Source organism: Macrotis lagotis, chromosome 5 (genome assembly GCF_037893015.1).
Source record: "Macrotis lagotis isolate mMagLag1 chromosome 5, bilby.v1.9.chrom.fasta, whole genome shotgun sequence".
NCBI lineage: Eukaryota > Metazoa > Chordata > Mammalia > Peramelemorphia > Peramelidae > Macrotis > Macrotis lagotis.
Window position 1 is genome coordinate 237094930 of NC_133662.1, and position 71686 is coordinate 237166615.

General features: G+C 42.0%; 2 protein-coding genes across 2 annotated transcripts; both read left to right on the forward strand.

The window, feature by feature from the left end:
• Nucleotides 1–691: 691 nt before the first annotated feature.
• On the forward strand, nt 692–20495 carry UTP6 (UTP6 small subunit processome component). The gene is made up of 19 exons (XM_074188981.1): nt 692–829; nt 2007–2091; nt 3125–3166; nt 4154–4246; nt 4572–4619; nt 6506–6569; nt 6991–7109; nt 11110–11187; nt 11995–12076; nt 12331–12412; nt 12986–13167; nt 15032–15111; nt 15569–15646; nt 16530–16709; nt 16932–17012; nt 17936–18045; nt 18556–18622; nt 19134–19206; nt 19598–20495. The coding sequence occupies exons 1-19, from the start codon at nt 738–740 to the stop codon at nt 19753–19755; spliced, it is 1794 nt and encodes a 597-aa protein (XP_074045082.1). The 5' UTR covers nt 692–737; the 3' UTR covers nt 19756–20495.
• A 365-nt stretch (nt 20496–20860) lies between these two features.
• Nucleotides 20861–25008, forward strand: COPRS (coordinator of PRMT5 and differentiation stimulator). Its single transcript, XM_074190097.1, has 4 exons — nt 20861–21163; nt 22829–22874; nt 24184–24381; nt 24523–25008. The coding sequence occupies exons 1-4, from the start codon at nt 20861–20863 to the stop codon at nt 24690–24692; spliced, it is 717 nt and encodes a 238-aa protein (XP_074046198.1). The 3' UTR covers nt 24693–25008.
• Nucleotides 25009–71686: the final 46678 nt, after the last annotated feature.

Sequence of the window (71686 nt, forward strand, 5' to 3'; positions counted from 1 at the left end):
TAAAATGTTGAAGAACAAGTCTTAAAAAGTTTAAAGCGCTTCTTAAAACTTGTTCCAATTAAAAATTTTTAAGCTTTTATTTTAATTAGCTTTTAAACTAAGGTTTAAAAAGTTTAAAACACTTTTAAAAGTTTAAACAGCCTTATTAAAAAAGCTTAAGAAAACTTTTAAAATGAAATAGTTAAAAAATAGTTTTTAAAAAGTTAAACATACTTGTCAGTTAAAAACGTTTAAAAATAAATGCCTGATTGAAAAAGTTAAAATTAAATTTTAATTTAAGAAAAAGTTGGTAGAAAATGGAAGCATCGAGTTGCTTTCGTGAAAACAATGTAATTAAAAAATTAATTAAAAAATTCCGTTAATTGTAACAAAAGTGAAAAGTGCTTAGCAAGTGAAAAGTCAAAGTGAATTAAAAAAAAAAAAATCAAACAAAAATGCTCGGAGAAGGATTGGCCCACGGGACTTTTAAATTTTCGCTTCTTCGACTAAGCATGCCCTTCCCCCCCCCCCCACGGCGTCCCACAAGTCCCGCCCCCTCGACCGCGCGCCCACGGACTTCCGCCCAGTCCCAGAGGCAGAAGCGACCGCCTCCGCCAGTGCTCGGGGGCAGGGGGGCGGGGAAGCGGCGAACCACGTGCTCGCCGGCAGGTCGGAGGTGAAAGGTCGCGGGACTTTTCCGGAAGTGAGTCCGCGCATGCGCCCCCGGTGCCGCTCTCCGCTAGTGCTGAGCCGACACCATGGCGGAGGTCATCGAGCAGCACCTCGAGGACCGGCTCCCGGAGCTGCTCCAGCTGGAGCGAGTCGGGCTCTTCTCGCGCAAGGAGATCAAGTGAGCGGCCCCGGGTTTGGGGGGCGGCGGCTCCGGGTTTGGGGGGGCGGCCTCAGGGTTTGTGCCCCGCAGGGAGCACGTGCGGCAGCTACGTCCGGGTTCTCCGGCGGGAGGTGGCCTGGGCGGGGTCCAGCCTCGTGGGGGGGCGTCGCCTCAGGCACTTGCCCATCTGCCCCCAGGGCACCTCCCGCCGGAGGAGGAGCGGCGGCGCCCCCTAGCGGCAGGGAGGCCCGCCCCACGCGGGCTTTTGGAAGGGATGCTGTGATGGGATGCTGCCCGGTTGGCATCCGTCACCATCGCATCGTGCTGTGCAGGGTCTAATGAGACCGGTGCAGGCGGCCATGTGCCAGTGAAGCCCATAAAGCCATCATTAGTCACCTGCTGTTTGCTGTGGAAGTAGAGACAGTGGGTCAGGCTGTAGACAGCTATAAAGGGATGAAATCTAGATGGGATCAATGATGCAGTAATTAGTCACCTGCTGTGGGAATAGAGATAAAGACCCTCAAGGACCTTACAGCCTAACGGGTCAGGATAGAGACAGCCATACGCAAATGGAATCTAGATGGGATGCATGAGGCATTTATTAATCACCTGCTATATGCCAGATGTTGTGGTAAGCACTGCCAGAAGATAGAAAGAAAGAGAAGTTGACTCTTGTTCAAGGAGCTTAACATCCAATGCGCAGACAACTGAATGCACATTTCTTGTAGTTCAGCATTGTTGGTCAGAAGGTGCGTTTGGATTTGGGGAAGCTGCTAAGAGGAACTGTGTTGAGTGGTGGTCCTGCTGTGGGATGACCACCCAAAGGCCACAGTTGCTGCTTGTAAGAAGGCTGGAAAGGTAGGACATGGCCAAGTTGTGTAGGGCTTTAAAAGCTTAATAGGATTTTATATCTAATTCTGGAGGTAATAGAATGCCGCTGCAGTATATTAAGGAGGTAATGAGTGGTTAGATCTGAGTTTTAGGAAGGTGACAACGGTGATTGGAAGAGAGACCCGTCTGTATAAAACTCATTTTCCTTGTGTTGCCTGAGAAGCTTTGGATAGTAGATAGTTTAACTGTTGCTGTAATTCGGTTTAAAAATTTTTAAATGTGGCTTGGTATTACAAAAGCATGGCTGCTTATGTTCTCTTTATCTTTCTCAAAGAGTTTATTTTAGGCTGCTTTATTTCCCCAGGGCTGTCATTAAGAAGGCCTCAGCTCTAGAATACAAAGTACAAAGAAGGGCTCTTTTTAAAGAAGATTTTATCAATTATATCCAAGTGAGTTGATTGATTACTTCTTCTCTGAATTTTTATTCCTTTTTAATTAACTAATGAATGGGTGAACTTGGCATTGATGCCTCCATTTGTAGAATGGATTTTTAAATATCTAACCTGATTTAGAAAAGGAAAATTAATAGCAGATGGCCAGCATATGCTTTTATTGAGAATAAATCATGTCCACTTAAAATTATTTCTTTTTTGATGGGGCTACAGGAAGGGTCACTTAGTGCAATATTTTCTTATTTACAGTAAGGCTTTTAATAAAATTCAGTCCTAGCATCCACATTTTAAAAGGGACATGAGCCAGGTGGAACAGATCCAGAGGAATGAAAGGATTCAGGATCTAGTTACTGTCATATGAAAACTTGTGGGATCAGAAGGTGCACAACCTCAGAAAGAAGAGACTTGAGGGATACATAATAGGCTGCTGAAGGAATGAGCCTTGGTCCTGGTGTCAGAGTAGATGGTTCAAATCCTGCCTCAGATACTTCCTAAGTCTATGGCCTTACACAGCACTTCAAGGTCCCTGGCCTCAGGCCTAGCATCAGCAGGTGGAGCTGACCTGGTGGTGAGTCCCCTCCTGTAGCCACAAGCTTGGGGTTTGGAATGGAAAGGCTGGGCTATTGCTCTCTGAAGTACCTTCTGATTCTTAGGCTGGTTTTAATCTGAACCAGCTTCCATGACAGGAGAAATGCTGCCTCAATGGACTAGCTGTAGAGGGAGCCCCCACCTTGTATAGAGGGAGACCACCCAGTGTAGAGGGAGCCCACCAAGTTTGTGGGATTCCATTCTGAGGGATCGGAAGGGATATACCCTCAGAAAGAAAATTTAGCAGATTTAGCACCTGGTTGACTGAATCCTGGTCTTTCCGAGAAGAATTATTGCTGTAAATTGTGCTCCTTGATAATCCTTGATTACCCTACTAGTTCTTCGACTAGTTGTGTTTCTTTTTATTTTGAAAGTTCAAAATTCTTTCTTGTTCCTCTTCTTTGGGTCTGTTCTGACATGCCATATTGTTTCTTCTTTGTAGTATGAAATCAATCTTCTGGAACTGATTAAGAAAAGAAGAGCAGTAAGTGGATAGATGTCCAGGATTGGGGGGGATTGAGGGGAGGGACAACCACAAAATATGACCCACTCCTAGCAACCCGGCCCCCCAACTGATGGGACCTGGGCAGTCATGGACACAGCAAATCAGGACACAAAAAGTGGAGGAGAGCAGACCCTATGTGTGTGTGTGTGTGTGTGTGTGTGTGTGTGTGTATGTATGTGTGTGCATGCATGTGTCTTTTTGTCTGTGTCAGTGTATGTGTTTGTAAGTCTGTGTCTGTTTCTGTCTGTTAGTGTCTGTGTTTCTCTTTGTGTCTGTATCTGTCAGTGTCTGTTTCTGTCTGTCTCTGTATGTTTCTGTGTCAGTCTGTGTGTGTTTGTACATTTATGTTTCTTTCTGTGTCTGTGTGTTTGTGTGTATGTGTGTGTGTGTGTGTGTGTGTAATGACTGGAAGGAAGACAGGAGAGGGGCCCTGAGGGCAGTTTGTTTGGACTAGTGAGGTCCTATCCCTAAATGCGGATAAGCAGATGGGCCCCAACCCAAGGAGTTTTGTTTTACCATAGAATAGGGGAGGACAGAAGGAGTTGTAAAGATGGGTTTATGGAACTTTTTAAAAATATGTCAATAAGTGTATTTCAATAGAATTGCTTTCCTTTCTAGTTCTATGTATCTTATTTTATGTATGTTAAAACCATGCTGAGAGAGGGGTCCATGGGCTTTCCCAACTACTCGGGTACATGCTACCCAAAAGGTTAAGAACTACAGATCTTAAGGTCATGGGGCTGAGAATTTTGATTAGGGAGTGACATGGTTGGAGCTGTGCCTAATTAGGGGAGGCTGTTGATCCTCTTAATGTTGAAGTAGAGGGTGAGGAGAGCCTCTCATTGGCATGGGTGGGGAGGATGGTGGTTTGTGCCTGGGAAGGGGATGAGTTTGACAGATTGGACTGATGGGGAGGGGGGCCTGTGGGTCCTCCTGGAGATTGAGGCTTTGCCTTTTGGTCCCCAGCGCACCAGATACGTATTTAAGAAGGAAGAGATCGAGTTTTCAATTCTGCACAGAATCCAGAACCTCTTCCGTCGAGCCACCTCAAAGTGGAAGGTCAGCAGGTTTGGGGCCCTGTGGATGATGGACAGCCAAGAGTCAGTATTAGTCTGCCAGCTGCCTAGTAGGTGTTCCCCCATAGGAGACCCCTTGGGGTGATTCCTTCTCTTATCCAGGCACAGCACATTTTTGTTTTGTTGACATTGAAGATGGGAACAGGCCATCTTTCTTTTTTTGGAGGATTGGCTTTTTGGTTATGGCAAAGGAGCAATATATTTGGAAATGAAGGGGTTGTAAAAGCAAATGAGCCAGATTTTAAAAACTTAACTGTGACTATATGAAATACAGCTAAAGACTGATTTCTATTGTGTATTTCCCATAGGAAGATATTCAACTCTGGATTTCTTACATAGCTTTTTGTAAGAAATGGGTGAGTATGTCCTTTATTTCCTTATCTTTCATTCCTTTTAGACAGTGTCTCCTGACTTCTAGGCCATATCTGTGCTTGCACAACTATGGTTTTCACTGAAGGTTGGGAAGAAGTTACTGTCACTTAATTAAAAAATGGTGAAGCACATCTTGTGAGCAGAGATCTGTGTGCTGGCAAGATTCACAGTCAGGATCAGATGTAGGTCCTGTTTCCAGAGCGTGGGGGAATATGGGCCAGCAGTTCTTTATGGAACACAGTATTTGGTGACGTTTCATGACCCACCTCTGGAGTTGAGAGAGTACTGTTCCTTCCCACAACCTTGTGAGGGGAGTGGTAGGAAGTAAAATTACCCCATTTTATGAGAAAGCTTCTATGAGGGGAGAGAGAGAGGGTAAGTGCTTTAGTGCCAGAACTTCCATATCTTCTGACCACTTGCAACACCCCCCCTAAAAAAAATTAAATAAAGGATAGACATATAATTTGGAAATAGATTTAAAGAAGAAAAAGAATCTATCTCCTGCCATCTTAAATTCAAACTTTGATTCTTTTTTTAGTGGATGAATTTCCAAGTGAATTATAAGCACCTTTCTTTGGAGAGGATAAATCAGGATTTTTACCTTGGAGTTTGTGAGACTGGGTTTTGAAAATGTTTTGATCATTGAAATTCAGTATCATTGGTTCCCTTTATAATTCTGTGCTTTTTTAAATATGACTGAGAAGGGTACATAGGGTTTCCCAGACTGATGCCAAGGGAAACTGAGGGCAAAAAATGGTTAAGAACCCCTGGTCTAAATGAAAATCAGGAAACTTGAATGTAGTTTTGATTTATTCTCTAGGATGATTGCAACATGGGGATAATCTGATACTGTTTCAGACATGGAGAGAATAAGTCATTTATCCTTGTAACCTTAGTCTCTCCATCTGTACAGTGGAGGGTTGTTTGGAGGAGGATATGGAGTAATACAGACTGTACTAAAAGTCTTAGTGCAGTTTTTTTAATTTAATATTTATTCTCATTTTGTACAAATAACTTTTTTATACATTAATAAAATATTCTTGTTTAAGAGTAAACGAAATACCCCCCTTCCCCCATAAATATAGACTCACTTGAGCAATAAAGGGGAGAGAAAAAAATGAAAATTAAAAAAAATAATAGTAATAATTGTGGGTATGGCCCGGTGGCACAATGGATAGCCCTGGAAGCCATGAGCACCTGAGCCCACATTCGGCTCCGTACACCTGACAATCACCCAGCCGTGTGACATACAAGCCACCCGAACCCCACTGCCCTGCAAAAACCAAAAAAAGAAAAAAAAAGACCCAAAATAGAATAAAATAGTAATAATAGTAGGGGTGGTTAGTGCAGTTTTAAAGTTTTGATAGTTTAAAATAGCAGTAAGACACTGGAGATCCTCTGTGTATAAAGGGCTCTGCACGTGCTTGGACTAGTATATGTCAGTTATTATTTTTTTTTATTTTTAAGGTTTTTTTTTGTGCAAGGCAATGGGGCTAAGTGGCTTGCCCAAGGCCACACAGCTAGGTAATTATTAAGTGTCTGAGGCTGAATTTGAACTCAGGTACTCCTGACTCCAGGGCTGGTGCTTTATCCACTGTGCCACCTAGACTCCCCCTTATGTCAGTTATTATTGATGGCCTTGTTTTGTCATTGGAGTTGGCATGTTTAGGTGATGTTCAGTTATAGTTTCTGTGCAACTGCTCTGGGATTCTGATTCCTGGGAGCCCAGCAGAAAATTGATCGGGGACCTCATTGTGAGTGTCTCCTGCATCCTGGGGCCTTGGTAAGTGGTCAGCCCAAGCTGGCCAGGACAGGGGAGAAGGGAGAATTCTTTGCTTTTAAAACAGGAATTTTTTTTTATTTCTTACAGAATAACAAAACCCAAATTGGTAAAACATTCTCTTCCTTGCTGGCCATTCATCCAAACAAACCAGGTATGGTGAATTAGGACTCTTTTTTTACATGTTGGCTTTTAAAGGCTTAGCTAATTGAAGAATACATTTAGAAGTGATGGTGGGCTGAGTTGGGGGAAGTGGGGCCTGGCATCTCCAAGGACCTTACTGTGTAACAATGGTCAGCAGATGCAGAGTGCCTGGATTTTAGGGTAATCCCTTTTAGACTCTTAATTTCTTTTTGAGACAGTCCAATGAGGGTCAGGAAAAATAACCTAGATTTTAAGGAACAGTATTTTGTTTTAGGCAAGAAATTTAATGTCTGGCTTAATTAGTATTGAACTTTGCTAAGAGAGTCAATATAAGCAAAGAAAGCATTTAAATGAATTTCTTGCCGGTTTGGAAGATTCTGTTGATTTTCAGCAAGGGAATCAGATTTGTTTTGTTCCCCTCTCCTGGACAGCATTGTGGATCATGGCAGCCAAATGGGAGATGGAGGATCGCCTTTCTTCAGAAAGTGCCAGGCATCTCTTTCTTCGGGCACTGCGTTTCCACCCAGAGTCTCCCAAACTTTATCAAGAAGTGAGTATGCCTCAGCTGGGAATCAGGCAATGTCCACCTCCTGGTGTTTTGATGCTGCCTGTAACTAGGTGGGTTGTATTATTCTGATGTAGCCCCACCCTTAAATGGAGGCTTTTCTTAAAAAAAAAGGCCTGATGTGTAGTAGGATACTGCAGAGGATTACAAAGGGGGGGCCAGTTGACCAAAGTATTTAAAAAACAAAACCAGATTTTTGTACCTTTGGTTAAGGATCTCTGCTTTATATTGGAGTCTGCTGAATTAAAAAAAATATCTCAGGAGAGCCCTGACACTGGTGCTGAGAACTGGTATTAGGTCTGAGTTGGCGACTGAAGCTGTCTTTGGGCTGGTGCTGTGACCAGGGTTCTGCTGTTCAACTCAGAGGGCCTGGAAGCAAGAGATGGGAGTGTGCTGACCAGCCACCTTCATCTCTTTCCCTCCCTCTCTGCTCTTTTTCTCCTTCCTTCTTGGGCTGCTCCCTCTTTTCCCTTTATTTTCCCTTTACTTTCTCTTTCCTCTTCTTTCTTTGCTTAATGATTTTTTTCCTTGAGAGTCCACAGGATGTGGATGACCAGGTGGTCACTTAATAAATGGATCCCAAGGTTTATTGGGGAGTTTCGCCGTGTGCTAGAACATTAGGCCAATCAGAACAGGAATTCAGCCTGTCCTGGAGGCTCATAGTGTGATCCAACCAGTGTGACTCAGGGCATCAATGGTTTTTCCAACAATTCTATCTCCAAGGGAAGGGAGTTTTTGGTTTACTTTTTTAACTTTAAAATTCTTTTTCCAATTACACATAAAGATAGTTTTCAGCATTCATTTTTTTGTAAGATTTTAGCTTTCATATTTTTTCCTTTCCTCCTTCCCTTTCCTCTCCCTTCCAGTTGACATCTGATAGAGTACCCATTTACAGCTATGTTAAACATTTCCATATTAATCATGTTGTGAAAGAAGAATTAGAACAAAAGGGAAAAAACCATGAGAAAGGAAAAAAACCATAAAAGAAATTTTTAAAAGTGAAAAATAGTATGCTTTGGTCTGCATTTGGGCCCTATTGTTCTTTCTTTGGATGTCGATGGAATTTTCTGACTAGAACTTTAGAATTGTCTTTGATCACTGAAGTGCTGAGAGGAGCAGAGCTGAGTGTGGTCAGAGCCCCAGAGTCGTGTTCCAGAGATAGAGGACAGACTCTGGCAATCTCCCTCCACTCCCTTACCTTCGGTAGGCTGGGCACTCAGGGTGCATCTGCCTGGAGGCGCCTGCTTCTGTTTCCTGGATCTGGGCTGCTTCCTCTGTGCCTCAGCAACTGCCCTGAGGGCCTGGGCTTTGTGCTCGCTCTGGTAGAAGTCTCCCCGCTGATCCTCCAAGTTGTGTCCGGTGCTCCCCAGGGTGCAGGTCAGGAAACTGCTGCTTCTGCCCGGAGCCACGGCTCCCAGGCATACTGGGGCTGTTTCTGGGAGGCTGAAGTTTTAAACTGGTTTTTAACATGTTATTTTCTTCAGTACTTTTTTGTACTTCTTTTGCCAAGCTGTTGATGATTTTCCTTCATCGCTCTTATTTCTCCTTCCAATTTTTCCTCTATCTTCCTTACTTGTTTTTCAGTCTTTTTTGAGCTTTTCCATAACCTGAGCCCATTTCCTATTTCTCTTGGAGGTTTTGGATACAGAATTTTCAACTTTGTCATCTTCTGAATCTTCCATTGGACCAAAGTAATTGTCTATGGTCAGGTTCTTCTTTTTCTCTTGTTTGCTCATTTCCTCAGATTTACCACACTTAAGCTTTGGGGGGATTTTGAGATAACCCACAGGTTCCTTGATTACTCCAAGGACTTACGAGAGGCTCTGACTGCTCTCTTGCCTGGCTTTGGTATATGGATATCCACAGGCCCTCCCCTCTGCCCTGTAACTGAGGAGGGTTGCTGCTCTGCTGTGGTGGTGTGGGGCCCCAGACTGTGACCTGGATCTGAGTGCAGGCAAACAGCAGAGTCCTGCCCCAGGAATAGCAGTCTCTCCTGATCCCCTTACTGTCTGTGGGCTGAGTGCTCTGGAAGCTGCTCCTGCGTGGCTCTACAGATTCCCACCTCAGGGCTGCTCTGCCCGGGCTCTGCTCTCTCTGTGCTCACTCTGGTGCTGCAGAGTTCTCTCACCACCCCTTCAAGCCACCCAGGGTCGCAGGTACTCCCCAGGCTCTTCCTGGAATGCTGGAGCAGGTTTGCTGTGGCCTGGCTGTGCCTGTGTCTCTTTCCATCCCCTGGTCCTGGTGAAACAGACCTTTCCTGCAGGTCTTCTAAGTTGTCTTGGACTATGGGTTTTGCCCCTCTAAATTTTGACTAGAGTCATAATTTGCTAACTTTTGAAGGGATGGTTTGGGGGGAGCAGTTTCTAGAAATTTCTTCCTTCATTCCTCCATCTTGGCTCTGTCCACCCAGCATTTCATTATTGAAAATTTTGAGTTTCAAATTCTCTCCCTCTTTCCTTTTCTTCCCTCCTTGAGATAGCAAGCAATTTGATATAGGTTTTACAGGTGCATTCATGCAAAATATTTTTTCCATATTATTCATGTTGTAAGAGAAGACACAGACCAAAATAAAGTGAAAAATGGTAAGTTTCAGTCTTCATTCAAACTATTCTGTAGTTGGAGGTTGAGAGCATTTTTTATCACGAGTCCTTTGGAATTGTCTTGATCATTGTTTTATAAGAAGAGCTAAGTAATTCACATTTCTTCCTGAGACTGTATTGCTGGTACTATCTGCAGTGTTCTCCTGGTTCTGCACCATGTGAGAGTGTTGAACCCAATGACATCTTAGGTCCCTTTCAGTTCTATGTCCAGCATCTATGAATCTGACCATTGGAGCCAGTGTGAAGGAAAGCTCCTAAGGGGTAGGGCCTGAGAATATGTTACAGCCTTTCTTTGCAATAAAGAATGATGAAGTTGGCTAGCTTTGAGCCAGAGGTGAGAAGCAAGTGAAGCAGACCTTAAAATGCAGCTGATGATTTCTTTCAGTTTTGTTCTTTTTGCAAGGCAATGGAGTTAAGTGACTCACCCAAGGTCATATGGCTAAGTCATTATTAAGTGTCTGAGACCAGATTTGAACTCCAGTCCTCCTGACTCCAAGTCTGGTGCTCTATCCACTGTGCCACTTAGCTCCCCTCCATGATGATTTCTTACAGAACAGTCCATCACGTTCATATTTGGTCTCTGTCTTAATGTCCTCACAGTTGTATTGCTGTTAAGCTACTTGGTTAAAATAACATCAGTATCATCTTTTCCTGAGATCCTTGAACATAATTTGGTAATTTTTCTGTTATTACTGACATATGTTTTTATCACAAATTTAATTCTGAACAAAACCAGTCAAGTAGTGGAATAATTGCCACATAAAACTTTCAGCATTTAACAAAGCAGAATCAAAAGAGTTGATGATTACCAAGTAAAGAACAAAACCTGAACTTTTTTTCCTTTGGCCCTTTCTAAGTCTTTCTGAAGGTCTATACTTGGCTTTATTTTTGTTGTGCTTTTAAAAGCAGTATTTCTGTAGGAAATTGGCAGTCAGGTTAAGCTCCAGTATTGTCTTTTAAAGCAAAGCACAAGAGAAACATTACTGTTTTGTTGTATGTGTGAAGGAAAAATGTAACCATGTGATTATCGCATACTGCAATGATGAACTAAAAATTGCAGTGTGCTTCATGTGCCTCATCTCATCTCATCCTCCCAACCTCCCTGTGAGTAGATGGTAAGATTGTTCTCTGCTCTGTTTTAGATGATGGAGTCCTCAATGGTATGCATGTGATCAGCCCACTGATGGTTCAGGCCTTGTCTGTGCTGCCTTGAGGATGCTTGTTGCTTGGATTTCTTGTTTACTTAGATGCTGCCTTGGCTGTGGGGAGGGGTGTATGTGTGTGTGTGTGTGTGTGTAAGGATGTTATTTCTGCCCCATTTTTAGGGGGAAGGGGGAATAGTGTTTTTTTTCCTTCCCAAAGTTATTTATTGATGTTATCTTTAGTATTTTAGGATGGAGCTAATGAATGCTGAGAAGCTGAGGAAAGAGAAGCAAGAATTTGAACAAGCAAAAATGGATTTGGTGAGATCCTTAACCTGTGGAAATTTCTGAGGTGGGGGTGTCTTGCTAGGTCAGGCAGAGCTGAGAATGTGAATCTTTGACACCCAAGAGAGCTCAGGGTCCTTGGTAGGGAAGCCTGTCAAGCCTGGCAGCCTGGTGGAAATCTGGAAAGTTATTGGGAAAAGGGACTAAGAATTCTGTGGGCTGAGCTCTGGGTGGGTGTGTGTGGGATGGAGACCATATTGAGAGGTGATTGAAAAATGTAACTGGAAGAGAAGGTAGAATTTATCAAGTACTTTTATTTATAGAAAAGCCCAAACAAAAAAGTAAAGTCACTCAATGAAGACTGAAGTGTGGTTCCCTAAACCTGTTTTAATTTCCTTTTATTTAGAAGAATGGAAGGGATGAGATGATGTAGATTAAACATTCTCTGTCCAACTTAATCTGTTTTCTCCCACATTGTGCATCCCCACAATCAAAGACAGGAACCATTTATTTTATTGTTTTGGTTTTTAAGAGGCAATAGGGTTAAGTGACTTGCCTAAGGTCACACAGAACTAGGTAATTATTAGGTGTCTGAGGCCAGATTTGAACTCAGGTCCTTCTAGCTCCAGGGCTGGTGCTCCATCCACTGTGCCACCTAGGACCCATTTTTAAAAAGAGTTTTAGGGACCGCTAGACCAGCTTTCTTATATTATAGCTGAGGAAACTGAGGCCTGAGCAGCTTGATCTCCCTAGGTTTCTGTGACTAATTTGAAGTCAGATCTGACTTGTTGTCTTGGTGCTTTGTGCTTTGGTGCTCATGAAATTTGGTTTCTAACTCTCTAGGATGCACTTGATTATCCTGAGGAGATCCTGAATTGTGCCTTGGCACGGATTGTTTATAAGGAAGCTGTGAGTAAAATCAAAGGTATGCCTTGTACTCTAGTGGAACATATAGGACAGTGTAAGCAGTGGAAGAGGCTCCTGGCTCCCGGAGCTCAGAATGTGCTCAACTCCACTGGCACCTCCTTTGGCATTATCAGGCAGACCTGGGAATGCCTGGGGGGAGATGCCACTCCAAAGCCCGAGACTAATTGAAAGTCAACAGAAGGTCCCAAGTACAGCAGAGAACGCCCTGCAGATCTGTTGACTTGATTCCTTCTCTGTTGTCTTTTTTTTTAGGTGCTGAATTTCATCTCTCCTTACTCTCCATTGCAAAGTTATTCACTTTTGCACAAGATCTTCAGAAAGAGATTTATGACCAGTAAGTGGAGGGAGGAGGTGGGGACATGTCATTGGGGGGGTGGTGTCTGTTCTGGGGTGTGCTGAAGGTTTGACAAAGCAGGTTCAGGGTGAAATCACCGTCATCACTGGCCTTTATGGAGCTTCACCCTTGGGTTTGTTTGGTCCTCTACTAAACCTGTTGGGTGGGAGCACTTCTCATCTCCATTTTACAACTGAAGACACTGAGGCACAGTTGACCTAGGGTCAGGAAGCCAGCAGATGTCTGAGGCAGGATTCACACTCAGGTCTTCTGTCACCAGGCCCCACACTCTAACCACTGGACGACAGTGACCACTGACTAGTAGTGGCCACAACAAAGCAATTGGTGACTCTGGAGTGATGACCTGGCCTCAGTCACTGCTTAGCTCTGATATTCTGAGGGGCCTGGAGGAGATGAGCCACAGCAGATGCCAGAGCCATAGTCCATAGACTGGGAGAAGGAAGAGCTGCTGCCTTTCATTCCTTTGCCTTCTTTCCTCCTTGGTGGAATTAGGTCCCTTCTCCCTGGCTTTCCTTAGGCCAGGACAGGTGGGAGAAATCTCTTTTGTTCCAGCCTGCAGGTTCTACATGCTGAGGACCCCCTCACCTGGGACTTTGTGGCGCGGCGAGAGCTAGAGCTGGAGACCCAGCTCCCCGGTGAATTGGCATCCAAACAAGGGAAAGCTGCAGAGGTGGCCCGGAGGGAGGAGCGATCCTGTGCCGTCTATGAGGAGGCTGTGAGCTCTCTGGCTACAGGTTTGTCTTCCGCCAGGAGATTTAAAGTGTAGCAGTGTGGGTACCAGAGGGTTGGATTCAGAATCTCTGGCTGTGAATTCTTTTTGTTTCTGTTTTTTTTTATGTTATTTTATTTTATTTTTTCCATTTACAATGCAAAGAGTTTTCAACACATCTTTATTTTTTTAATATAGAAATATTTTATTTCTTTTCCAAATACATATAATGGCAGTTTCTACCAATTTTTTTTTTTTTGGCAAGGATTACAATTTTTCTTCTTCCCCTCCCTTCCCTCCCCCACAACAAAAGGCAATCTGATAGACTTTACGTTTGCCTCCATGATAAGCATAGATCGAAATTGAAATCAATATTCATCTCTTTGTAGGCTTTTGTGTTGGCACATTTTTCTGCCACCTTCCCTTCCCTCTCCCTTCCCATGACAGCGAGTATTCTGATATAGGTTGTTCATATTTAACAAATTTCCATATTGGCCATGTTATGAAGGGTCAGAACTAGAGGAGGAACAAACTATGAGAAAGAAAGAAAAAACAAAATAGTTTTTAAAAAGTGAAAATACTCTGCCTTAGCCTGCATTCAGAGCAGTTTAGTTGTTGGATTGCCCTTTGGGCCTCTTCCAGGTTGCTCAGAATGGTTGGATCAGCTCACCTCTTCGCCACCCTTCGTTGTGTCCTGGCTGTGAATTCTCATTGCCTCTGAGTCTTCGCCTGAGTCCTCTGGGGACATGCCAGGCTTCCCTGTCTTTAAAATGAGTGTGCTGGCCAGCTTGATCTTGCGCTGGGACTCCGCAGCTAGCATCCTCAGGCTGTGGGGTTTTACTCTAGCTTCCTCGACAGGGAGCATGGATCAGAGCCCAGCGTAGTGAACTTTGGCCAACAGCTGCCACCTGCTTGTTCCATTTGGAGTCCTCCCCCCACCCCCAGGCCAGACATCTTTATTTTTACAGGAACCCCTAGTGCAGAATCTCCTGTCCTCGATTCAGTCTGGCAATAGGGCAGTCAGTGTTCTAGTCATTGAGATTTGGTAATTTGTCCAGGGTCCCCTTGCCAGTGAACGCCAGGGTGGGACCTGACCCCATTCTCTATCCACTAAACCTCTTTTGGTGCACATTTTTGCAAGAACAAGTAATTAAACAAAAATAATCAAATGATATAATGCAGTAAGAGGTAAAGTCTTATATAAAACACAACATTTAAAAAACAAATGAATTAACAAGCAGGAAATGGGCCACTTACTTCCCTCCCTTCCTTTCATTCTTCCCCTCTTTCTTCCTCTCCACCCAAGCTATGGCTCTTGTGTAGCTTATAATGTTGACAGTGGTCATGAGGATGGCCCCTTGTTTGAGAAGAAGCATTTGGGTAAATGTTCTTTGTCACATAGGTATTTTATTGTAGAGTACATTCAAAAAGACCTTTCAATTATCTTTGCTTTTTGATGATGCTCTGTGGTATGCATTGAATAAAGCTTCTTACCCTGTGGTATTGCCCCAGCCCAACTCTCCAGCATCACTGGGGTATCTGGTTTTCTAGCCCATGAACCTGGGCTGGCAGACTTAGGTAGCCAGGCCATAGGTTCTTCTGCCGAGAAGCAGCGGCTGTGGTTGGACTCACTGATGACTACTCTCTCTATTTCTTTTAAAACAAATGATCAAACTTTAGTCAACTGCATATTTCCTTTCAATTTAACCAACAGTAAAAACAAAATAAGGGTTAAAATCTTAACCTTGAAGCCCTTAGGGCTTCAACCAGAGAATTAAAATAGCACAGAAGATGCTTCTGTCTTGTGTCCTCTTGTAGGTCCATTAGAAGTTCTGCTTCCTTTGATCAACTTTTTCTTTTTCTGTGTGGTCTTTTTTCTGACTTTATAGAGGCCATGTGGAAGTATTACATCACCTTCTGCTTGGAGCGATTTAATAGGAAAACGAATAACAAGGAGTTGAAAGAGAAGGTAAGGCATAAATCAAATCATTTGGTCAGGGGGCAGCTGGAGCCACAGGTTCTCAGGGAAAACCATCCACCTCTGAGAACTGCCCATGATTTTAAAAGTCTTTTTTCAGTGCCATGTTGTCTTAAGTAAGGTTTGATTTTTCTGGAGATCAACATAATTTAAAAACCGTTTTTATTTGTATCAGATTATTCACATTAAATTATATTATTTAGGATTCAATTAGCTTTTAGTTAAAAAAAATCCTTTTTTTAAGTTAATTAAGTTAATCAATTTTCTCTCCTTCCCATCTCTCCCATTAGAAAAAAAGGAAAGTAAAACCCTAATAAGCATCATGCATAGTCACAAAAACATTATGATGTTGGCCATGTCTTACTGTATACCTCCGTGTGTTCCTATTTGAGTCTTGGACACTCTCACCAGGATTGAGTGATGGACTCTGGACCTTTTGTGATTTCAGAGACAGGAGCGGGTCATGGATGTATTCAGGAGGGCCCATGATGCCAGACTGCTTCCCGAAGACCTGTATCAGCAGTGGGTAAGGAGGTGGCCCTGTGGGGCCACTTACCTGTGTTGTCTAAGCTTACCCAATGTTCATTTTGTCTCTTTCCCTTTTTAACAAACGATGTACAGTCCCATAGCTCCACAAAGTGCGCTGTCTGTCTGACCCTCTCCAGGAGTGATCCTTTGAGTTTCTTGGCTTTGGTAGGAGGTGGGCAGCACAGTGCTTGCTCCTCATGGTCTTTCTGCATGGTAGTAGCATTCTGTCTGACTGGGTCCCTGCTGTGGGACTAGGCCCAGGAGGCTGCAGCCTCGGAGAGAAAGGGCTTCCCCCAAGGTCCCACTGGGAGTAGCAGAGTGGCACTGGGGCTGGCTGAGCTCCCCTGAGCTCCCCTGCCTGATAGGTCTGGCCCTTCCTCATTTGTAAGGTGCTTTACACATGTCCTCCCCTTAGAGCCTCATGGTGACCCAGGAATGGGATGCTCAGGAAGTGGTGCAGGGGTTCTCCTCCCTCGTCTTCAGACCCTGGGCCAGCTTGTGATCACCATTCTGGGCTGCTTCCCAGGCTGATCAGGGCTTTTTGGAGGGGAAGGGGGTTCTAGCAGTGGATTCTTTAACAGGCTGTCTTCTGGGTCATCCTGGCTTTTTTCAGGGGGTCTCTTGCTTTTGTGTGCACTCTCTCTCTCATTTTTTGTTTATATTTTTTTGACTCCCACAAAGAATAGACGAGTGGAGAGAGAAGGAGACCCTCCCATCTGACTTCTGTGCCTTGTGGGGACCACCCAGTTGAGGCAGCTTTGGGGCTGGGGGTGTCTTGAGCCTCTTGGGTAGATAGAGGTCGTGGGCCTCTCATGCTCCCTTCTCCAAGGACCTTGAAGAGTGACCATGGTCACCCCTTCATGTTCTTTTCTTTTGTGCAGCTGGACATGTTGCTGGGCCTGGGCCTCACTGAGGTGGCGCTAGGGGTGGCCCTGGCCCTGACAGACCACAACCCAGACTCGGTCTCCAGATGGCGGCTGCAGCTGCAGCTGCTGATCAGGTTGGACAGCAATCGGGTGGAAGAGCGTTTCCAGGAAGCTGTTCGGCATCTGAGAGCCAAGGTTTGAATCCTGCCACCTGGGGGCGGGGCATGCCCTTGCACACCTATGTTGGCATCTGTGCAGCCAGAGTTGGACTTTCAGGAGATTTCCTTAAAGCTGTCCCTGTGGTGGCATCCCCTCTCCCAGGGGCACCTGGCCCGTGGTAGGATCTTAACTGATGCTTGTGTGGCTGGGTCTGGCAGTGCCACAGCTCTGTTTCTCTCATTTGTGTATTGTTCGCAGGATTGTTTGCCCTTGTGGAGTCTGTGGCTGGAGTGGAGTGAAGGGACCCAGAGTGAAGAAGACACTGAGGCCCTATTCCAGGTGTGGTTTAGAGATAGGCTGCTGATGGCACCCAGCTGCCTCTTCTCTTTCTTCTGCTTTGATATACCTATTGGAGCTCAGTGATCCTCAACAGAGACTAAGAGCAAAGAGGACAGGAAAGGGGGAGAGCCCTGGTCTCTGAGCCTTCACTCCTGGGGGGGGTAGGGGGAAGGAGGGAGGGAAGGGCCTGGTCATTGGCCTCTCTTGGGCCTTGCTTTCCTTCTCTGAGGTCTCCTTGGGCTCTAACCTCAGGCAAAATCCTTCTGCACTTAGTGAAGCTGAATCAGCCAAGTGAATGTGAAGCAAGGGAAGAGCAGGAGGAGGAATGGGTTTGTGTGTGTGTGTGTGTGTGTGTGTGTGTGTGTGTGTACATACATACACCTCACACAGGTATGGTTGTTGTCAGTGTGGTTTGGGTTGGCCTGGCTTTGCCTCGCAGGATACAAGCAGTCTTGAGGATCCATGACGGTCCTTTTGTACATGATTATTGATCCACTTGTGATGACATCAGCTAATCTCAGTCCCTTCATTAAACATACAGTTGCTTCCATTCTTTCCCAACACAGCTGTCCCTCCAGCCAGGGTCTCAGAGCCCCCAGACTGGGCCTATCCCTATTCAGAGGACCTGGGGCCTCCCTGTTGGTCTGCAGCTGAACCTGCCCCTGTGCTGTCTGGTCCTTGAAGGGAGGGACCATTGACATTTTCCCTGTCTCCTCAGTGCTGAACACAGGGTACATTTTAAATGCTTCACAGACGATTTTCATTCTTTCATTCAGAGCATTCTCTGGCAGACAGGCTCTTTCTGTGGCTGCTGGGTTAGTCCCTTGGTCTGAAGCCTCCAGCTCTCCAGTGGCTTGGCTTTGGGATGACATTTCTGTGAATTCTCTTTATGTAAATTGTTTTTGGTTTCTTTCTCATGGCAGAAATCTCTCCTTGCTACAGTCCCTGCCGACTCTGTGATCATGAAAGAGAAGTACCTTGATTGGGCTTACCGGACTGGTGGCCACAAGAAGGCCAAAAGAGTCTTTATCAGGTAGTCAGACCGTCCCTGCAGGTGCCCCACATGACCTGGCCTGTCTTGCTTGGCCCTTCTCCTCTTGGCTCAACTTGGCAATTCTGCCACATCTGCTCTCAGAAAAGGGGACTTGTGACTCTTTTTGTGATGATTATTATTACACAATATTCAGTGGAGACAAATTAGGACCTTGGAGTCTTCAGGCTGATGCCCATATTTGGGAGAGTCTAGTTTTCTGTAAAATTCTGCTTAAAAAACCAAAATAACAAAATGAGGAATTTTAAAGTTGGCTCTTGAAAATGAGAAGAGGGCTACCAGAGGAAAAGTAGAGCTGGGGGCGGGGGGAGAAACAGTGATAACAGAGGAAGTTGCAGCCCATTTTACACTGGCAGTCATTGTTGTTGGTGGCCAGGCTTGACCCCTGAGCTTATCCAATTAGCCTGGCTTGCTGCTATGTGTTTATGGGCCATGTTTGCTAAGGGGTTCTTCCACAGGTGGGCACATGGGCAAAATTTCTCTTTTCTCTAGTTTACGTGAAAACCGCCCATTTTCAGTTCAGTTCTTCAGGAGGATGATCCAGATTGAAAAGGAGCAGGTATGTGAGGAGGGGCATTGGCCATGTTTTCCTAATTCTGATAGTCCGCCAGCTACTTGGGGGTCCCCAGGGCTAAAGACAGGGGACAGTAAGAAAAAAAGACTTAGCAAATACTGTTCCTTGGAGTCCCCTCACCCTGCCAGAATCAAAGCTAAAACATAAGGAAATCAGGACCTGGCTTTAAGTTTGGAAATCCACACTTCACTTGACCATCAATTAAATGGTATCTCTTTACATTGCAGAAGTTTCCCTGGTGAATCTAAAATGTAATTGGGTTTTCATGCAAAAGCAGAGTTAGGAAAGCAGGCTCTCCATAGTTGCACATAGAAAATAACCTGAGAGCAGGGAGGAGGATGAGGGTAGGACAGGTTTCTGTTCTGTGTGGAGGTCTAGGTAGTGAGGCATCAGAGTGAGAAGTAATTGGGATTTAGGGTAGCCAAGAGGGAGTTTCTTTTCTGGGGAAATGTGCATCCCTGGGTCCTGAACCCCTCTTGTCTGCTTCTTTTATTAGGAAACCTGCAAGATGCTGAACTTAAGAGAATACTATGAGAGAGCCTTGAGAGAGTTTGGTTCTGTGAATTATGGTGAGAAACCTTTTTTTTTGTGGGCAGTAGGGGTTTGGGAGGTGGGATGACTGGCTCCTGTAGACAGACTTTTGGAGTTTGTGCCTTTGTGCCTTATTTGTGGAGAGGGGAAGGTCTGGACTTATTTTTTTCTTTGCTCTGGATCCTTCTCACATTTTAAAAAAAATGCCTTAAAATACACAGGACTTCAAAGGAAATAAATTATAACAAAATGCTGTTAGATTAATACACACACACATACACATATATAAAGGGCTGGTAAGAGCATTATTTTGTTTGAGTGATCTGAGCCCTTTTGGTCTCCAGAACTCTTGGACCTGGTAAAGTCCAGGGCCTGGTCATTGCTTGGGCAACATGTCAAGGGGTTTTGACTGCTTTTTCTTCTTTTAAGAACTGTGGTTGGATTACATCAAGGAAGAACTGAACCACCCTTGTGGCAAACCTGAGAATTGTGGGCAGATCCACTGGAGAGCCATGAAGATGCTTCAAGGCGAGATGGTGGAGGAGTTTGTGGCCAAATACACTTTACTCCAGATGAGCCAGTTGTAGCAAGAGCTTCTGGCTGGACTTGTGAACTCTTTCTATAAAACCTTGTGATAGATTTACATTCTAGGTAGATCTAGCCTGTTAGGAAATTAGGAGGATCACTCCTCCTCTGATCGCCATTTGGCATCTTTAATCTGGAGGAGAGAATTGGTGAAAAGCTGTCCATCCAGAACAGAGAGGAACCTCTTCTGCTCCATAGACCTTGACAAAACTGGGACATCATTCTTTCCTTCCAGATTTAGCTTGGGGGGGTCCTCATGAGCTAAGAAATTAAGTTTTATTCTCTTGCCTCCTTAGTTCTTAACCTTCTGGGTTTTGTATTTTGAAAGACAAGATCATTCTTTTCTGAAAAGTATGCAAAATGTATTTAAGTGTACCTACCCAAAGTGTATTAAGGCACGGCTTCCTGCTACTTTAGCAAATGCGAGTTCGACGAATATTAACTGTTAGCAAGCCCAGCCAATGAAATACCAACCAGTCTGAAGAAATCAGAATTCCTTTTTTTTTTTATCAGCCGAGGAACACTTTGTAGCCACACATAGGGGACAGCTTATTAGCAAGGACAAATTGGGCACAAAGTGTTGCAAAAGAGCAGTATTTTGGAGTTCTTGGGCTGGAAAGCTTGGTGCTGGCGGTTTGGAGCTGGGCTTAGAGAGGTGAGCCTGAGGCCTGGCCTTGTGTGGGAGGTGAGGGTGACCGCTTGTGGGGCTGGGCCGGGCGTGAAGTCGGAGAAGGCAGAGGGTGACTCCGGCCCCGAAATGGGGAGGTTAAGGAGTCGGGTTCAGACCGCAGCCCTGGGGGGGCCCGGCGCCGGGGGTCCCCTTGGGGGCCCGGTAGGGGACAAGTCTGGAGGAGCTTTAAACCGCGCAGGCCGCGCCCCGGGCCCCCGGGCCGGCCCCCTCCGCCGCCTTTTACCTCTAGCCTTGGGGCCTCCCGCGCCCCCCACAGCCCCGGCCGCGGCCTGGCGGGGCCGGGTCTCCAGACAAGCCGGGGGCGGCGGAGGGGCAGCCGGGCGCCGGGGCGCGAGGCCCTTCCCGGGGCCGAGGGCCGGGTGACCCGCCCGGCTCCGCTGCCCGCGCACGGCCGCCGTCCTCGGGGAGCCCCGCCAATGGCCGCGCCGGGCCCCCACGTGACCCGCCCCGCCCCCGCCGCCGATTGGCCGCTCGCCGTCGCCTTGGGGCCGGCAGCATGGGGCGGGCGTCACGTGGGGGCGGCGGCGCCTCGGGGACTGGCGGCCATGGAGCCGCGGGCTGCGGGGGCGGGGGCGGGGGCGGGGCGCGGGGACGCGGACCTGGGGGGGGAGGCGGCGCCGCCGCGGGGCGGGCGGGCCCAGGCGGGGGCGGGGGCGGCGCCGGAGCGGGAGTCGGAGCCGGAGCCGGAGCCGGAGCGCGAGCCCTGCGGCGCCGTGGCGGTGAGGCCGGGGCCGGGGCCGGGAGCGGGAGCGGGAGCGGGAATGGGGATGGGAGCCGGGCCGGGCCGGGAGCGGGAGCGGGAGCGGGAGCGGGGATGGGAATGGGGCCGGGGCCGGGGCCGGGGCCGGGAGCGGGAGCGGGAGCGGGAATGGGGATGGGAGCCGGGCCGTGAGCGGGAGCGGGAGCCGGGCCGGGCCGGGCCGGGCCGGGAGCGGGAGCGGGAATGGGGATGGGAATGGGGCCGGGGCCGGGGCCGGGCCGGGCCGCGCCGCCCAGTCCCTTCCCTGCGGGCCTGTCCGGCGCGGAGGAGGCCGCGGGCCGCGCCCCTCCCCCTCCCCCCCCGCTGCCCCCCCCCGCCTGTGGCCCCGGGGGTCCCCGCCGCGCTGCAGGGGGGAGGGGCCGCCCCCCGCGTCCGCGGACACAAAACCCGGGCGCGGCGCGGCCCACGCTGGGCCCGAGGCCGCGGGGGGGGGCGGGTGGGGGAGGGGCAGCCCCTGCGCCCCGGCCCTCCTCCTCCTCCTCCTCCTCCTCCTCCTCCTCCTCCTCCTCCTCCTCCTCCTCCCCTCCTCCTCCTCCTCCTCCGCGGCCGGACCCCGCTGGGGGCCCGAGGGGGGGGGGCCGCCAGCCGAGCCGGGCCTAGGCGAGGCCTCGGGCCCCGCGGCAGGTCCGGGGGCCCCTGGGCTTGGGGCCCCGGGAGAGGAGGGGCGGGGGGGGGCGCGGTGCCCCCCACAGGCCGGACCCCCGGGCCCTGGATGCGCAGAGCCGAAGCGCCCCCGCCCCCCAGGGCCCCCCAGGGCCGCAGCGCGGCCGCGCCCTCTGCCCGGAGCTGCCCCCCCCCCCGGGCCCCCGCAGGGACGTTTGTATCTCTCAGGCCGGGGGTCCGGGCTCCCCGGCCGCAGCGGGGCGGCTCTTGGGGCCCGGGGCCCGCCTGAACTCGGGGCTCCGCCTCTGCCACCTCGCTGCCCGCAGCATTGCCCCTCCCGGGAGATGGCATCTCGCGCTTGTCTTACTTTGCCTCTCTCACTTGGATGGTCCTTGGGAGCCGGTTTTCTGATGACGTGACGTTCTCTATATCATTTCTTTGGAAACCGCCAGTTTTAGCTCCTTTGACCCGTAACCACTCAGCGCCCCACCCACGAACCTTGAGCCAGTTACCGAAATTCAGGGGTTAAAATTTAAAGAACCATTGCGGAGCCCCCAGTTTGAGAGCCCCGACATAAAGGCAGGATAAGTGGGGGATGGAACAATAGACTGTTCTAGAGCAGATTTTGCCTCATTTTGTGGCCGGAGTATGTGCAGAGGCTCATAGCAAGCAAAGGTGGATGGGAAGGGGGCTGAGCTCCAGGCCAACCCCTCCTGTTAAAGATGGACTAATGGAGACCCAAGGGGGCATGAATGGCAGGGGCATGAATGGCAGGGTCCTGCGGGTACTTCATCGCTTAGCGATTTGAGCCAGGATCTTAGAAGGCAGTGAGACTTCACGGGCTATTGAAACGGAAGGAGAGAACGTGCCAGTGGGTTTGTTGAGCCGTGGAGCGGGAAGAAAGCATGCTGGTTCCCAAATTATTTTTCCAGAAATGCCGCTGCTAAGTGACGGTTATTTTTCTTTCAGCCGAGAAACGACGAGAAGGTGCCAAGGTTCCAAATTGTTTTTCTTTGTTCAGGTCAGCTTGGCCATGTCTGACCACATCTATCAAAAGAAGGAAGGAGGTGAGGAGGTCATGAGATGGAGACCCAGAGTAGGCAAGTAACCCTCCCTGGGCAGGTGTTGAGGGACAGAAGGACGGACTCAGTGATGGAGAGAAAGGGCCTCAGTCACCGTGCTCTGCTTGCACGGCTAGGCGCCGGACCCAGGGCCAGTGAGTGGAAGCTACCAAGAGGCAGATGAAGGTTTGGAATCAGGAAAGCCAGCCTGGCTAACTGTAAGCTGTTCCTGAATGTAGTGGGCTGCCCTCCGGCAGCTCCCAGAGCTGGATGCCCCAGAACAGGTGTGCTGTGAGGGTCACTTTCTTTTGGGGTGGAATTAGACCAGACAGGTCTTTTCTTAAGTAAGGGTCCTGGTGAGGTCCCTTCCTATGCCTTGTGGCTCCTGAAGGATGCCATCCAAGCTGAGATCCTCCAGCTGTGACGCTTGGGTGCCTTGGCAGCTCTTCCTTGTTGTTTCTTATTCTCACATCTTATCTATCCCGTCTTTGCTGGGCTCAACTCCTCTTTTGTGTATTAGTTTTTTTCCTCTTGGAGTTGTCTGCCAAAGCAGCATCAGAAACCTAGAACTCCCTAGATAGTTTCTTTCATCATTTAAATGACTCCTAAAATCCTGCAGAATTTTTGAATTAAAATAATAACTCATGGTTTCCCCTATCCGCCCATCCCATGCCTCTTGTGTCCAGGGTCCTATGAGGGTTCCTTTTGCCAGGCTTTGTCTCCCCCTGCAATGCTTGTTGTGGGAAAAGGCAGCAAAATATGTGTAAACAACCCCTAGATGATAATGGATGTGTGCTTTGGGAAAACTGAAGGACAAAAAGTCTTCTATTAATTCAGCAATACTTTTAAACAAATTAATTGGTACTAAAGCAGCATTTGTATATTGAAAAATTTGTTAATAGTTAAAAGTTCTGAATCACTGTTTGGGCTACAGAAGCATATTTCTCTATTTAATTTTAAATCACACCAGGGCTCTGATTTTGCTATGAGGGGCATTCACAGGATGTCTCTTGCCCTTCCCCCTCTTTTTTTTAATATGTGGAAAACTAGTGTTGGTAGGTGACTTACATACCGAGATGTGTACACTTAACATTTATTTTTCTGGGGAAAAATCAGATTGTCTACTAGAGCCAAATAGAGATAAATTTTGTTTTATCCAAATCATGACTTTCCTCTGTCAGTGCTGTTAATTGGAAATTTGCTGACCTTTCCATTGGGGTTTTGCTTTTATTTAAAAAACTTAAAACAGCCCAGGGCCACTTTTGTGTTTGCCAGAAATTTATAGAACTTTTCCTCTTCTCTGCCAACTTTGCAGCTGGTGGGGCCCAGAATATTCCCTTACTTGGGGATACGGACCTTCTTGATGATGAGATGCAGGATTTTGAGGATTCTGAGGAAGACTTGAACTGGGAGCTGGAAGATGGGATGGAGAACAGTGACTCCCCAGAGGCCGAACCTCCTGATAAGGAGGACTGGGACACCGAGTTGATTGCTGACCAGGGGAATCCGTACGGTAGGTGTTGCTGCTCCCTTTGGGCCCTGGATGAGTTGAAACCTAATGTCCGTGTAGGGGTTCATGCCTGTGACCCCCCCCCCCCCAGGCTGCCTGCAATCATTGAGGCTTTTCTCCTTTATTTTTTGAAACTTCTTTCAGGTGCTGAAGACATCCACCGTGCTAGCATTCAAGAATTCTGTCTCTGGGCACCTCGGGCCCAGCAGGGAGACATGATCTATGATCCGAGCTGGCACCACCCTGCCCCCCTGACTCCCCACTATTCCAAAATGGTCTTTGAGACAGGGCAGTTTGATGATGCTGAAGACTGATGAGAAACTGGGTTACTTTGCTGCCTTGTGGGCCGGTCTCCCCTTGGCCTTTTTCCCATCCATTGCATTTCCTTATTCCTGCTTGTGAGGTGGGACCTCACATTGGAGAGCAGTGTTGGTATGGATCCTAGAAGCTGCTGCATTTTCATAGACTGTCATGTTTAAGAAGGGAAAGAAAGCTTTTCTTTCCAGTTTTTTTTTGTTTTGTTGGCATAATCCTGCCTGAACAAGGGTGGGCACTGTGGCATTAGAGGAGGGGAGGAGGATCCTGGTGGGGGATTTTTTTTTTTCTTAAATAAAAGTTGAAAAATCAGAATGCTGCTTTTGTCATTCCCCAACCCCTTTCGTTGGCTGCTTCTGAACCAGTTTGGACTCGTGGCTTCCCGGTGCCTGCTTTTCACATTTTTAAAAAGAAATCAGTAAAAGTCTGGAGGTTTCCTAGTACTGCCTTGGTGTCACTCTCTTGTTGATCAGGAAAGGCTTGAGGGGGGAGTGGGGGGGATGGTCTCTGTGAAGTCAGAGACCTGAGAACTGTGTGCCCCCTTCTACATGAAAGCCCTTCAGAAGGCCTCTTCCCATCACTTTTTAAAAAAAAATCTTTTAATATTTTATATATGGTACAATGTGGATTCCTAGGTGACACAATGGATAGAGTGCTGGCCCTGGAGGCAGGATGATAGGAGTTCAAATTTGGCCTCAGTCACTGTCCATGTGATCTGATCCTAGGGAAGGTGCTTCCCCATTTGCCTCACTTTCCTCATCTGTAAATGAGCTGGAGAAGGAAGTGGCAGACAAGTCCAGAATCTAAATCCACCCCAATCTCCCTCCCTCTCCCCCCTTCCCCCCCCTCTCCTTCCTCCACTCTCATTGGTAGAACAAAAGCTACTCAAAGGAAAGGGTGGGGTCTGTGCACTGTACTAAATACTTTACAGATATGTCATGTAAGAGTAGAGTTATTCCTATTTTACAATTGAGGGAGCTGAGGCAGCAGATAAGTGACTTGCCCAAGATCATATGGAGTAAGTGAGGCTACATTTGGATTTGGATCTTCTAATTTCCTCAGGTAGGGCCTTTTCATCCAGAGTGCACATTTTTCTGAAAACTAGACTTGTGATTTCCTTGGTGTAGGAAACTCCCAACGAGGAAATTTCTTCTATTAATATATATATATATATATCTCTTTTATTTTGTAACAGTCTGTATAACTGTTTCCTGTTCTATGAAGAGGTTTGATGATTTAATTGGGATTACAGCCCAGTGCAGAAGGAGAACATGAACTCGGCTTTTCCTGACTCTCAGGATTGATCTGGAAACCTTAGGATTGATCTCTGACCCCACACAACCTCTTGCTTTGTACATAATAGACCCTTAATATGTTTTTGTAGAATTGAATTATCTCTGAAACAAATAAGGCTGTATTTTCAAATCTTACTTGAGACAAGTAAATTTTTTTAAAGTCCTAAATCTAACATTTCAAGAACATGTGCCTAATAATGGTCAATTAAACAAACATAATTAGTTAAGCAAAACAATTCTCAGTGCCTGTGAAGCAATGAACTAGAGCTTTCTTTAAGGGAAGTCAAGGCCTGTGCTCTGTCAAGAGAATAACTAATCTTAACTCTTAAAAGCCTTGGTCAAAATTCAAGGAATGAAGGTTATTATTTAAGTTAACCTTAGGGCCTTTTAAAATTTTTATTATTCTGAACTTGATAAGATGAAATTTATATATAAAAAGAACAGAAAAAAGAATATAACACCATATACATACCCCCTCAAGTTACAGTCACTATCGAGTTTGGGTCCCAGAATTGACTGCTACCCAGTTGTGCAGATGACTGACCCCTAATACTATGGCTCACAAGCCCCTCCCAATGTGCTCCCATTAATGATCACCTAGTAATTTAGGGTTTAGCGATAGTTATCTTAATTTTCGTTTTGAACAGAGGCACTAATACATCAGTTCCAAATTGCTCTGCAGAATGATTGAATCAGTTCACAACTACACCTTGCATCCGTGTCTAGGTTTTCCAACATTGCCAATATTAGTCATTTTCCTTTTCTGTCATATTAGTTGATTAGAATTACTTTAATTTGCTTTTCTCTAATCAATAGTAATTGAGAGCAGAGGATGTCCCTCAAATAGGAAGTGGCGAAACAAGTTGTGGTATATATGCTGCAAGAAAGGATGAGGTGGACGCCTTCAGAAAAACCTGGAAACAGGTTATATAAACTGATGCCGAGTGAAGTGAGCAGAACATTGTAACAGCAATGTTGTGTGATGATTAACTATGAATGACTTAACTCTTCTCAGCAATACAGTGATCCAAGATAATTCTGAGGGACTTCGGATGAAAAATGCTGTCTGCCTCAGATAAAGAACGGGTAGTCTGAATGCAGATCAAAGTATACTTTTTAAAAACTTTATTTTTCTTGTTTTTCTTCTTTCACATGATTAATAAAATATATTTTGCATGACTGCACAAGTATAACTTCTATCAAATGCTTGCCATCTTAGGGGAAAGGTGAGAGGAGTGAATTTGGAATTCAAAATTAAAAAACATGTTAAAAATTGTTTTTCCATGTAATTGGGAGAAAATAAAAATATTAAACAGAAAAGTCTTCCTTTAAATCCTGAGATGCACTTGGTGAAACAGACAGAACAGTTGAGGGAATAGTGGACTCAACTTCAGAGTAAGATAATAGTGTACAAATGTAGGATACCCAGGTACCAAAAGAGTAATTTCCAATTCTTGTTTCTGGAAGTCCTTTCTGTGTACAGTTTCTCTCAGCTTCCCTCTTTAGGTAGCATTTCTGCTTTGTGGGCCACTCAGCTGCGGCCCTGGGGTCTGAACCTCTTTTGACCTAGGACCATAGATCTGCAATCCTTGAAGCCACTTCCTCTTTTTGGTACCATCTGCCTCCATACCTGTCCTTGGGTGTGTTTTCTTTGCCAGCCAGGAAGGATTTCCTGATCCAGTAGCAAAGTCCTTTGCAAAGTAAAGTCCCTTCCATTCCTGTTCCCTACCCTAGCTGCTCTTTTATAGGGAGTACATTTCCTCTATAAAGCTTGCTTGAATCTGGACCAATGAGTGAACTACTTCTGTTGTACAAAGGCCTAATGGATGTGTGATTTGACCATTCACAAGAAGCTTCTTGATGGATATCAGTTTCATTCAATAATGCTTTTAAGTTGATTAATTTATTCAAGAATACCTTACATTGGAGGTTTTTGTGACTTCATCATTTGAGGATTTCCCTCTCCTACTAGAAATTGATAATTTTTTCAGAATATATAAGAAACTGAATGTACTGCTGGTCAGTGTCTCCCTTTGAACTTTTCTTCTCTGTGCCATTTTAAAAGAATACTTCATTGACTTTTTTTTTTCAGTCAAAGCTTTTATTTTTTTGCAAGGCAGTGGGATTAAGTGGCTTGCCCAAGGTCACACAGTTAAGTAATTATTAAGTGTCTGAAGGCGGATTTGAACTCAGGTACTCCTGACGACTCCCGGGTCAGTGCTCTATCCACTGTGCCACCTAGCCACCCTTCATTGGTTCCAAGTTATACATTGATCTCAGTTGAATGTGATGACAGTGAACTCATATCCTTAAGAAAAATAAAGTATGAGATAATAAAATTACATAATAATATAATTCTTTTTTCCCTAATTTGATGGTAATAGTCTTTGGTCTTTGTTCAAAGTCCATAATTCTTTCTCTGGATACAGATAGTATTCTCCATTGCAGACAGCCCCAAATTGTCTATGGTTGTTGCACTGAAGGGATGAGCAAGTCCATTAAGGTTGATCATCACCCCCATGTTGCTGTTAGGATAGCTCAGTGTTTTTCTGGTTCTCATCTCGCTCAGGATCAGTTCATGCAAATCCAGACTTCCCTGAATTCCCATCCCTCCTGATTCCTAATAGAACAATAGTGTTCCATGACATGCATATACCACAGTTTGCTAAGCCATTCCCCAATTGAAGGATATTCACTTAATTTCCAATTCTTTGCCACAAACAGAGCTGTTGTGAATATTTTTGTACAAGTGATGTTTTTACCCTTTTTCATAATCTCTTCAGTGGTATTGCTGGGTCAAAGGGTATGCACGTTTTTGTTGCCCTTTGGGTGTAGTCCCAAATTGCTCTCCAGAAAGGTTGGATGAGTTCACAGTTCCACCAACAATGTATTAGTGTCCCAGATTTCCACATCCCTTCCAACATTGATCATTGTCCTTTCTGGACATATTGGCCTGACTTGTATTTTTTAAAACAAATTTTGGCCTCCTTTAACCCTCCTTTTCTCAAATCCCTTCCCTCTTTATTTAAAAATAAAACCCAAAACAAGCCCCACCAAAACCTTCAGCTCTCTCTTTTAACAAATATTAATTGTGAAGCAAAACAAATCCAAATGTTGGCCATAATTAAGAACCATCAGCTCTAACATGCTCACCATTCCTCTCCCCATCTAATATGTCCTGGACAATGTACTCCTCCTTGGGCTTTGCTTTCCTCACTGCCGATGGTAGATTAGCTGATCTCTAAGGTCTTCCCAACTCTTAATCCTATAATACTTTCCTTCTCCTTTAGCCTTTAGGCCTTATCAAGGTCAAGCACCTTGCTAGATGTTAGGGAGACAAGATTCGCAATGAGGATGATGTTTATCCTTCATTCTTGAAGAAGACCAGGGCATTGGGGAAGTGATGCCATGCCAAACACTTGAACTGGATTTGAGTGAAGGGGGGCTGTGCTAAGTCACTATTGACCTGCACCACCCCTCGGCCCCATGAAAACGTGCAGCATAAATATAAAGTTAATGAATAAACTCAGATAGACACATGGGTCCTATGGGAGAACATTGGCTAAGGATGGGGGATGGGGAAGGGCTTCGTTGAGATGAGGTCTGCATGGAATCTTCAGAGAAGGGAGCTCCTATCAGGAGAAGGCAAGGAGATAATGCGATCCTGGCAGGGAAACTAGTCAGAGCAACAACCCTGAGATAGAAGGTGGGGGTGTCTTCAGTGAATTAGGGCAATTTGGCTGAATGACTGATGAGTTCTGTTCAACAATGGAGTAGGGGGAGCAAGGACAGGTGGTCTAGGACTTTAGAAGCTAAACTGAGGAATCCATATTTTATTTTAGCCCAGGCCCTTCATTGTAAAACTGTAAAGTTTTACAAAAAAGGGAAACTGAGTCCTAGAGCATTTAAGCAACCAAGGTCCTGCAGAGACACCTCCCAGGTTATCTCATTCCATTCCCTCATTTTACAGGGGAAGACAATGATGCTTGCAGTGTGATTGGATGATACTCAGGCGCGTCTCTTGGATTTGAAGGTGTATGCTCTGGTTCGAGATTTAATGCACCTCCCATTCTACTAGACTAGAAAAGAAAAAACCATGGAGACGTTTAGGATCACTTTTTGGACGGTTGCAAGGAGATTATTTTTCTTTTTCCCCAAGGAGGCGCTTATGGTTCCAGAAATGCTGCCATTTCTCATTAGTTGACTTCTGTTGTGGAGTCAAAGCCACGTGTCTTGCAAAGGCCAAGGCTCAGACCTGGACCCTGTCAGCTGCAGACCCCCAACCATCTACTCTTGGCCTGAGTTTCCTCCTTCTCCCAGCAGGTGGTGCCAAAGACCATGTCATTATGTATGGACAGGCTCCTGAAACTTGGGGTCCTTTCTGTCCCCATGGAGAATCCCTGTCCCTGGGAATCTGGAAGTCTCTTGCTAATCCCAGCTAACAGCCAGCGAGCTCCTAAGCTGAGAGTTTTCTCAGGAGAGGTGTGGAGTAGGAGCTTTAGCTGCATGAACTTCTTTTATTTTTATTTATTTATCAATTAATTAATTTACTTATCTATTTATCTAGTTATTTATTTATTCATTTGTTCACTTATTTATTTATTTAATTATTCATTCATTCATTCATTCATTTATTTATTCATCCATTTATTTTTGGATTTTACAATTTTCCCCCTAATCTTGTTTCCCTCCCCCCACCCCCCCACAGAAGGCAGTCTGATAGTCTTTACATTGTTTCCATGATGTACATTGATCTAAATTAGATGTGATGAGAGAGAAATCATATCCTTAAGGAAGAAAAATAAAGTATAAGAGATAACAAAATTATATAATAAGATAATGGTCCTCCCCCCCAAATTGAAGGTAATAGTCCTTAGTCTCTGTTCAAACTCCACAATTTTTTCCTCTGGATACAGATGGTATTCTCCATTGCAGACAGCCCCAAATTATCCCTGATTGTTGTACTGATGAAGCGAGTGAGTCCATCCAGGTTGATCATCACCCCGATGTTGCTGTTAGGGTGTACAATGTTCTTCTGGTTCTGCTCATCTTACTCAGCATTAGTTCATGCAAATCCTTCCATGCTTTCCTGAATTTCCATCCCTCCTGGTTTCTAATAGAACAATAGTGTTCCATTATACGTATACCACAGTTTGCTAAGCCACTCCCCAAATGAAGGACATTTATTTGATTTCCAACTCTTTGCCACCACAAACAGAGCTGTTATATTGGTGTGAGGTGGTACCTCAGAGTGCATCAACTTCTAAGGCACAGATGGGGGAGACATTGTCAAGATAACAAGGATAATAATTCATTTATTAATTTTAAAAAATCTTTTTGCTCTCAAGATATTAAAACAACAACAGTTTTATCAGGGCCAATCATCTTGCTAGGGAGATAAGTCCAGAGGGAAATGAGTCTTATTTGTAATGAACTTGGGATTGAACTAATAATAATAATAATGATAATAATAATAATAATAATAATAATAATGATAATGATAGCACAGGGACTGAGCCTCTGATTTAAATGGAAGAGGGAATTCCCAAGTGAGGAAATATAATCCATAATTTTAAATTAAGCAAATTAATTTAAAATTGTTCTCTTTTGTTTTGCATCCTGTTCATTTCCAAATATAGGGTGTCCCAAAGTCTTAATGTAGCTTTTAGCTATTAAGACTATCTATAAATGTATAACTAATTATACATATATAATTATATACATGCAAATCTACTTATCCATCCATCAATCATCCATCCATCTATACATCATAATTTCCCTACTCAGTAAACTAGGGGGACACCTCTGTAGCTTACAATCTTTTTTTTTTTGTGCAAGACAATGGGGTTAAGTGACTTGCCCAAGGCCACACAGCTAGACAATTATTAAGTGTCTGAGACCGGATTTGAACCCAGGTACTCCTGACTCCAGGGCCGGTGCTCTATCCACTGCGCCACCTAGCTGCCCCAAGATAATGTGATGTTGAGAGAGATTTGGTAGTATCCAGGAAGAACTAGTGAATTGTTTTAAATGATAAAGGGAGGAATTTGTTTTTTTTTTTTTTTAATTTTAGAGACAATGGGGAGCTACTGAAAGTTCTTTGAGCAAGGGAGTGGCCTACTCAGACCTATATTTTTGGAATATAAATTTTGCTGCTGAATGCAGGAAAAACAAATAGGAGGCTATCACAATAGGATTGAGTTCTCGTATAAACTTTTAAAATTGTGCACCAAAAACAATTAAAAAAATATGTTGATGGAGTGGCTAGGTGGCACAGTGGATAGAGCACCGGCCCTGGAGTCAGGAGTAACTGGGTTCAAATCCGGCCTCAGGCACTTAATAATTACCTAGCTGTGTGGCCTTGGGCAAGCCACTTAACCCCATTACCTTACCAAAAAACCCCTTAAAAATGTGATATGTCCCCAATTTAGACACATTTATTTATATATACATAAAGAATTCAGTTTCAGGGCGGCTCGGTGGCACAATGGATAGAGCACCGGGCCTGGAGCCAGGAGTACCTGGGTTCAAATCCGATCTCAGACACTTAATAATTACCTAGCTGTGTGGCCTTGGGCAAGCCACTTAACCCCATTGCCTTGCAAAAAAAAAAAACCAAAACCCAAACAAAACCTAAATAAAAAACCCATTGGAGAAAAAAAAGAATTCAGTTTCAGATCACTTCAGTAAAGCCAATATCATAATAGAATGAACCATGTGAATTTTTTATTTTCTTAGTGCATGTAAAAATTAGGTTTACACTATATCATAGTCTATTAAGTGTGCAATAGTATTATGTCTAAAAATACAATGCATATGTAACTTAATTAAAAATACTTTTTTGCTAAAAAATGCTAGCCATTATCTGAGCCTTCAACAAGTCATAATCTTTTTGATGGAGGATGGTCTTGCCTCCATGTTGAAGGCTGCTGACTGATCATGGCGGTGGCTGTTGAAGGTTGGGGCAACTGTGGCAATTTCTTAAAATAAGACAAAAATAGAGTTTGTTACTTCAATTGACTCTTCCTTTCATTCCAACAGGTCATTATAGGATTATTAAGTGGCCTAATTTCAATATTGTGGGTCTCAGGGAATAGAGACATCCAAGCAGAGGGAGAGAGAGAAGGGGAAATAACTAGAGGATAGTCCAAAACAATGACAATAGTAACATCAAAGATCACTGATCACAGATCACTATAGCAGAAATAATAATGAAAAAGTTTGAATGTTATGAGAATTACAAAAATGTCACACAGAGACATGATATGAGCATGTGCTGTTGGAAAATGGCAATGATAACTTAGCTTAAGGTAAGGTTTCAATTTATAAAAAAAAAGGAAAAGATAGAAAAAATAACAATAGCTAAAGGCAGCTAGGTGCACAGTGGATATAGCACCCGCCCTGGAGTCAAAAGGACCTGAGTTCAAATTCAGCCTCAAATACTTAATAATTACCTAGCTGTGTGACCTTGGACAAGTTACTTAAGTTCATTGTCTTGCAAAAAAAATGATATCTGTGATATTTAATTAAAAAAGCACAAGTAAAAAAATGAGCTATGCCTGTAATGTACTATTCTACTAATATGTATTTTAAAATATATATGATAGAATAAAATAAAATAAATTTAAAATAATTTAAAATTTTATTTTTAAAATGCATATTTATTTTTAAATTTATTTTAAATTTTTTTAAAAATTTAAAATGTAAAATTTAAAAAAATTTATTTTCAAGATTTTACCAATCTTTTTTGCTTTTAAAATATTAGTACTAATAATATAATTCAATGAGAGCAGTGCAATTGAATACTTTTTCATCCATACTGTATATCACTATACTATTGTATATTCCAACACCCTATACCCAACCAGATTTGACCTTCTTATTGTTTCTTACATACAACTTGCTATTTCCCATTTCTATGCATTTGTACAGAATGGGGGAGTATTACTGGAATGTTCTTTCTGGCAGTTAGATGGCTCTGTGTATAGAGCACCAGGCTTGGAGTAAGAAAGACCTGAGTTCAAACTTGATCTCACTAGCTGTTTGACTCTAGGCAAGTCGCTTAACTTGTTTGTCTTAATCCACTGGAGAAGGAAATGGCAAACTACTCCAGTATCTTTGCCAAGAAAACCTCATGTGAAGTCACAAAAATAGGATACAATTGAAGCAAAACAACTCCCCTCCTCTCCACCATCTACAGGACTTAAAACTCAACCAAAGAGCGTCTTATACCTGAAATCTTTCCTGTCTTTCCCCTCCCGCTTCCACCAAGTTATGTTATATTTAATTATTTTGTATATGCATTCTTACAACACCCTTTGTTCAAATAACCGTCTCATGAGGATCTTTACTGTCTCTATAAGAGCTCAGAGAGTGTTACTGCAGTTTTTAAGAACTATAATATTGGGGGAAATATAACTCATGTGGATAAGTCGAATTGTCATTCCGGAAGCAGATTGATGTACAGTATTTTTCCCTATGGAGTTAGGTAGAAGATGTGTTTATCTATGATCCATGTTTGCCTCTCTCTGGGGAGACAGGGAGAGAATGTATGTTTTTGACTTTTTCATCTATGTGAATCTACTTGATAAATTGTGGAGAGTGACTCTTAAAAGAGTTACCTTGAGAGACAATGAAGAGACGTGTCCTGTCATTGCTGGGGAGAGGCTAAAAGAAGACACAGAGAGAAAAGAGATGAAGAGAAATATTTTTTCTTCCCTGAAGAAACAGTTTTCAACTTTATCTTATGAAGGGAATTCCAGAGAGGAAAGTTAATGTCTTGAGAGATTCTGAATAAAGTAATACTAAATTTCTAGACAAATGAAAATACATCAGTTATATTTTAAAGGTGTGACTCTAGTAATATCTATAACTGTCATCTTTATTTATAGCTATATATCTATTATTGCTTTCATTTGTTAATAAATTACATATTTTTAAAATTAATTTTGATGCTTAATATATACCCAAGAGTAATTATAATTAGAAGCACACACCAGTCGGAACTCAGGAGCTAGTGTGGAGAATTGAACTTTCCCCTGGGTTATCCCTAGAACTCAAAGTAGTAGTTACTCCTAAGGGAGACTCCAATCTGAATGTGTGCCACACTTGTACAATGTGAATATTGTCTTCCTTGTAGGTGTAAGCTCCTTGTGACTGGAACTTTTTAATTTTTGTATATCCACTACCTAGAAAATAGAACGCACTTAATAATTGCTTAACACAACACGCCAGTGCTAGACGTTAGAGGAAGGGCTAAGGGATAGAAAGTCATTGATTCTATAACAGTGGCCCTTCTGTTTCAGGGGGGCATGCATAAGCCATCAAGGTGAGAAGGGACGGCTCCTAGGAGCTGAAAGGTATAATAAGAGGAGGAACATTGGCCTCCTGCTCTGGTTTTGATCTGAGGCAATGTGGTATTTTTTTTTTTTTTTAGTTTTTGCAAGGCAGTGGGTTGCCTTGTGGCTTGCCCAAGGTCACACAGCTAGGTAATTATTAAGTGTCTAAGGCCGGATTTGAACTCAGGTCCTCCTGACTCCAGAACTGGTGCTCTATCCACTGTGCCACCTAGCCACCCCAAGTTTTTTTTTAAGGCAATGGGTCAAGTGACTTGCCCAAGGTCACACAACTTGGTAATTATTGTGTTTGAGGCTATATTTGAACTCAGGTCCTCCTGATTCCAGGACTGGTGCTCTATCCACTGTGCCACTTAGCTGCCCCTTTACTGAAGTTTTAAAGAAGGATAGCACTAATGAAATTGAGATTGCAATGGACCCTGCCAACTCATTCAATCAACAAACACTTATATTGGAGGCTGTGCTAAGGGCTAGGGATAGAAAAAGAGGCAAGAGATGATCCTTATCCTCACAGAGCTCATTCCATTCCTTAAGCCTCTAGAGTTCTAAACTGTTAGATTCCAAGTATTTAAACTTATTCTCTGACCTAGGAAGTTAGAGGCAACCTGTCTCAGGAGAAGGACTCAGGAACCAGGAGGCCTGGGTTGAAACCTTAACTGGGGTGAGTTACATCACTTCTGAACTTTGGTATTTTTATCCATGAAAATATATGTACTATATTATATATATATATATATATATATATCCATATTACTATACTATATTATAGTATATATATATATATACACACACACACACACACACACACACACACTATACTAAGGACCGGGGAGGAGTAAACACTCTGTAGACTTTAAAGCATTATTGAAATATGAGTTATCATGATTCCTTGGCCAGAACTCAATGAGGTCTATTTAATCTTGAGATTGGAGGGTGGGTCTGCTGGGGAACTTTGACGGGGGATAAAGGTGGTGAAGGTTTCGATAAAGGGTGCTTTCCCCTGATGTCTTTCTGCTGCCTCCCCGAATCTTTGGGGTGTAATTTTACTCCCTTCATTCTTTTTTTTAAATTTTAAAAAAATTTTTATTTTATTTTTTTACTCCCTCCCTTCTTGATCTCACCTGGGCAATTCCTCAGATCTTATCTCAATTTGAATCAACCTGAGCAGAGGACCCTCTTTGGGCCACTTGTGTCAATTCATCTGTCCCCTTCAACGTCTTACTTGGTGAGTGGTTTGCTCTCCTTGGCTTTTGGTCTTGCTACTGTTTAGCTCATGGGACCTTCCCTCAAGATCGAGACTCTAGTTTCTGTTGGATGATCACCAGTGATGGTGAACTCACTAGTCCCTGAAGCAGTTCCTTTTGTTTTTGGGAAACTGATAGTTGGAATGATCTTTATAAAATTTATTATTCTCAAGAAGAACCCAGTGCTGTTTCACACTAACCAAATCTGATGGCAGAACCCGTGGGGCATGGAACAAGTCCAACATCTATCAAATCAGCTAAGAGGTGGAATTTTCCACTATTTGGACACTGTTTTGTTAACCGCAGATATCCTGAAAGATTGGCAATGTAATCTTCTCATTGTAAGCTCTGGGAGGAGGGTATTTAAGCACCACTGGTTCCCCACCAAACCACACAAGTATTTTACAAAGCATTGGTGTAAAGGGCCCAATCTGTGCACTTACATCTATGTATTTATAAGGAACATGTTTCCTGGTACAGCCTAGAATTTCCTTCTCTGGCTCTCACCTCTCTGGGTGCTCCTCAGTTATCATCCCCTCCAGAGTTGGGGAATGGGCATGTAGGACTTGAGCAGATTTTCAAATTATTCCTCTTTTGGGAGTGAGAGTTACTCTCATTTTCCTCAAAGGAAAATTTTCCTTTGACGTGGACTCTAAGCTAGACTTCTGTGAACAATTTCTAACCACACCCATGGGTTGATCCTTATCAGTCAAACAGTCAGTGAAAAAAAAAACTGGAAAATAACTGACTTTAGCCACGTGCATGCAGTGGGGCCAGAGAGACCTTTTGTCCATTGGGCAACACTACTCTTTCTTTTCTTTTCTTTTTTTTTTTTTAAGGTTTTTGCAAGGTAGTGGGGGTTAAGTGGCTTGCCCAATGTCACACAGTTAGGCAATTATTAAGTGTCTGAGGCTGATTTGAACTCAGGTCCTCCTGACTCCAGGGCTGGTGCTCTATCCACTGCACCACCTAGCTGCCCCGCCACTGCCCTTTCTTAAGGGCCTTCATTTGGGCCATCCCCAGATGGACAAGAGCTCTATTTTTCCCAGAACTCTACAGGTGATTCCTCAACCTTGCTTAGTGACCTTTCTGATGTTATACAGCCCCGTGCTTTCTCTTGACATTTAAATAATTACAGAAACTCAGAGCTGGATAGGACCTCAAAGATCACCCAGTCCAGGAGTTCTTAACCCTTTTTTGGTTCTAGGACCTTGTTATTACTTTGGAGAAGCCTATGGACAGATCCCCCCCCCTTCTCAGAGTCATGTTTTTAAATGCACAAAATAAAATACAGAGAATCACAAGGGAAATCAGCTGTATTGAAATAGTTATCCAAAAACAAACAAAAACAAATTTATGGTCCTTAAGTCAAGAACTTTGGATGTAGTTTAGCCTCTATTAGAATAGGAACTCCCTCAAAAGCAACCCTTGATGAGTAGTCATCTAGCTTCTGCTGAAAGATCACCAGCTATGGGGAACTTGCTGCTCCCTGAAGCCACTTCTTTCTCTTTGGGGAAACTGATTGTTGGGATGGTTTTCCTTACATCTAGCTAAAATCTTCATCTCTACAACTTTGAATCAATCTGTCAATCAATCATCTCCAACCCCTCCCCCACCAACCTGGTTCCTTCCGGGCCTTCTTTTCTCCAAATGAAACATCTCCAGATGAATCTCTAGCTTCCATATGACAGTCTTCAGGAATTCTGGTAGAGAGAGAGGGAGGGAGAGAGAGAGAGAGAGAGAGAGAGAGAGAGAGAGAGAGAGAGAGAGAGAAGAGAGTGAGTGAGCATTAAGTATACCTCCTTTCTGAAAATATAAATACCATATAGATTTATTATATAATTAATTACTAGATATTTATTATGTATTTACTATATTTTATATATTACTATATAAAAAACTATATATTGCTATAATATATTCATACTATTATTAAATATATACTTTTATAAATATATTTATATATTACTATACTATATATTTATACTATTATATAAATATATATTATAATAATAAATATAAATATATGCTATTATAGAAATACTATGTATTTCTATAATACTATCTATTATCATATATTTAATATAGACATATATCTTTTCCTTCTGAAGATCCTAAAGAGATGTTTATAGAGTAAACCTGCCACACATGTCAACTTATCAGCAGATGCTCTGATTGCCCCTCCCTGAATTATCCACATTCCACAGGGTCCCTTCAGGGCATTGTTATATTCAGTGCAGTGTTACAATCCCACATTTCTCTCCACTGAAACAAAACCATCTCTTTGACACCAATATTCTCCTGGTGATGCTATTAGATGGTGATGAATCATGGAATGCTGCCATCTTGGAGAAGTCGGCTTATCTAAAGGATAATGGAGAGATACACGGTGGATGTAAGTAGGTTATAGCTTCTCACCAACTGTGAACTGCTTGCAAGAAGCAATATTCCAGATGTCACCCAAGAGACAGATGATTAGAGAAAAGCTGGCCACATTGTGAGAGGGATGGCTGCATGCCCCCCATGGTGTTAAGGGACTTAAAGGGCAGTCTTCAATGTGGGATAGAGGAAATACCTACCTCAGGGAGATCACAAGATCTGCCGAGGTCATACTGGATAAACAAAAAGATCTCTCCTTAAAGATCCCTCATATTTCATATTTCCTTCAGTTTCTCCTCATCCTCATTCAGATTTTCAACCTGATGTATAATTTTCAGATTGAACTGGGGAAAAATCTAATTATGAACACCTGATATCTCCATTTATTTCTTTATTTATTCCTCCTTAATGCTCTGTAATACGACTTATAGTCCTCCATCACAGACTGTAGTCCCTGCTTTTTCCTCTTCCTCCACCAGTCTCTGTTCATTCTCTGTCTCCTTTGCTCTCTGCTTTTTCTTTCCTTCTGTATCTTTCTTCTGTTTCTTTTACTTTCTCTCCTCTCTTTGCCTCTTTCTCTCTCTTTCTACCTTCTTTCTCTCTCTCTCTCTTTCTCTCTCCCCCTCCTCTCCTCTCTTCTTCTCTCTCTGTCTCTCTCTCTCTTTCTCTGTCTCACACTCAGTCTCTCTTCTTTCTCTTGTCTGACTCTGTCTCTGTCTCTGCCTGTCTCTCTCTCTGTCTCTGTCACTCTCTTTCTTTCTCTCTCTGTCTCTCTTTGTCTCTTTGTCTCTCTGTCTCTCCTCTCTATTCTTTGTTTCTCTTTCTGGCTCTCTCTGTCTGTCTGTCTCTCCTTAATGCTCTTGGTGACTTTTTACTTGACAAGTCTATTGACCTTTCCTCTCTCCCCCATCCCAATCCTCATCCTCTGACTTCTTGTGGCATTTTTCAATCTTGAATCCTCTGCCCTGAAAACCCTTCTTTAGCTCTTGTGACATTGCTTTCTTGTGTTTTTCCTTCTGCCTTTCTGCCTGGTTTTTCAGTTTCCTTTGCTGACTCCATTTTATTCCCTCATCTTTCAGTATGATTATTTTAGTTATTTTCCCCCTTTGAATGAACTCTCTATATTCTCACCATTTTGTTTTTTTAAATGCCATCCCTGCCTGAAAAGTCCTCTCACCTCTATGAAGAAGGTATAATATTAGTCCTGGAGTCAAGAAAACCTGACTTCAAATCCAGGCTCAGACACTACTATTATCTGTGTTACCCTGGGCAAGTCACTTCACCTCTGTCTACCTCAGTTTCCTCAACTATAAAGTAAGAGCTTAGAAGAGCATCTACTTCCCAAAGCCATTGGTAAGATCAAATGAGATAGTATTTGTAAAGTGATTAACTCTGTCAGACAGATAGTAGAAACTTAATAAGTGCCTGTTTTCCCTTGCTCTTCTGCATTTCAAATTCTTGCCCTTTTGTCAACACACTCCCCTTCCTACAGGAAAACTATCCTGACCAAAAGGACATGGAATTTACAATCTTAGAGTTGGAAAGAACTTCCCATGTTGCCTTCCAAGGCATCTATCTTCTTTTTGAAAACCTTTCCTTGAGTGTAAAATACATATTCACTAAAGCAACTGTGATTGGTCAAAAAAAATTCTTTGGGTTTTTGTTTTTACTTTTGAAATCCATATGGTTTATTTGCATAAGGGTGCTTCTGTTCTGGATCCACCCCAGGGACCTTTGGTCTGATGTGCTCACCCTGTACTGGAAGCTTCCATGCCCCAGGCTTGAATAGTATAGTACCCCCACCCTCAACCAGTCCTTAGAGGGTACCTTCTTGTGACACTGGGGAGTCAATCAGTCATGTCTTAGCAAGAACCCATCATACCTCTGTGAAAGTCAGGACCTTGGGTTGGTATGGAAAAGAAAAGCACCCAGACATCATGGAAATCATATAAAGAGAGGTCGTCTTCTCTATTTCCCCTACTCCCCCCTTCCCCCATTCATAGATAAAGAAATCAAGAAGCTAAGATGATTTGGCCAGGGCCACACAAGTAAGCAACTTTCTGAGGATGGATTTGAATTCAAGTCTAGAGAGTCCCTGGTATCCCCCTTTCTGGCAACTGAGACCCAGATATAGCCAGTGAGCTGAACTCCCCTTATCTTTTCCCTGTTCTTTCATTTCCCTGCTCCTAGTCTTTCATTTTAACCTTTCAGTTTCCCTTGTGTGAGTTAAAATATATCACAATAAAGACCTATTGCTTTCTGTGTAACTGGCCCATTTGTGAAAAACTCCATGAAGTCCCCAAACTAGGGACAGATTGGGACCACAGTCTATTCCACTTTGGAATAGTTACAATTGTTAGGAAGTTTTTCTTGACGTGAGCCTATTTGTGACTTTTTGTGATTTCCATCCTTTACTCAGTCTTCCAGAATTAAGAAGAAAAAATCTAGTTTTTCCACTTAGCAACTTTTCAAATACTGGGACAAAGTTGTTATGGCCCTCCCTGCATTTTGTTTTCTCGGTCTTTTAGTCATACCACATATGGATTTAGCTTGATAGCCCTCACTGTCTTTGGGACACTCCTTTGTAGATCTCTATTTTCCATCAGTATCAATTTAACTCCATCAATCTAACTCCAATCAATCAGTTATGATCAAAATTCCAAAAAAGTCTCCCTCCTCCCAATAAACTCATTGAATTTATCAGGGAACCGCCCTCAATGAACTCCTTAGGTGGAGGAACACTGCGAGAGAAAACTCAACCCTAAGAGAAAATGATATTTGAGCCTTCTTCAATTGAATAACTCACTGTTTCCAAATGGCGTCCCCACATCTCTTCCAAAAGCAACTCTGTCTCATCCTCAGGCTGGGTCAGTCTCACTCTATATAGTTCTTGAATGATGGACCTTAAATGATTATTATAATTATTTTTTTTGCCTTTACACTTTGTGCTTATTTGTCTCCAGTGCCCTGGGGTATTCCAACTCAGTGTCTGCACCTTGGGTTTTGATTGAAGTTTTCTAATAGCATGGTAGTGATTTCTCTGGGTTCTTGCCACCCCCATAGAACTCAGAGAATGACACATCCGCCAGGCAGTGCTTTTAGCTACAGGAGATGGCTTCTCTGTGGACAGCAAGTACCCAACCTTCCCTGGTACAGCTAATGTAGTCATTTCTCCCTCCTTATTAATTCGTAACCAGCAACTTTTTCTTAAAAATATTTTATTAAAGCTTTTGGCAAAACTCCTTTTTGTGTAAGTGTGTGTTAAGCTGCACAAGTAATAGCATTTCTAATGCTATTTCTAATGCATTATTCAAGGTAGAAAAGGGGATTTGCTTTCTTTCTATTTTTCCCTCCCCATTTCAGCACAACATACCCCATTTCTCTTTCAAACTCCCAACCCCTAATACATTTGAAGAACAAAGAAGAATAGAGTGGGAGAGGGGCTGATGGTAGAGAGACAAAGAAAACAAGACAGTTTCAGAAGGACAAATGTAGAGTTAAGACAGATGTACAGAAATAAAGAGAAGGAAGGAAGGAAGGAAGGAAGGAGGAGGAAGAGGAGGAGGAGAAGAAGGAGGAAGAAGAAGCAACTGAGACTTTTGAAAGATGACATTCCTGAATACATTCTAGGTAAAGACTGAACTTTTTCATTGCATTGTTGACTGAAAGGACTCCTACAAATAGCAGTCTAATAAATGCTTTTTCTGTAATTTATAATCTTAGAGAGTTGTCTATACCAGGAGGGTCAAATATATGACCTTCAAGTGAACCAAATTAATATGTAATTGGATATTTATGAGACTAAATAAAATTCAATAAAACTGAGTCACTCTGCAGCCCTCAAAGATTAGCGGCCCTCATTTCTATTTGACACCACTGGTCTAGAGCATGGAGTGGTTAAAAAACTAACCCAGGATCAGCCAGTATATATATATAAAAGAAGAGATTGGAGGGGGCGGCTAGGTGGATAAAGCACCGGCCTTGGAGTCAGGAGTACCTGGGTTCAAATCCGGTCTCAGACACTTAATAATTACCTAGCTGTGTGGCCTTGGGCAAGCCACTTAACCTCGTTTGCCTTGCAAAAACTAAAAAAAAAAAAAAAGAGAGAAGAGATTTGAATTCAGGTCTTCCTATGTTATTGAGGCTAATGTTTTAGAATTAATTAGCCTTTATAGCCTGGTCCCTTTTTATTTTTCTAGTCTAGTCTTCTTGGGGGGCAGCAAAGTGATATAGTGGATAGAGCAGTGACCCTGGAGTCAGGAGGACCTGAGTTCAAATTTGGCTTCAGACATTTGACTCTTACTAGCTTTGTGACCTTGGGTAAGTCATTTAACCCTGATTGCCTCACTTCCAAGAGAAAGTGAGGCTGGTGTCTTAGCTCAGCACACCCTCATTTAAACCAATTCACTTGCATGTCATGGCATCACCTCCCTGATGGCATGACCTTAACTCCATCATCCTCTCTTCCTCCCCTCCCAACCTTCTGGCTTTGCATCTCCTGTCTAGGCATTTCCTTTACTGGCTTTCCTCATGCTTCTCTTTTCATTTCCATCTCTTGGCTTCCCCCAAGTCTCCACCAAAGAACCACCTTCAAGAAGCCTTTCCTTGCCTATTGTTTTTGGTTGTTATTTACTCTTTGTGACTCCATTTAGGGTTTTCTTGATAAAGATACTGGAATGGTTTGCCGTTTCCTTCTCCAGCTTATGTTGCCTATGAGGAAACTGAGGAAACTGAGGAAACAGAGTGAAGTGACTTGTCCAAGGTCACATAGATAGTAGATGTCTCAGGCCAGATTTGAACTCATAAAGATGAGTTCCTTACTCTAGGTCTGGCGCTCCTCTCTCCTCCATGGTGCCATCATCTTCCCTGGCCTCACTTAATCTTAATGACTTTCCTTTGTTGATCATCTCCAATTCATCCTGTCTCTATTGCATTTGTCCAAATTTTCTTGCCAGATTTTTTTGTATTTTCTATTAGACGGTGACCTCTTGGGGGGGGTCTTTTTGTGTACGTGTGTTCTCATTTCATAGTAAATTGCAGTAAACTGAAGTCACTTTAATAAATATTGTTGACTTAGTTTTTTCTCCACTATACTAGAGTTGATGTTTCTCATTCTGAGTTTACAAAAATTTCAGTTTCTGAACTTAGGTCTTCTTTGAGGTGGTTTGTAAGTGGGTGGAAGGTCAGGCTGTGCCCACATTGCTGTGAAGCAGGAAGCGGAAGGGAAGAGGGAGGAGGTAAAGGGGGTTGGGGCTAGGGTTGAGCTAAGAGTTTCACTGCACCTGGGATGGGAGGAGGGGTGGAGGGCTCCCTATCTTTGAAACATTGCTTCAGGGAATAACAGCAATAGCAATAATAATTTATACTTCTGTGGCTCTGGTTGCAACGTGATGGACTTCCTCATCTCAGGAGATGCTCAGCACCCTGGAACTGAGGTCTGTGGAAGCCTGGCCTTGTTACCTGGCTAACTGCAGAGGCTCCCTAGACTTAGTTTCCTCATCCTTAAAATGAGGGGTGTGGTGGGGTTTGAACTAGATGTTCTTGAAGGGCCCTTTCACCTCTAAATCTCAGAGAGGAGGAGGTGAAAGTTCCTAAACGATGAAGGAAGGATGGGAACCCACTCTTTGCATTCCACATCAAACCTTCTTTCTGTTTAGGCACACGATCCCCCTGGAGAATAAGGTAGGAGGATGCAAAGAGTAGAGAGACCAACAGTCTTGTGCATACACAGATTCATGGGTTCATCCACTGGGGGCCAGAAAGGATCTTAGAGGCTATTTAATTCAATCCCCTCATTTTTACAAATGAGAAAACAGGTTTGGCAAAGCAAGCGATTTGCCAAAGATCACGCCAGTGGGATCAGAAGATCATAACTAAAGCTGTAAGGGACTTCAGACATTTTCTAGATCATGCCTTTTATTTTACAGATTAGGAAACCGAGACCTGGAGGGGCAAAGGGATAAAATGCTTTGCCCAAGGTCGTCCAGATAGCAAATGGTAAAGCTCTGATATGCTACATGAATTTTCCTTCACTTGGAACCTTCTTATCATCGATGTTCTCTGTTTGTACGATTCTCATTGGCATGTCTTCATATTACTTTGTAAACGTTCTTCAGTCCGTGTCTAAATTTGGTCTCCCCATTAGGCTACATGTTCTATCAAGCAGGAAAACTCCTCAGGGCAAGGACAATTTCTTCTTTTCCTGGGCAAGGACAGTTTATACTTTTTCTTTTGTAACAGACACAGGGCCTAGTACAGTGTTTTGGTTTCAGTGGGAGCTGAGTCCTTGTGGACTCAGAGATGGACAGACCTCCTCACTGGATGTCAGCAATACAATAGCAGCAGAAGAGGAAATAAATTGGAAGGATCCAGTTCAGGAGGGCAACTTATAATGCTAGGGCACTGGAAATTAGGTCATAAAAATACTGACTGAAGAGTTGGGGTATGTGATGGCTATCATGGGGCATCATGAGACAGAAAGATTGATTAGACTCACTATTTTTTTTTTGCAAGGCAAATGGGGTTAAGTGGCTTGCCCAAGGCCACACAGCTAGGTCATTATTAAGTGTCTGAGGCCGGATTTGAACCCAGGTACTCCTGACTCCAGGGCCGGTGCTTTATCCACTGAGCCACCTAGCCACCCCTAGAAAGTCAAATTTTGGATGTTCAGAAGAAAATCTGGATGGGAGAATGAGCTACAGCTATAATTATGGAGCCTTCAAGACTGAACTTGGCCTATCTCTCAGCAGAGAGAGAGGTCTAGTAATGCCATTTGGTTTTTAAGTGACTTATACATGATTTTAAAGAATTGGCTTCATCTTATAGAGAGGAGTTGAAAAGGTACTCAGAAGTTCTTTGAAAACACAATTCAAGAAAGCTTCATTAATTTGGAATTTTCAATAATTTGGATATGCCAGACTCATATTAGTTTCTTTAATTTACTGTCTTTCTTTTTTTCCTTTTTTTGGGTAAGGCAATGGGGTTAAGTGACTAACCCAAGGTCACACAACTGGGTAATTTATTAAGTGTCTGAGGTTGAATTTGAACTCAGGTACTTCTCATTTCAGGACTGGTGTTCTATCCACGGTGCCACTTAGCTGCCCCTTTAATTTACTGTCAATGGAAGGAAAGGGATCAATTAAAATTTGCTATTCATATGATCTCTAGTAAGTTATTTAATCTCTCTTTGCCTCAGTTTTCTCAACTGTAAAATGAAGGAGTTGAATTTGATAGTCTTTGAGGTTCTTTGGAGCTCCAGATCTATGACCATAAGTCACTTAACTTTCCCGGACCTCATTTCCTTTCTGTAAAACAAGAGATTGAACTAAATGTCCTTTGTGGTACCTTTTCTTTCTGGATCTATGACCCCTTAAGTCATACTAACTTCTTTGGGTCTCAGTTTCCTCATCTGTAAAAAAGAAAGGGATGGATTAGATGGTCCTGATGAATTGTACCAGAAGTCCCCACTCTTGTTTGTAGACATCCCATCATCATCATAAGCCCCTGCATGAAACAACGTGCTCATCACTCCACTGGTTACTAACCATGTCTTGTGTGTGAGGTACTACCCACTCGTGTCAGAGACAGGCCCTAACTAAGAAGTCTAGTTGGAAAGGCAAGACGTAGACATAAAAGAAAACTAACAATGCACCCTGAGTACAGGCTGTTCCTGATGGAAAGACAAGCATATTCCAAGATTATATTTAAAGAGACAATAGACTGAGGCTTGGCATGCATTTGTTCATAAGGAAAAAATGTTACAAATCATACCATCCAGAGTTGGAAGAAATTTAATAGTCCTTCCCATTATTTGACAGAATTTGAATATGAGACTGAAATGAGGGGCTATGAGAACGTCCCTTCATCTTTCTGAGTTCTAATTTGGAATTAACTTGATGGAGAGAATAGAAACCTCAGATTTTTAAGTAGAAGTCCTTGATTTAGATTTTAGCTCTGCCACAAGCTGGGTAACTTTGACTAAGTTGATTCTTCTGTCTCAGACTCAGTTTTCTCATTTATAAGGTGAGAAAGTTTAAACTAAGACCAAATATCATTCTCTAATAGTAAAGTGGTCAAAGGATTTGAACAGTTTTCAATAGATTTGCCTATTCCCAACAACCACATGAAAAATTCTCTTTATGGGTGAAATACATATTAGGTGAATTCTGAGATTTTATCTCCTGGCTATCAGATGAAAAATGTGTGTGTGGTTGTGTGTGGATGTGAAATATACACACATGTATATATATTCATTATATTTCACACACTATATTTGTGGGTCATTTATTTAATGGATAGATGGAGTCTATAGTGAGGCAATTCCCACTCCCAAAGCAGATGGGCACCTCTTCTGAAATTTACAGTCTTAGATTATTGCTTAGAGAATTTAAGTCATTTGCTTTGCAGTGTGCATTTTGCCAGAGGTGGACTTGAACCCAGATCTATCCTGACTTTGAAGTCCATTATATCATGTTTCTCTCAGAGATGATCAAATACATGAATAGTCAATGTTGGAGAGGGTTGTGAAAGACAGGCACACGGATACACTATTAGGGCTGTAAATTTGTTCAACCCATTTAGAAAACAATCTGGATCCCTGGAAAAGTGAGTATTCATACCTTGTGATCCTATAAATGACATATTTGACATTAGATGGGTAGGTAGTTTCAGTGGATAGAGCACCGATATGGAAGTCAGGAGGATGGGAGTTCAAATCTAGCCTCAGTTAGTTGATACTAACTGTGTGACCTTGGGCAAGTCACTGAACCCTGACTTCCTCACATCCAGGGTCATCTTCAGTTGTCTTGATCCACATCTGGCCACTGGACCAGATAGTTCTGGAGGAAAAAGTGACTGATGACTTAACTGACTCAAATCCTTTCACTCATATCCCATTCACTTGCGTGTTATGACATCACGTCCCTGATGTCATGATCTTCTTTGAGTATGAAGGACAAACATCATCAGGGTAGGTTCAAAGACAAAAAGACCCCATAGGTGCCAAAATATTCATAGGCATTCTTTTTTTAAATTTTATTTCATTGTATGTTTATTAGACTTTTTTTTTATGTGATAGCAAAAAGTTAAAAACAAAGAAAGTCCCATTAATTGTGAAGTAACTGAGCCAATTTTGGTATATAGACATAATGGAATGTAGTTTAAAAAAAAAGGTTTTATTTAAGGCAATAGGGTTAAGTGACTTGCCCAAGGTCACACAGCTAGGCAATTAAGTGTCTGAGGTCAGATTTGAACTTAGGTCCTCCTGACTCCAGGGCCAGTGCTCTATCCACTTCATCACCTAGCTGCCCCTTGGAATGCAATTTTCTTTTCTTTGGTTTTCTTTTTTTTAAAGAAAGATTTTATTTATTTTGAGTTTTACATTTTTTCCCCTATTCTTGCTTCCCTCCCCCCACCCCCCACCCCCCACAGAAGGCAGTCTGTTAGTCTCTACATTGTTTCCATGATGTACAGTGATCTAAGTTAGATGTGATGAGAGAGAAATCATATCCTCAAGAAAGAAAAATAAAGTATAAGAGATAGCAAAATTATATAATAACATAATGTCCCCCCCCAAATTAAAGGTAATAGTCTTTGGTCTTTGTTCAAACTCCACAGTTCTTTCTCTGGATACAGTTGGTATTCTCCATTGGAGAAAGCCCAAAATTGTCCCTGATTGTTGTACTGATGGAATGAGCAAGTCCGTCAAGGTTGATCATCACCCCCATGTTGCTGTTAGGGCGTACAATGTTCTTCTGGTTCTGCTCATCTCACTCAGCATCAGTTCATGCAAATCCTTCCATGGAAAGCAATTTTCTTAAGAGAAGTGATGAACAAGAGGAATTCAGAAAAACATAGGAAGATTTATATAAATTGATGCAGAATAAAATAAGTAGAAACTCATAGAACAATATAGCTAACAACTATAATAACATAAAGGAAAAACTGGTAAAGTGAATCTGACTCTGAATAATGATCAAATTTGTTACCAGGGAACAGATAATGAAATATATCTCAGTAAAGAGGTAGAGAACTATGGGTACATATGGTCAATGTTTACACCTTCAGTTTAGGTTATTGTATTGGTTACTTTTGTTTAATTTCTTTTTGTTCTAAGAGAAGATTTAATGATAGGAGGGGAGTGAGAAAAAGAGAAAAAATGATTTTGATATGAATAGAAAAGGCAACAATAAAACAAACAAGGCTAAAATGAAATTAGGTGCTTATACCAGATAATCTTTTTTTTGATTTTTTTTTACTTATTTAAGACAATGGGGTTAAGTGACTTGCCTAAGGTCATACAACTAGGCAATTATTAGGTGTCTGAGGCTGGTTCAGATCCTCCCTACTCCAGGGCCAGTGCTCTATCCACTGTGCCATTTAACTGCCCCCAGATAATCTTAAAATCAACTCTGGCTCTTAACCCTATAAATGATTTGTCCAAGGACACATAGAGATCAATATTCCTCAGATACCCAGACCATGCTGCACCAGGCTGCTTTTCATGGAGGCAACTGTCTTCCTAAAGGTTTACAAAGCACTTCTCATCTATCATTTCATGCAATCCTCACAACAACTTTGTGAACTACATTTGGTTGTTATCCCCATTTTACAGATGAGAAAATAGGCAGACAGAGGTTAAGTGACTTGCCCAGGGTCACGCAGCTGCTAATTATCTGAGAAAGGTTTCCAATCCAATTCTTCCTAACTCCAAGTTGGGCACTTTATCCTTGATATCCTAACTTGAATTTTTTTTTTAATTTAAGGCAATGGGGTTAAGTGACTTGCCCAAGGCCACACACCTAGGTAATTATTAATGTGTCTGAGGCCAAATTTGAACTCAGGTCCTCTTGACTCCAGGTCCAGTGCTCTATCCACTGTGCCACCTAGCTGCTCCCGATATCCTAACTTTTATTTAATTTTTTTAAATTGTAAATTGAGCAACATTAAGAATCACAAGCATTTCAAGATATGAAGAAGAAGCACAGAGAAGACAACTGGACAAGGAGATCTACAGATTCTGACAAGTGTTACCTCTGTGATCTTGGACAGTATATGCATATGCATAATACACGCATGCAATCATACAGAATGTGTGTGCATGTGACTGAAAATGTCATCCAAATTACTCCTTGGCTCATTCACTGATCTTACCTTTGAATGACTTTTGCCTATTTCTAAAAAAATAAAAATCTCGTTAGAGAAAAGAAGTAAGAGTCAGAATGTTTTTCTTCCTTTTAAAAATTGGTTTGGCTGTGGTCCAGAGTAGAACTCCCAAAGAGGGCTATGGAGCATGTGCTTCGGAGCCTAAGTGGAATATGCATTTTTTTTCCTTTTTCTTAGGGGAGAGGGAAGAGCATCAATCCATTAGTCTGAGTCCTTTGAGACTATATTCAGTGTCCAGGTATGGGGGGAGGGATTTACCAAGACTACTCTGGAAGCATGAGCCCACTTTGTTAATGCTTCAGAGTATCTTCTCCTCCTTGAAGCCTTGGCATGATCTATCTTTGGCAAGATCCAACCATCCAATGAAAACTTGATGGTTACTCCTCCCTAACTTCCCTGGGCTCCCAGAACTTCCCTCATCCCACACCTCATAGACATCTGACACCAGTCAAATTCAACTGCCTTTTCTTTCCCAAATAGCTCATAATAACCTTCTGGAACTTCAGGTGTTGGAGTTGAAGGTGTTGGACTAGACTGTCTCTGAGATCCTTTTCAGCTCTATATGATCTTATGTTTCTAGATGGCATAATCAGAGGAACTAGGTTCAAATTCTGCCTCAATTTGGTTTATTAACCATGTGACCCTGGACAAGTCATCTGTAAAATGGTTAGGTTAATTTTAATGGCTTCTAATGCCCATCTAACTCTCTTTTTTAAAAAAAATTAATTAATTTTTATTTAAGGTGATGGGATTAAGTAACTCGCCCAAGGTCACACAGCTAGGCAATTATTGTGACTGAGGTCAGATTTGAACTGAAGTCCTCCTGACTTCAGAGCTGGTGCTCTATCCACTATGCCACCTAGCTGCCCTGCTTCTAACTCTCAATCTATGATTTTAGCATAATTATTAATATCTACCTCTGACTGCTATCTATATTTTATTTTATTTATATTATATGTTATTTATTGCCTTAAGATTTTGAAAGTGTTGTGTACATGTTTCTTTCACTGAATTCTCTCAAGAAACCTTGAAGGTGATGTTATTATGAGCCCTATTTTTATAGATGAGTAAACTGAGGCTAGGTGACTTTTCCCAGTGTCACAATAAATGTCAAAGGCAAGATTGAAATTCAGATTTTTCTGACTCCTTTTCTAGAGCTCTAACCACAGTATTTCTTAATCTATGTGATTCTGAGTAGGTTAGCTTTTTTTTTTGGAAGGCAGTGGGGTTAAGTGGCTTGCCCAAGGTCACACAGCTAGGTCATTATTAAGTGTCTGAGGTCACATTTGAACTCAGATACTCCTGACTCCAGGGCCGGTGCTCTATTCAATGCACTGTCTAGCTTCCCAGTAGGTTAGCTTTTAATTTAATTTTTTTCACTGTGAATTCACCATCATTAACAATCATAAACATTTTAAGATATGAAGAACAGGTAAGATGACTCTGTAAGAAATTATGAACTTCAGTGTAGTATATATTTTTTTAAAGAAATACATACAAGGGCAGCTAGGTGGCGTAGTGGATAAAGCACCGGCCCTGGAGTCAGGAATACCTGGGTTCAAATCTGGTCTCAGACACTTAATAATGACCTAGCTGTGTGGCCTTGGGCAAGCCACTTAACCCCATTTGCCTCGCAAAAACATAAAAAAAAAATAAAAAAATAAAGAAATACATACAGGGGGTGGCTAGGTAGCGCAGTATAATAGAGCACCGGCCCTGGAGTCAGGAGGACCTGAGTTCAAATGTGACCTCAGACACTTAATAATGACTTAGCTGTGTGGCCTTGGGCAAGCCACTGAACCCCATTGCCTTGCAAAAAACCTAAAAAAAATACACACAGGTTTAACAATGCAAAAACAAATTGCTCTTTTTTTCTTTGGGTGTCCCCTTCTCTACCTCTCTTCTTCTCTGAGTATCTTTCAAATGCTTTATTGAAGTTCTTATTCTAAGGTAACAAGATTTTGCACTAGGCCCAGGGTCAGGAAGACCTAAACTCAAGTTTGCTTTAGACCTTTACTGGCAATTCATTCATTATGGGCTTCAGTTTCCTTATCTGTAAAATGAAGGTTTTTGGGCTTGATGACATCTAGGGTCCTTTCTAGGGATAAATATATGGTCCTTTGAGATATGATTCTATAATCTCCTTGAGGTAAATGTCTAGTAGCTACACTACTGGGTAATCTTATATCCCAACCCAAAAGAACTATGGACTTGGGTCAAAGGATTATAGATTTATTAGGTCATAGATTTAGAGTTGGAGGGGACTTGAGAAATTATTTAATTCAACCCCCTCATTTTACTGATGAAGAAACTGAGATCCAGAGAGGGGATGTGACTTGTCTAAGGTCCCCTGGACTCTCCAATTTTAGATCCATTGTACCATCTGTATCTTTAATGTCCCCCTGGTTCCTAAAACTGTTCCATTGGAGGTAGTAATGATGATATTTGTCCTTCATTCTTGAAGAAGACCTTGAATCAGGGAGGTGAGGCCATGCCATGCACATGAATTGAATTTACAACCATCTGAGTCCAGTGGCCAGATATGAATCAGGATGACTGGAGATAGCTCTGGATGCAAGACAATCGGGATTAAGTGACCAAGATCACACAATCAGTAAGAGTCGAGCATCTGAGGTCGGATTTGAACTCACATCCTCCTGACTTCAGGTGGGTGTTCCATTGGAGGTAGCTGTTAGTGAGCACGCTGGGCTGCAAACAGAAAGGAGTCAGTGCAAATTTGACTTCAAGCACTTATTAGCTGGATGACCCTGGACAAGTCACTTCACCTCTGCTTGCTTCTATTTCTTGAACTTTAAAATGAAGACAATAACACCTACCTCACAAGACTGTTGTGAAAATCAGATGAGATAATATTGGTAAAAGTATTTTGTATATTACCCAGCACATAGTAGGTGGTAAATAATATAAATACATGTTTCCTTTCTCTTTACCCTCCCTTTAGTAGAACCATGAACTTGGGTGTTACTGAGACAGGAATCAAAATGAGAAGCATCAATTTACTCCTGTTGGTATATTGCCATAGAAGTGTTCTTGTGACTTTTCCTGGTATACATTTCCAAAATACCATGATGTTCTGCACTCTCAGCTCAGGTTGTAGCCCAGTAATTCCTATACTTTTTGGTTTTAGAATCTGTTTTATATACTTAGGGATTAGTGAGCCATTCCCCCCCCCCCCCCCCCACAGCTTTTGTTTATGTGGGTTGGATCTATTGATATTTACTGTATTAGAATGAAAAGCATCAGTATTATTATAAAAAGAGTTTTGACCTTGTGGACCGCCCCCCCCCCAAAAGAGTCTCAGGAGTCTCACTTTGAGAACTGCTATCTGGCTACTTAATCACATAACCATCATTAAGCTTTTACTGTGAGTCAGGCTCTGGGGATATAAGGAAAGGGCAAAAAAAAAAGTAATCTGTGTTTTCCTGTCTCCAAAGAGCTCCCTTTTCTTTTGGGGGAGATGACAAATAATTAAGTACATACAAAGGAATCACATAGAGAATAAATAAAGTCACCTTAGTCAGAAAGGCATTAGCAACTGGGATAAGACTAGAATGAATAGTCATTCAATCAACATGACCATATTCATCGCCAGATCCTGTCCTAAATGCTGAAGATGAAAGCACAAGGGTCTGTTCTCAAGGAGCTTACATTTCTAATTAGGAAGACAGTAACTATATACACACAGAGGAGAAGGAATGCAATGCTAGCAGTTGGGGGTTCATTCATCAATGTTGGTTGATGATCTGAGTTGTCAGTTGGTTCGTGAGTTGAGTTGTCACTTGAATTTACTTCTATTTGGACCTTAAAGAAAGAAGGAATTGAGGGAAAAATATTATTTTCTAGGAGCACTCTCATTCATTCATTCATGACTAGCTATTGAATGGTCACTGTATGCAGATCCCTGAACTAGGAGGGGTGGGAAGGAGGGGAACATCAGGTGATCTTGCCCCTTGGCTATCACAAGAAAGATGAATTTGTGGACCTCTCTCAGGAACCCGTCATTTTCATTCATTTAAGAAACTTTTTTATTTAATAGCTTCTATAGGCAAAGAGCATTCTGATTGGTCCTGGGAGGTGGGTTGTTGTCCTTTGCTCTCAAAAAGGACCAAAATGATATCACTCTGTTAGGGTTAAGTTACAGTGTGTCTGACTGTGACTAATCAGATCCATATGAACTTGGGATGTCCCACTACAGGAAGATCACAAATAGTCCAATCATACATCTGCTAAGTGTATGGAATTGAGATAGTTGGAATTGAAAGTTTAGCATTCAGAAGAGTGGTCCAAGTTGGAAATATGGACTGGAGAGTCATCAACAGAGGGGTGGCTATAGGAATGAATGAGACTGCCAAAGAATTAGCATGCATTGAGGAGAAAAGGATTAAGGGAAGGTCTTTAGGGAATACTCACATGAAGGGGTATAGTTTAGATATGTACAATGAATTATATATGTACAATAAGATTAATAATTAATAAGATAGATGTACATTATATTAAATTCTCATCATATATCAGGCACTACATGTAGAGGATGCAATACAATTGTGATAAGAGAATTTTTGGCTTCGCTTTCTTTGTCATTTACTTAAGATGAGCAGAACAACCCAGTGTTAATGATTAGTTTCCTAATCCCAGCTATAACACGAGTATTTACTGATTAGTTTACTGTTTTACCCAATATAGATCCTCTGCTTCTGTTCTCTGTTCTTTGATGTGTAAATGATTACCTTCTCCTTCTGCCTGCTGTAAAATTCAATTATGTATTATCTTGACTAGGTAGCTAAAACCTATATATTGTTCTGTTGGTTAGGGTTCATTCTTTTTTTTTTTTAGGTTTTTTCAAGGCATTGGGGTTAAGTGACTTGCCCAAGGCCACACAGCTAGGCAATTATTAAGTGTCTGAGGTCAAATTTGAACTCAGGTCCTCCTGACTCCAGGGCTGGTGCTCTATCTACTGCACCACCTAACTGCCCCCATTCTTTTTTTAATATATAGTTGAATTTATGCTCTGAGCATATATCTTGGTTTCTCCCCCTATAATTTCTACATCTGTTGATGGTTGTGATTTGTGGCATTTTCTATCAATCTTAACAATTTCTGTCACATAAACAAGCATATGAATCCTTGCTCAAATGGTGCTTACATTCTAATAGGGGAACACAGCAGGTAAAGGGCAGCTAGGAAGAGAGGGTTTGGAAATGGCTAGAAACGGTACAGAGAAGGCAACAACTCCACCATCAGGATTCATCTATGGTCTTAGAGGCAGTATCCAGGATCTGTTGGGAGGGAACTAATGATGGGAGTGCATTGGAAATGACCGGGAAGTACAAAAGGAGAGGACAGAACAACACTCAACAAGTACAAACTGGTATATAAAATTCATTCGTTCATTCAATGTGCATTTATTAAGTGCCTACTGTGTTCCAGACACTATTCAAGGTACTGACTAGAAGTTATGCTGGGTTTTGGATTAGGATGGGGATGGGGAAGGTGAATCCCAGAGGGGTCCTTGGATCAACTGAATTGGGAGGCTCTGCTTAAACTACCCAGGCAAGAATACTGGAAGAATTTGGTATACTGGAGAAGCCCAGGTGTTGCCAGAGTGGGTTGGGTGACTCAGTCGCCAGCTGTTGACCAGCCTTGTTGCTCCTTTGATGATTCTCATCTTTTGGACAAGTTAAAGAACTGAAGACTCAGCCCTGGGGTGGGGTGGGGGGGCATTACACATCCCTTGGCATTTCCCTCTAATCCGGGAGCTGAGTCACTCCCTAGAGTTCAGTTGCCAGAGGAGCTGTACCGTATTGTCCAGTATACTGGCTGCTCTTGAACTTGGTCTCACCACCCCCCTTTAAGCTAAAGATATAGGTGAGATAGAATTGAGATAGTTTGTATCAATAGATTTACTTAAAAAATCAAGCAAACCAGATAAACAGATTTCTCAAATGTACAAAGTATCATCTGATCTTTTCAAATACATTCTGTGTGTGTATATTTTTTTTGTGTGTGTGTGCAAGACAATGGGGCTAAGTGACTTGCCCAAGGCCACACAGCTAGGTAAATATTAAGTGTCTGAGATCAGATTTGAACTCAGGTTCTCCTGACTCCAGGGCCAGTGCTCTATCTACTGTGGCATCTAGATGCCCTTCTATGTGTATATACTAAGCAACTCAATGGCCTGAATATTGGTTTGGCAATTAATAGAATTCAATTCAGCAAGCATTTCTTATAGATCTGTTCATAGTGTTGGGTGACTGGGACACAGTTTTTGCCCTCAGAGAGTTTGCATTCTACTTGGGGAGGACAAATGCGCATAGATATGCTGACACAAATAATGTTCAGAATAAATTGTCTTTTTTTGGCCAGAAGTGGATAAAGCACCAACAATTGGGGGAGGGATGAGGAAAGGCAGCATGGACAAGGTCTTTAAACTGGGTCTTTCTCTCTCTCTCTCTTTTTGGATTTTCGCAAGGCAGTGGGGTGAGGTGACTCGCCTAAGGTCAAACAGCTAAGTAAGCATTAAGTATCTGAGGCTGAATTTGAACTCAGGTCCTCCTGACGCCAGGACTGGTGCTTTATTCACTGCACCACCTAGATGCCCCTTGAACTAAGTTTAAAGGAAGTAGGATATTCTAAGAGGTGTGGAAATGAGTGTGTTTGGAGGGGGCCCTCAGTTTATATAACAGATCTATCACTTACCACTTGAGTATTCTTGTGCAAGTTACTTCCTTTCTCTGACTCAGTTTTCTTATCTATAAAATGAGAGTTTTGAACTAATGACTTCTAGGGGCAGTTGGGTGGTGCCATAGAGCATAGAGTACTGGACCTGGAGTCAGGAAGACTCATTTTCCTGAGTTCAAATATGACCTGAGATACTAGCTGTAAGACCCTGGATAAGTCACTTAGCTCTGTTTGCCTTAGTTTCCTCTTCTGTAAAATGATTGGATAAGGAAATTGCATACAAGTCCAGGATCTTAGCCAAGAAAAGATTCAATGGGAATAAATGAAAATGCTTATAGTTGAGCACCAAAAATCAATTTCACAAGTAAAAGATGGGGGGAGAAAAGGGAGATATGCTTAAATAGCAGTCCTTCTGCAAAGCATCTGAGGGTTTAAGTGGCCTAGAAACTCAAAAAAAGTCACCATGTACAATGGTGGTAGTCCATAAAACTAACATGATTTGGGACTAACTTCAGAGAGCAGAACTTCCAGGGATATAGAGAGATGGAATTCCCTGTCTTATGTATCCTTATCAGACCAGGGGAGGGAGGCAGATAGATGGTGCAGTGGGTAGAACACTAATCCCTGAAATCAGGAGGACTGTATTCAAATCTGGTTTCAGATACTTCCTAACTGTGTGACCTTGGGCAAGTCACTTAACCCTAATTTTGCCTCACATTCAGAGCCATCTCCAGTCATCCTGATTCATATCTGGCCACTGAAACCAGATGACTCTGGAGGAGAAAGTGAGGCTGTCTTAGTACAGCCTCCCCCCTCTCAAATCCAATTCACATGGCATCACCTGTCATGATCTTCTGAGAACAAAGGACAAACATCATCATTCTTATTAGACCCACATCTTGAGTATTGTGTTCATTTATGTCCATATTTAGGGTTTTTTGGTTTTTGCAAGTCAATGAGATTAAGCAACTTGCCCAAGGTCACACAGCTAGCTAATTATTAACTGTCTGAGGTCAGATTTGAACTCAGGCTCTCCTGATTCCAGGGTTGTGTTCATATTTAAAAGAACATTGATAAATTGGAGAATGATTCGAGGAAGGTAAACAGGATGGATGATGATGATGAAGAACCTTGAGTCTATGTCATATGATGATGGGCTGAATATTGTGGAGACTTTGGGTGCTGTCTTCAAGCATTTGAAGGGCTATCCCTTGAAGGAGAGTGTTAGAGAGGGTCTGTTTGGCCCCAGTGGGCAGAGCCAGAAGTGGGTGGAAATTGTCAGGAGGCAGATTTGACTTTGGTGTTAGGAAAGATATCCCTGTCCAGAAAGGAAATGGGCTGGTTGGGAAGGATGATGCTTTCCCCCACTCTGGAGAGCTTCATGTAGAGGAGCAAGGATCACTTGCTGGGCATTTTATAAAAGGGAATACTTTCATATATTGGGTTGGAGTTGGACTAAACGCCTGCTAGGGTTCCTTCCAACTTGAAAATTCTATGATTCTGTGAAGGAAGTTGCCTTGGGGAAGACCAACTGAGCTAGTCTGCTTTGGACTTACTTCTGTCCTGGTAGTGATGTCAAATGAGTAGAAATGAGGCCGCTAAATTATATTTAAGTACCTCCATTGCTACTTATTAACTTAAAAAAACACATTAGCATTATCTATATTCTGTTATATTTTTATTTATTTTATTAAATATTTTCCAATTACATTCTAATATGGTTCTGAACTCTGACCACATTATAGTCTTCTATGCATTTGACATCTCTGTCCTGGAGCACTGGGATGAATTTGGCCAGTGTGAGATCCTTTCCCATTGGTCTTCCTTTAAACATTGGACTTCTATAGCATTCCTTTTTGGTCTCACACAGGTCCGAATCTGAATGGATTCTCACAATTGAAATTATTGTCATATTCTGTCCAAGAGGAAGATCTGGTGTGGTACAGATATATATCTGAGAATGGTTTGTTGGTAATGATTTAAAAATTCAGCTGAACAGTTTGATGAGCTTTTATTAAGTGCCTACTGCATACTAGATCTTGTGCAATATCTCTAAGGAAATAATCTTTATCTTCAAGGAGTTTATATTTTACTGGGGAGAAAGAATATGCATATAGACAAATGAATACAAAGTGCATTCAGAGTAAATTAAAAGTAATTTGGGAGAGAGGGAGGTGGAATACAAGTTAATAATCAAGGGTTGGGGGGTGGTAGTGAGTGCACCAGGAAAGGCCTCACATAGGAGATTCCAGTTCACAATTCCATCATGAGTGTCTTAGTGTGTCTGTCTTCTCAAGCTCCTCCAATATGGATTATTTCCAGCTTTTGTCCTCTTTGCCAATTTGCTGGGTGTGAGGTGAAACTCCAGAATTGTTTTGATTTGCATTTCTCTTATAATTAATGACTTGGAGCAATCTTTGGTATGATTTGTTAATAACTTGCAATCCTGCTTTGGAGAACTGTTTGTTCCCATCTTTTGACTACTTATCCCTTCTCAATCCCTCGTTATAAATGTGTTTTATTGCTGACTTTTGTCTTAACATTGGAGTCATTTCAGGTAATACTGCCCTTACAAAAAAGAAAACCAATTAATAAAAGACAACCGATAAAATGTTGACACCTACAATGTGCAGACACCATTCCTCCCTACCAGTTCCCTACCTTTTTGCCATCAGTCTTATGAGTCTATCGATCAATTGTTTCCTTTTTATGGAGGAGAAGAGAGAAGGAGGAAATGACTTGAATATGCTCATACAGGAAATAAGTGTCAGAGTTGGGATCTGAACTGGCTTCCTGACTTCAGGGTTAAAAACAAGGTGTTGCCTATCTACCGTGAGGAGACAAATCTTTTTTGCTTGTATATACTTTGTAAATGGGCTCAGAAGGGGATTTCTAATGAAAAGTTCCTCCTTCAGTCATAGGAGCACCCTGGAAATCAGTGGGATCCCTTTTGGAGTGATAACGTTGATGGGGACAACATTCATTTGTGATCATAATCGGTCTTAAAATTATTAAAAGAGCACATGGTTACCCTCCCCTCCTGCAAACAAACAAACATCTCACTTCTATATGACAACCTGCTGTGTTATGTAGTAAACAATCAGCAAACATTTTTTTTCATTTATTTTATTTTTAATTTATGAACTAAAAAACATTTTCATGACATAGTATAATTAAAAAAGATGAGGGGTGGTAGGTGGCACAGTGGAGGGGCGGCTAGGTGGCACAGTGGATAAAGCACTGGCCCTGGAGTCAGGAGTATCTGGGTTCAAATCTGGTCTCAGACACTTAATAATTACCTAGCTGTATGGCCTTGGGCAAGCCACTTAACCCTGTTTGCTTTGCAAAAAAAAAAAAAAACTAAAAAAAATAATTAAAAAAGATGATTGTATATGAAACTGCAAATCTAGGATGTACGACTTCTTATTCCTTTTAAATATAATAAAGTTACACTGAAAAGTTTTTTCTCCCCTTTTTTCCCTTTCCTTCCTCATTCTAGGGTTGGCTATTATCAGCAAGCTTTTTAAAAGAAAAAAACAAAAACCAAATAAACCCTACCTTCAAGGAGCTTCAGCCATATCTGATTCTTCATGACCCTATTTGGGTCATACTTATTTTCTCAGGGAAGACACTAGAGTGGTTTGCCATTTCCTTCTCCAGTTCATTTTACAGATCAGGAAACTGAGGCAAACAGGGTAAAGTGATTGCCCAAGGTCATATAATAAGTATGTGAGATCATATTTGAACTCAGGTCTTTCTGACACTAGACCTATCCACTGGACCATCCAGTTGCCGTGTGTGTGTATGTGTGTGTGTGTGTGTGTGTGTATGCGTGTGTGCACATTTGTTTATATGCCTGCATATATCCTCACTCATACATATATCTATATACATATAAGTAATATGTAATCTATTGATATACTCAACATATTATAAACCTCTTGAAGGCCTAGATTATTTTTTGCCTCTTTTTGTATCCCTAGTGATTAGCACAGTATACATGTTGGCAATCAGTAAGGATTTATATATACACATATGAAATAAGTATTTATATACATACATATAAACAGATCTATATCTATATATATTGGAAACTCCTTCAGGACAGTACTATTTCATATATATATATATATATATATATATATATGGGTATGCAGACATGCATGTGTGTGTGTGTGTGTGTGTGTGTGTGTGTGTGTGTGTGTGTGGTGTGTGCATTTCACTCCTCATTATAAGTTGCAGAGGAAATGTCCTGAACTGGCAGCTCCTTGTATTACTGAAAATTCTTGTCTGGTCCCTATTCCCTCTCCTTTCTAATTTACACTCCTCTGTCTTGATGGTTTAGAAAACTTTTTGGGATCCATTCCCTTTTGGAAAACTCTTTTTCTCTGAGTCTTCCCTAACAAAGAAGTAGTTTTAGCCTTGTTTTTATAGGCTTGGGGTTTCTAGGGCACATCTAGACCTGGCTTCCTGGCAGCTCTAGTAGCTTGTGGTTTTGGCAGATCTGGCTTCTCCACCACACCCCAAGACCTGGCTTTGTGTAAAAAATGTTCCCTCACAGCTCTCTGAAGAATGCGACTCAGGAGGAGCCATTGGGGAGGCATGATGATGCATCATTTAGTCCAGTCCAAGGGTGGGAAGAGAGAGTGAACCCATTCTTGCCCAGTGACCCAAACCCAAGGAGATAAACATACCATGTTGATCTGAATACAGGCCCCCTCTGAATATAGACTGCATTCCTATAATGATATCTCTTTGGAGAAAAAAAATCTATTTTTGTTGGTTATATATTGGATTTCTCCCTGCCTTTTGATCATAGTCTTTTTTTTTTTTTTTTTTAGTTTTTTGCAAGGCAAATGGGGTTAAGTGGCTTGCCCAAGGCCACACAGCTAGGTAATTATTAAGTGTCTGAGACTGGATTTGAACTGAGGTACTCCTGACTCCAGGGCTGGTGCTTTATCCACTGCCCCAGATAGCCGCCCTGATCTGTTATTGCATACATGTGTGTTGGAACTGATTCTCACCCAAAAAGAGTTTTGGGAGAAGATGGACAAAGCAGGGTTGAGACTATAGGGATTCCTAGGAGTAGGTGGTTGTGTTGCCATATGGTATGGCATAAAAATAAGATAATAGCTAAATAGATAAAATACAATAAATAGAATAAAAGAGACTAAAAAAACTGAAACTCAAAGATGGCACTTGCTATATATGTGGAGGGGCAAGTGGGATGTCAGTACCTTAGTGCGAAATCTTTTTTACCTCACACTTGTTACAGCTTTCCCTCCAGTAGAATATGGTACTATTGGTTGTACATTCAGAGAATCTGGTTTCAAATCCTGGTTCTGACATGTAGTATTTGTGTGACTTTGGGTAAAAAATGTCATCTCTGTGGGTCTTAATTTACTCAGTTGTAAAATGAAGCAGTTAGATGGTATGACCTCAAATCCAGTACTATAACCTTGAGGGCCATAGACCTATGTTCCCTGAGGGCAGAGGCTAATTTTTTGATTTGTCTTTCTGTTCCCCAGTCCCCAACAAGTTCCCTTTCTTGTTTCCTCTTCTCCTATCCCTACAGGGATGTTTTTGTTTTATGTAAATATATATATATATTTCATCTCATTCCTCTCAAATATATTCATCTCCTTTCTCCTCCTTAGAGATCCATCTCTTATAACAAAGAGAAAAAAGAAAGAGTAGGAGAAAAGTAATATAATAAATCTAAGCACCCATCAATAGAAACTGAAAGCATATATGTTGTTCCATGCCCACAGGCCCCCACTTCTGTAAAGAAGGGAAAGAAATATATTTTAAAATTCTTTAGGAGCAAGCTTGGTCAGGACAGTCAAACAGTGCTCAATTTTGATTTTGTGCTGGTTTGTTTGGTGATGTTCTTTTCATTTGCAAGGCTGGAGTTGGTGTGTGTGTGTGTGTGTGTGTGTGTGTGTGTGTGTGTGTGCTCTGTTTATTTCATTCTACATTAGTTCATATAAATCTTTCCCTGTTTCTTTATATTCTTTATACTCTTTTTCCTCTTATCCTATGATTTTCCATGGAAAGAGCTTGTCTCTTCTAATGGGATAATACTCCATTATATTCCAACCACAGTTTGATCCAGAAAACAAACACCTACTCTGTTCAAAGGTCTTTTTAAACAGGATCACTTCTCATTTTTCTGGAAGAGGAGAGGTGCTAACGCTTGAAGACAAAGGGATGGACAAGAAGAACTGTTACAATCTGTTCTAGCTAAGGTAATTGGTGATCTTAGCGCTCTGGTCTTGTTTTGTTAAGGTTTTTTTTTTTAATATAAAATCTTTTCTTCTGTCTTGTTATTTTTATGAAAGATTTTGACTTGTGGCCCAGGATTGCTCCTGGAGAGAAAGATATTCAACATCAGGCCTTGCTGGTGAAGGCTGAAAGTATCTGGTGGCTCAGGAAAAGTGGGAGAGATTGGTGGAGAGCCACTGGGAGCTCTTCTCTCCTCTTTTGGGGCCCAGTCCTCTCTCCTTTCTGGGATGAGCAGAGCTTTCAGACGTGTTTGCCCTTGGCCACCTCAGCTACTGCTAGTGTTGATTTTGGCAGCTGCCCTAATTCTCTATTCCAAATACCTGTTGGGCAAATACAGACTGAATAGTTTATTTCCTACTTGACTCTGCTCCCTTTCTTCAGCTGGGGAAATAGCCTCGTTGTATCTGGAAGTCTCCATGTCCCACAGTGCCAGGCCAACAGACAGGACAGACCCCACAGGGGGCATTGCAGCATCAATCTGGGTTTCGTGATGAATTAGCCGTTTCAGGGTATGATGAGAGAAAGTGGCAGGAAGATTATAGGACCCTGGGTTCAGATCTGGAAGAAATTTAGAGGCCAGCCAGCCCAATTCCCTCATTTTTTATCTACACAAAAAATAGTTTGGCTAGAAGTCTCTGAGATCCCTTTCAGCTCTAAATCTATCCCAGGACTCCACTGAATGGTTTAGTCATTGTCCAATCAAGGGGCATCTACTGTGCTTCCTGCTCTTTGTTACCCCCCAAAAGACAAACATTCTAATACATATCACAGCTATTTGTGCCCATGTCTCTCTCCTGGCTAGACTAAATTCCTAGATAAATCAGAATGGTGTCATTTTTTTTTGGTCATTTTTTTATTCTTAGCACTCCACACCGTGCCTTGGACATGGTGCACACAAGAAGTATTTATTGAATTGCTTTATACTCTATTGAGTTATCCTCTCAGTTGCAAGGGGTCCTCCACTTTTTTGTGGAAACAATGCTTAATAATATTTGGCCAGTATTTACATAGTGGAGCAGCTAGATGACACAGTGGAAAGAGAAATTCAAATCTGGTTTCAGATACTTTACTACCTTTGTGACCATGGACAAGTCATTTTACCTTGTTTGCCTCAGTTTCCTCATCTGTCAAATGAACTGGAGAAGGAAGTAGCAAGTCATTCCAATATCTTTATCAAGAAAACCCAAATGGGATCATGAAGAGGTAGACATGACTGAAACGAATGAACAATTTATTTAGTACTATAAGATTTTCCAAGTGCTTTTCAAATATCTCATTTTATCCTCATAAAAAGGGTTTTTAATTATATTTACAGATAGCCATATATACATGTTATATGTTATTTATATTTATATATGCTATTATTAATCTCATTTGACAGGTGAGGAAATTGAGGCTGACAGATTAAATGAGTTGGCCAGGAGCACACAGCTAGTAAGTGTCTTAGGCCCACATCAATGGAATTTTGGAATATTGAGACATTGATGAAGCAGAAACCTTAAAGGCTATTTCTAATTCCAATTATTTGCTGGTCATTTCCTCCATTGTTTTTCACTAATCTTGGCAAATTCCCCTTTCTATCATTTCTTTCTTTCTAATGAAACAAAGTTGTTAGTCTTGTTTTTTTTAGTGTCTGCTCTTATTTCAAAATAATGCCAGAGAGTGGAGGTCACGCCGATGAAACACTGAGCCTGGGGAGAAAACTTAAGGGAAATATGGAAGCCGACTTCAAGCATTAGAAAGATCATCATCTTAAAGAGGATTAGACATAAGTCTGTCTTCCCTCAGGGGACCAGAACCAGTAAAAAGGAAAAAATCTCAGAGGAAACCAATTTAGGCTCAATAGAAGGAGTTTTTCCTTCCCAAAATGGAATGGGTCACTTCATGAGGGAGTGGGTACTGCCTCACTCGAGTCACCACATTGAGTCAGGATGACCACTTGTTGGGCATATGATAGTAGGGATTCCTCTTCTGGTTGGCATTGAGCTAGATGGCTGCTGAGATCCTTTCCAATGCTGAGGGTCTATGATTAGCTCTCTTGTTAAGATGGGGGAATCTGTTTCAGTGATTATCAAGCATTCAACTTTTATTAAGCATCTACTTGGTGGCAGTCATATGGTGAAGTGTTGGGGATACGAAAAGAGATTAAGAGTCTGTCTTTGGGGTGGCTAGGTGGTGCACTGGATAGAGCACCGGCCCTGGAGTCAGGAGTACCTGAGTTCAAATCTGGCCTCAGGCACTTCATAGTTACCTAGCTGTGTGGCCTTGGGCAAGCCACTTAACCCCATTACCTTGCAAAAAAAAAAAAACTAAAAAAAAATTAGGCTTGGTTGGCAAGTTACAGGCAAAAGGTGAAATGTTATTTTTGTCTTAGTACCCAGGAGCTCCTCATGTCTATTTTTACTATGTGACTAAATAGCACAATAACTTAGTGTAGCCGGCAGTATCTAAACAGTTTATTCAAAAGAGCAATCAATTTCATTAAACACACACAGGATTACACACATACACAAAAATGAGCCAAGTCTACAATTTTGTGATATTCAGGCAAAGCATAACACTAAATTTTCACTTTTCAGTGGATTTATCTGACACTAGGTAGACATAATTTTTGATTATTTGAAATGTAGCATAAAAAAAGACCAAAAAACCCTTTGAAGAGTATGTTTAGAAACTTTTACAGATGAGCAGTCATTATGAGTCCAAGGTATCTTTTTCAAAATCAGAAGATCCTGGATTCAGGTAGGGAAAAACCAATCAAGAATGATGAGACTTAAATAAAAATTAAATAAATAATATCAAACAGTAAAAGAACTCCTTAGACCCCAGGAATGATGAGACTTAAATAAAAATTACATAATATCAAACAGCAAAAGAACTCACTAGACCCCAGGTTTTTTTCAAGGCAATGGGGTTAAGTGACTTGCCCAAGGTCACACAGTCAGGCAATTATCAAGTGTCTGAGGTCAAATTTGAACTCAGCTCCTTCTGACTCCAGGGCTGGTGTTCTGTCCATTATGTCACCTAGCCATCCCCTAGACCTCAAATTAGAGAGGTCATTCATATTGCTATCAAAAAAAATGCTTTTCAAAGACATTTTCATTCTAATCACTATTTAAACTATAAGTAAAGTAATTTAATAAGAAAAATAGGCAATCCCTCCCTTTAAGGAATTTACAATACATATCTATATCTATATCTATATCTATATCTATATCTATATCTATATCTATATCTATATCTATATCTATATCTATATCTATATCTAATCTATATCTATATCTAATCTATATCTATATCTATATCTATATCTATATCTATATCTATATCTATATCTATATCTATATCTAATCTATATCTATATCTAATCTATATCTATATCTATATCTATATCTATATCTATATCTATCTATATATATCTGTATCTCTATATATCTCTCTCTCTCTCTATATATATACATATATACAAAATAAGCTTTATGTTGGATAAATAGAAAATAATCAGCAGAGAGAGAGGTACTAGAATTGAGGGGGATTGGGCAAGGTTTCTGTAAAAAAAATGTAACTTTAGTTGTATAACTTAAGGGAGGCTGTAGGCAGGGTAGAGGAGGAAAAGTATTCCAAGTTCTCTTGTTCTCCTTTTCTATGATCATTCTTCTTGTATTCAGCTTCCACTGCCTTTGTGCTACCAATTCTCTGTCTCCCTGGGTATCTTATTGTGAAACTCAGCTTGGATCTTCCTTCCTTGGTCAACATCCCATGTCTCAGCTGTTTCCTTCCTTCTTATACTCCCTTGCTATCAAAACTTGGCTTTTTGCTGAATAGAATAAACCATTAGTAGATGCTTCCAGGACAAAAAGTTTGCATTCTAGAGATAATAAGAGTATGGATTTGGAGTTGGAAGGGGACCTTAGAAATCATCTAATCTAACTCCCTCATTTTACAGCTGAGGAAATTGAGACCTAAAGAAGTAAATTCATTTCCCCAAGACCATAGATAGTAATTTTTGATCCAGATTTTTGGATTGGATTTCTACTACCTGTGGACCTTTGGTTAAATCACCTAACTTCCATGGGCCTCAAATATGATGAAGTGGATAGACTGCCAGGTAATCTCTTCTTAGGCTCTTATTAGTGCCCATGTGACTCTGGGTAAATTACTTAACCCTATTTACTTCAGTGTCTTCATCTGTAAAATGAACTGGGGAAACAAATGGCAAACTACTCCAGAATATTTGCCAAGAAAACCCTCCAATGGTTTTTCTGATCACAAATCAGAATTGACTGATCAGCCATGACTATAAAAATGGAGAGGTTAAAGTAGATAACCCCTGAAATGTTTTCAAGCTCTAAATCTATGATGTGATACAATCATTCCAAATTCAGCATTTTCCCACTTTATGAAATGACTTTCCAGATCAGTCTAGAGATGCAAAAATTTTAACCAAATGAGTGGTATTAATGATGGAAATTTTGGACATTGTGGCAAACCTGTGGGGAACTGAGGGATGTGATGAAGAGGGATCTGTTAAAGCCCTCTTCATCCTGCCATGTAAGCAAACTGGCTACCGGGTTCATGAATACATTTCAAGACAGACTGTTTATACTCATGGGGGGAGGGTTAGGGTTGATAAGCTGCTACTGTTTTATGTGGGAACTTTTATTGCTATTTAAATTACCAATGACATATCAGAAGGTGGCTCTTTTTCACTGGCCCAGTAATGGGAGCCAGGATTTATTAGGGCTGCCAAGTTTAATAAACCTAGGTTTTACCCTTTTAAAGCTATTATATCGAGGCTTTCTTGCAAGAAGTCTCCTTTCTACCATTAATTCATAATTTATTCAGGATTTTCTTAACTGATCCATCAACATAACTGTGAAAGTGCCAGAGAGTAAAGTTTGTTTAATGATTACTGATCTCTTTTGCTTTGTCACAATAACTTCTGTGGAATGAAACAATTACCTTGGGCCTTAATGCCTAGCCTCTAAGTGTAGGATCTTTCCCATTGGTTTAGATGGAACATCATTTTCGAGTTCCCTAGCTCTTCTTAGAATCTGAACCAGTCACATTCTTGTGTCTGCAGTCTGGGATATGGAGCCCTGGTCCAGAACATTCATCCTGGGGAGTTGGTCGAGGTCTAAAAATATCTTTCTTTGAACTGTAGAATGGTCTTTGATAAAGGGCTTTAATGCTGGAAAGGATCTTAGAGATCATCCAAGTCCAATGCCCTCATCTTACAGATGAAACAGAAGGAGAGTGAAGCTAAGTACCCTGCCCTAAATCACACAGATGAAGAAACAGAACCAAAGAGAACTGACTTGTGCAATGTTCCATGGGTAATTAGTAGCACAAACAAGAGTCAAACCCATGTTCTTTGACTCTAAAACCAGAAGTTCCTCCATGCTATACCAAGCTATCTCTTTTTATTTTTATTTTTGCAAGGCAATGGGGGTTAAATGACATGCCCAAGATCACACAGCTAGGTAATTATTAACTGTCTGAGGTTGGATTGAACTCAAGTCCTCCTGACTCCAGGGGTGGTGCTCTATCCATTGTGCCACCTAGCTGCCTCCATGCTATCTCTTTTAGAAGATTAAATATACTTTACCTAAGCTCTTAACAGCCTCTCATCCATCCATCCATCCATCCATCCATCCATCCATCCATCCATCCATCCATCCATCCATCCATCCATCCATCCATCCATCCATCCATCCATCCATCCATCCATCCATCCATCCATCCATCCACCCACCCATCCATCCATCCACCCATCTATCCATCCATCCATCCATCCATCCATCCATCCATCCATCCATCCATCCACCCATCCATCCATCCACCCATCTATCCATCCATCCATCCATCCATCCATCCATCCATCCATCCATCCATCCATCCATCCATCCATCCATCCATCCATCCATCCATTTATCCATCCATCCATCCATCCATCCATTTATCCATCCATCCATCCATCCATCCATCTATCCACCCACTCAACCAGCATTTATTGAGAGCCTACTACTTGCCTAAGGCAACTATATCCATATAATCCATCATTTTACTACCTTAGTTCCCTGAAAAAAAAGACCTAACTAAATAAGTCCTAACATGATTTTTCAGAATGCTTGTAATATAATCCCTACCCCCCAAATAAGCTCTAGTTAAGATTGCATTTAGTATGTCTATTGCAACACACAATGGACATACTGAATTATAAAAAATAAATATATAATTAAATACAAATAAATAATATTATTGACATTAATGCTTAAAAATAAAGGACAATATAAATTAAAATTATTTGTAAATACCCAAGTGAGTGTCCATGGACAAGAAGTAAATGCTTCTGTAAACAGTTGAACTCAAAGCTTATTGCTGAATGACCAATGCACTTGATAACATCTGGATGGAAAGAAAGCCCCACCTGTAATCATCACTAAGGGCAAGAAAGATAAATTTGAATGTGTTTCAGGCATTTAAGTTATTGAAATAAAAAAAAAACCCCTTGGACACAAGCACTTGTGAGGAAGTGGCTTGATTTAATGCTGCCACTTGCTTTGTGAGGTGACCAGAGAGGTCTGCTGGTCTGGGGTTCAGCCGATGCTCATCATGCTAAAGACATGAAGAATTTCCTTGTGGAGAGAACAGATCAAATCATGATTCCTGCAAGAAGGACTGCCTATCTCCAGACTCTTGATATTGCAATAAACAAGCCATTCAAGGGACCATTTGCACATGGAAATCAATGACTATACTGAGAGAAATCAGCTTGGAAACTTTGTGAAGCCAAACCTGCAAGAGGTGATGACTCAGGTGACGAATTCATGGGATAAAATCACTGACAGCTGTGATGCCAACGCACTACAAGCAGGATACATGGACAAGAAGTGCTCATTGAAGGAGAACTCTATTGCCAGCCGTGAGAGATTGGGGCCAATGGTTCTACAGAAAATGGAGTAGCAAGAAATTCAGGTTGGAATTCAGGGTTTGGAGAGTTATGATGATATTTCAGAAGAATATGACATGACTGTATTTGAATAAATGTAGATTTTTGTACACGAATGAATGAATTAATATAGATGTTGTACATTAAAAAAATTAAGACATCCCCTGAAAATAAGCCCTAAAACATATTTTGGAGCAAAAATTAATATAAGACTTGGTCTTATTTTCAGGGATATATGGTAGATTCTGTCACTACTGTTTTTGAGTAATTACTTAATACTATTACTATACCTTTTGGGAATCTTGAGCAGTTCAAAATTTGACTACACTTATCAAAAGAAGTCATGACTATTGTCTCCTCACCTATCATCCCTCTCTCCACTCTTTGACAACCAAACTCCTCTAAAATGCTTGCTATTGCCCTTTTCACTTCCCAATTCTCATCTTCTTTCAGTATGATTTCTGACTTTATCATTCAAATGAAACTGTTCTTTTCAAGGTTAACAATGATTTTTTTTTTTTTTTTTAGGATTTTTGCAAGGCAAATGGGGTTAAGTGGCTTGCCCAAGGCCACACAGCTAGGTAATTATTAACTGTCTGAGGACAATGATTTCTTTGAATTAAAAATATATTATACATATATATGCATCAAATCTACGATATAGTGGCGGCTAGGTGGCGTAGTGGATAAAGCACCGGCCTTGGAGTCAGGAGTACCCGGGTTCAAATCCGGTCTCAGACACTTCATAATTACCTAGCTGTGTGGCCTTGGGCAAGTCACTTAACTCCATTTGCCTTGCAAAAAAAAACCCTAAAAAAAATCTATGATATATATTTTTGTAAGTAAGCATTTATTTTTCTTTTCCACTGAAAAAAGAATAGCAAGAATCTTTTAATTGCCACATATGACAGCCTCTTCTCATTTTTTCATCCTTCTTTTTGCAAGGCTTGCAAGGCCACACAGCTAGGTAATTATTAAATGTCTGAGACCGGATTTGAACCCGGGTACTCCTGACTCCAAGGCCGGTGCTTTATCCACTACGCCACCTAGCCGCCCCTATACCATAGAAACAGCTAGGCAATTATTAAGTGTCTGAGGTCACATTTGAACACAGGTCTTCCTGATTCCAAGGCTGGTGTTCTATCCACTGCACCACCTAGCTGCACCCCTCCTAGTATTTGAAACTATTCCTGACCATCCTCTGTTCCATCCTACCTGGATTTTTTTTTTTTGACATTACTCTTTCCTGATTCTCTTCTTATTTGTCTTGACATTCCTTCTCAGTTTCTTTTGCTGGATCATCATTCATATCCTACTTCCTAGGGCTCTTTTCTTTTGCTAATCTCAATTTCACGGTTTGTGTGTGTGTGTGTGTGTGTGTGTGTGTGTGGATTAGCATCTCTATGCAGACAGCTACTAAATATCCAGTCACAGTCTTGGTCATGAATTGTTGGTCTGTCTTAGCAACCACCTTTGGTCATCTTCAAACAATAGATCAGTCAGTAAATATTTATGAAGCACACGTTATATATCAGGCACTGGGTTAATTTTGGGGGAGACAAAGACAAAGTGAAAGTGGTCTCTGTAGGCTTCTCAGGCTCATGACTTCCCAAGTCAAAC

Bases quoted from the DNA above. Each gene is read 5' to 3' on its own strand.
- UTP6 (XM_074188981.1), top strand. From the start codon at position 738: ATGGCGGAGGTCATCGAGCAGCACCTCGAGGACCGGCTCCCGGAGCTG. The intron at 3,167-4,153 runs GTAAGTGGATAG...TTTGGTCCCCAG, and splicing joins TGATTAAGAAAAGAAGAGCA to CGCACCAGATACGTATTTAA. The intron at 19,207-19,597 runs GTGAGAAACCTT...TCTTCTTTTAAG, and splicing joins GTTTGGTTCTGTGAATTATG to AACTGTGGTTGGATTACATC.
- COPRS (XM_074190097.1), top strand. From the start codon at position 20,861: ATGGCCGCGCCGGGCCCCCACGTGACCCGCCCCGCCCCCGCCGCCGAT. The intron at 22,875-24,183 runs GTGAGGAGGTCA...CCAACTTTGCAG, and splicing joins CTATCAAAAGAAGGAAGGAG to CTGGTGGGGCCCAGAATATT. The intron at 24,382-24,522 runs GTAGGTGTTGCT...AACTTCTTTCAG, and splicing joins TGACCAGGGGAATCCGTACG to GTGCTGAAGACATCCACCGT.